Here is a 72,089-nt window from a genome sequence, read left to right as displayed (position 1 = left end):
ATTTTATGTATCAACCTTTTGTGTGGCACCATATCAAAAGCTTTTGAAAAGTCCATATACACTACGTCCACTGGGTTCCCTTGGTCCAGTCCGGAACTTACCTCTTCATAGAAATTGATCAGGTTAGTTGTTGTTTAATCTTTATTTTCAATTTTGAATTATGGTAATGATATGCTTGTGCTCGTATAAAAAAAAAACACTTTCTGCAGGCAGGCGCCAGCGCCTGCACTGCCGCATGATCGCACCTATACTGTGTATTTAATTATTTTATTTTGATGGTATGACTTGATTATATTTATGAAAAAATGGAAATTTGGCAAAAATTTTGAAAATGTTGCAATTTTCCAATGTTGAATTTTCATGCCTTTAAATCACAGAGATATGTCACAAAAATAGTTAATAAGTAACATTTCAGATCCAATTTTCTTTATTTTTACAAGGGTAACAAAAACAATGGACCTAAAATTTGCTTTCTAATTTCTCCTGAGCAAGCCAATGCTTGCTTGCTGGGGGGGGGGGGGGGGACTGTTTGGGCGCACGGCAGTGCTCAGGAAGAAAGGAGTATCATTTGACTTTTTGAATGTAAAATTTCCTGGAATCATTAGCGGATGCCATGCTCCATTTGGCGAGCCCCTGATGTGGAAACCCAACACAAGAGATCCCATTTTGGAAACTAGACCTGTCAAGGAATGTACTTAGATGCGTGATGGTGAGGTGCTTCACAGAAATTTATAACGTTGAGCCGTGAAAATAATATAAAAACACATTTGTTCCACAAAAATGTTATTTTGGCCCCAAATTTAGCATTTTCATAAGGGAAACAGGAGAAATTTCACCCCTACAATAGTTGTGCAATTTCCCCTGAGTAAGGCCTCTTTCACACTTCCATTTTTTGCCATCCGTCGCAATCCGTCATTTTGGTAAAAAAGCGGATCCTGCAAATGTGCCCGCAGGATGCTTTTTTTGCCATAGACTTTTATTGACGACGGATTGTGACGGATGGCCACACGTCGCATCCGTCGTGCGACGGATGCGTCATGTTTTTGCAGACCATCGTGATGAAAAAACGTTCAAGGGAACATTTTTTCGTCCGTCGGATCCGCCATTTCCGACCGTGCATACGCGGCCAGAACTCCGCCCCTCCTCTCCAGACTTCAGAATGGGCAGCGGATGCAGTTTTCCGACGCACAACGTCCGTCGGTACGTCGGGCCGATGGTTTACGACGGCCCCGTACCGACGGAAATGTGAAAGAGGCCCAAGCTGATACACCATGTGTGGGGAAATACTACTTTTGCATAGTGCAAAGCTCAGAAGGGAAGAGGCACCATATTTGAGTTCAGATTTTGCTGGAATAGTTTGAGGGTGCCATGTCACATTGGCAGAGCCCCTGAGGTGCCAGAACAACAGAAACCCCCTATATGTGAACTAATTTTACAAACTACACTCCCCATTGAATTCATCTAGTGGTGCAGTGATCATATTGACACCACATGTACCTCACAGAATTTTATACCATTGAGGTGAAGAAAGAATAAATTACATTTCTCAGTCGCCCATGACAGTGCAGCGCCCCAGAGATCTGGTCGTTGCAGTATGACACTCTGCCGCTAAGGGGAGTGATGGTACGTCTGATGGCACTGAAGGAATTCTACTGACCAGGTATCACCAGCACACATTACACTTCACACTTCGGCCACTAGGGGGAGAAAAAGGCTTTATTTATTGGGCCACTCCTCACACTGGTAAAACTAGGGGTTGGATAGGAAGTTAGTCAGAAGCTGACTGGGTTGGATTCAGGCAACATCCCGTGGCAGGGGGTGTTGCAGGGAGAAGACACAGGGGGGTCCCTGTCAGGCGTGGGAACCTGGCAGGTGCCTAGCGAACAGAGCAGAACGTTACGGAACCACGCCTGCACACCCCGTGGCGGTATCCTAAGAAAGTGACACGAAGAGAAGGATATTGTGGAACAGTGAGAAACGAGATCAAGCACAAAGGAGAGCCAGTAGGAGTCGTGCCGTGAGACCAAGGCAACATCCTACTGAGGCGCGTAGCCGGTGGCCGGAACACCGCAGGAGTAACTGACTCTAGGCCTTACTTCAAACTCCGCAGGACAGTTAATTATAGGTTGGCTGTCTACCTTAAATTTCCTACGAAGACATAGGGGGCAACGCGTGGAGAGGGGCGTCTCTAGGGTCCCGGAAGAGCTCCGAGCCTTCCCGTCATACGGGTGCATCCTAGCCATAACATACCTGGGGGACGAGAAACTGGTAACATCTGGAACTAACGAGAAAGAAATAAAGAGAACTAGAAAGTACGAACGAACGAGAACAGCAGTTGTGAGGACTATTCCAAATGCTCAGCAGGGTAGCACTACAACACACAGGCGCTAGTGGTAGGCACTGATTTCCACCTGCAAAGGGAACTCTGGATGTGCCCATCGGACCGGCCGGTCTCAGACAGCCCTGTTAAGCGTGCTCTGGATTGAGGATCCTGAAGTCTTCAGTAAAGAGGTAAAGAGACTGCAACCTTGTGTCCTCGTTATTGACTGCACCTCACACCATCACCATCTACCTTACTGGGAAGCCCTGGGGACATACTTCACCTGTGGGAAGGTATACCATCCAGCTGCCATTCCATCACCCCAGCGGACCCCACAGCAGCGTCGGTCACCCTGACCAAACACCACAGGTGGCATCACGAATCCCTGATAGACTGTACCACCTTCATTGGACGCCCCTTAGCAGGGTCGCGGACCGGGTCTAGCCACCGTGACAGCCTCAGAACCAAACCAGAGAGGCCCGGTACTGAGAACTCGTGGCCCTGTGTCTGGGGGCGCTCCAACAGCACTACCAGAGAGAGTGGATCCGCCCTTCAGGGACAGGAAACCTATAGGATAAAAGGGCGGTATCTCTCTCCTGCATCAGTTTGGTTTCCTGTCCCTGACGGGGAACCTTCTATGATTCGGTACCTGGATATGAAGAACCCGGAGCCGGCCAGTCGGGTTATGGCAGCGGGGATTCCCCCTGTCCTGGCTGGTGCGGTGTCCGATGTCGCCACTGCTGGGACCGATGGGTCTGCAGAGTGTGCGGGGGGAAGCGCAGCCGCCACTCCAGATAGGAGGTAGGGGCTTCAGGGACCCGGACGCCAGGAAGACCACGCAGAATGTGAACTTCAGGTTTCAGGGCGGCGCGTGCACATGGTGTGCTTAGGGTGCACCAAGATGGCTGCCACCCCGGATATAGTACCTCTTCATTTCCGGGTCCCGGGCAGTGCGCGCATGCGCAGAAGATGCAGAAGGAAAAAAAAATGGAGTCAGCGCTTTCCCGGTGATGCAGCCTTGGAGGAGGGGGCTGGTGTTGGCGCCATGTTTAAAAGGAGAACTGAGGCGCAATTCATTGCTGCATGCTGTCCAAAGCCATGGAGGACAGCAAACAGCAGCTCCAGCAGCCGCAGCAGCAGCGCCACCACCAGCGTAAGCCGGATGTGCAAAGGAAGAGGTCCTCTGCCAACACTCGCAATACCCGGTCCAGCAGCCATTCCACACAGCGTACTAAAGGCTCCAGTGCTGTAAACCACCTGACACCACCACAAACGGATCTGATACAGGATCCTACACCTCCTCCAGAACCGGTACCTGTGGCTGCGCCAGATTGGTGAGTGATCTTCGTGAAAGTTCACTAGTGTAATGGGGTCCCCTCTTCTCCATTTATTTTAGGCAAGGAAAAGAACAGGGAAAAATAAACACAGAACCTGCCCACTGTGTGAAAAACCCTTACCGCAGTCCTGGGATAAGAAGTTGTGTGATTCCTGTATAGGACGAGTCCTCTGTGAGGAAACCCCAAACTTCGCCTCTGAATTACGATCAGTAATAAAATCAGAGGTAGAGTCAGCATTTAAATCCCTTAAAGGAGAGAGGGTTAAAGAGAAATCTCCCATACCCTATTCACACTCCGATTCCTCTAGTTCTGACATTGGAGACACAGATAGACGTGATTCCTCCTCCTCTTCCTCGGATAACGAGAGTGGAGTTCGCCACTGCTTTCCTTTAGATGAAGTCGATGCACTTGTGAAAGCAGTAAGATTGACCATGGGCGTCCTAGATCCCCGGGCTGACAAGACAGTGCAGGACATAATGTTTGAAGGATTAGGTCAAAAAAAGCGCAGAGTATTTCCTATTAATGAAAACATCCAAGCTTTAATTAAAAGGGAGTGGGAAAAGCCAGAGAGAAAAAACTCGGTACCGTCCCTTAAAAGGAAATATCCCTTCGAGGAAGAGGCTTCTACTTCGTGGGATAAAGCCCCTAAACTTGACGTAGCAGTAACTAAGGCCTCAAAAAAAATTTGCTTTGCCCTTTGAGGACATGGGAACTCTGAAGGATCCCCTTGACAAAAGAGCGGATACCTTACTTACCATCCACTTAGCAGGTGGATGTTTAAGGCCAGCAATAGCAGCCGCATGCACTTCTAGATCCCTTATGATTTGGATTGATAGTTTGGAAAAACAACTAAGGGATGGTGTATCAAGAAATAAAATAATAGAATCTATTCCCATAATTAGAGGGGCGGCAGCCTTCCTGGCAGACTCGTCAGCTGATTCCGTTAAACTCACTTCTAAATCAGCAGCCCTATCAAATGCAGCCCGTAGGACCTTATGGTTAAAAAGCTGGCCAGGCAATCTGCAAACCAAACAGAAACTTTGCTCAATCCCATGTGAGGGAAAATTTTTGTTTGGGGAGACTCTAGATGATATTTTACAAAAAGCAGGAGACAAGAAGAAAGGGTTCCCCATACTGGCCGCACCATTTGCTAAACGGCCCTTTCGGAATAGAAAATTTTTTCGGAGACGGCCACCAAGAGAGCAGAACAGATGGGATGATGGGAAAAGGAGAAATAGACGCTTCCTTTTCGGTAATTCCTCAAGAGACAAAAAGACCACTATGTGACACCTCCCCCAAGGTGGGAGGGAGATTATCTCAATTCCTCCCGGCCTGGGGAAAAATCTCAACCAGTGTCTGGATATTGAATCTGATAAAATCGGGACTTCAAATAGACTTTACTTCCCTTCCTCCCCAAAATTATGTGGTTACCCCACTAAAATCCTCACCTCAACAACAACAGGCATTAGAACAAGAGATTATGAAGCTCATAATCAAAGCCATCATCCAGGAAGTTCCCACAGGGGAAAAAGGAACAGGTTTTTATTCCCCGTTATTGCTAATTCCAAAACCGGATGGATCCTTCTGCACAATAATAAACTTGAGGAAGCTGAACAGTTATGTAAAGAACCAAAAGTTCAAAATGGATTCAATAAAATCAACAATAAAAAACCTGTTTCTGGACTGTTTCATGATAGTGTTGGATCTCAGCGACGCGTATTATCACGTCCCTATCCACAAGAACTCCCAGAAATACCTCAGACTAGCAGTAGTCACGGGAGGGGAAATAAGGGAATATCAATACAAAGCTCTTCCCTTTGGCATATCAGTGGCACCCCGCATATTTACCAAATTGGTTGCGGAAATGATGGCCCACCTGAGAGAAAAAGACATTTTGCTAATTCCATACTTGGACGACTTTCTGATTGTAAGCAGTTCAGCCCAACACTGTCATCAACAATGCATCAGAGTGATAGAAACTCTAACAGAGTTAGGGTGGCTTATAAATCTTCAAAAATCAAAACTAGAACCGACCAGAGTTCAAGAGTTTTTAGGTTTAACCCTGGATTCAGTAACACAGGAATGTCGCCTTCCAGACCAGAAAAAAAATACTAGATCTGGTCTCAAAAGCTCGCTCAAACCTTCGTAGGACCCTAAGAAAGGCAATATCATTGCTAGGATCCCTTTCTGCCTGTCTCCTAGCAGTCCAGTGGGCACAATTCCACACGAGAAACCTTCAGTGGGACATTCTGAGGAATCAGAATACTCTAAGGGGTCGTCTAGAAGACCACATCACTCTAAATTCAACTACTATTCATTCCCTAGTTTGGTGGTTGGATCCCAACAACCTATCAAAAGGGGTCCCTTGGGTTTTAGAGGTATCTCGAATAGTTACCACAGACGCGAGTCCCACGGGGTGGGGTGCTCATCTGGGCAACAATGTCACTCAGGGAATCTCGAGGGGTCAGGAATACAAAGCTTCTTCAAACCAAAAAGAACTTTGGGTGGTGGGCCGCGCTCTATCATCCTTCCTTCACAACTTACAAGGGCATCATGTCCGGGTGTTTTCAGACAATCAGGTAGTGGTAGCCTACCTGAACCACCAGGGGGGGACCATATCCCACGCCCTTATGATGGCCACTTCCGAAATCTTCAGTTTAGCGGAGAACAGCTTCAATCCCTTTTTGCACTACACATAAGAGGAGTACCCATCTAAAACAGGGGGAATGGACTCTAAATCAAAGAATCTTCGATCAGATCACAAAGCTGTGGTGGTTCCCTGTAGTAGACCTTTTTGCCGATGTAACAAACAGAAAAGTAAAACAATTTTGTTTTCTAGACCCCAAGGGGGGCCCTCAGGCGCTGGATGCATTCACGATTCCCTGAACTCAGGGTCTCGCATATGCTTTTCCTCCGATACTTATCCCGACAGTTCTGCGGAAAATCAAACAGGACAGGGCGAGACTCATTCTAATAGCCCCCTTCTGGCCCAAAAGGAGCTGGTTTTCCTGGCTGAGGATGCTATCGGTCACCGATCCCTGGGTTCTTCCGGATCTTCTGGACCTCCTATCACAGGGACCGGTGCTCCACCCTCAGTCAGAGAGTCTCCACTTGACAGCGTGGAACTTGAGAGGTCACTACTAAAAGGAAGGGGCTTTTCGGATAAATTAGTTTCCACACTGTTAAAAAGTAGGAAAATGGTAACCACTAAAATATATGGCAAAACTTGGAAAAAGTTTCTGCCCACCTCTGGGGTGAAATTACAAGATGGGGTCCAAATTCCTAAAGTGTTAGGCCGGGGTCACAATCAGCATATGAAAATACGGTCCGTTTTTTTACGGCCGTAATACGCAGTAATTGTTCCAAAACACTGTATTCAATGCGAGGATGCGATTTTTACACACAAATTTATCCGTGTGTCATCCGTATGGAATCCGTATGGCTTCTCGCAGGCTTGCAAAATGGACATATCATGGATCCATCGGCTCAAATATTCTTAAAAACATATATACAGTCTATACATACAGTCATGGCCAAAGGTATTGACACCCCTGCAATTCTGTCAGATAATACTCATTTTCTTCCTGAAAATGATTGCAAACACAAATTATTTGGTATTATTATATTCATTTAATTTGTCCTAAATGAAAAAACACAAAAAGAATTGTCCTAAAGCCAAATTGGATATAATTCCACACCAAACATAAAAAGGGGATGGACAAAAGTATTGGCACTGTTCGAAAAATCATGTGATGCTTCTCTAATTTGTGTAATTAACAGTACCTGTAACTTACCTGTGGCACCGAACAGGTGTTGGGAATAACTAAATCACACTTGCAGCCAGTTGACATGGATTAAAGTTGACTCAACCTCTGTCCTGTGTCCTTGTGTGTACCACATTGAGCATGGAGAAAAGAAAGAAGACCAAAGAACTGTCTGAGGACTTGAGAAACCAAATTGTGAGGAAGCATGAGCAATCTCAAGGCTACAAGTCCATCTCCAAAGACCTTAATGTTCCTGTGTCTACCGTGCGCAGTGTCATCAAGAAGTTTAAAGCCCATGGAACTGTGGCTAACCTCCCTAGATGTGGACGGAAAAGAAAAATTGACAAGAGATTTCAACGCAAGATTGTGTGGATGTTGGATAAAGAACCTCGACTAACATCCAAACAAGTTCAAGCTGCCCTGCAGTCCGAGGGTACAACAGTGTCAACCCGTACTATCTGACGGCATCTGAATGAAAAGGGACTGTATGGTAGGAGACCCAGGAAGACCCCACTTCTTACCCCGAGACATAAAAAAGCCAGGCTGGAGTTTGACAAAACTTACCTGAAAAAGCCTAAAACTTTTTGGAAGAATGTTCTCTGGTTAGATGAGACAAAAGTAGAGCTTTTTGGGCAAAGGCATCAACATAGAGTTTACAGGAGAAAAAAATAGGCATTCAAAGAAAAGAACACGGTCCCTACAGTCAAACATGGCGGAGGTTCCCTGATGTTTTAGGGTTGCTTTGCTGCCTCTGGCACTGGACTGCTTGACCATGTGCATGGCATTATGAAGTCTGAAGACTACCAACAAATTTTGCAGCATAATGTAGGGCCCAGTGTGAGAAAGCTGGGTCTCCCTCAGAGGTCATGGGTCTTCCAGCAGGACAATGACCCAAAACACACTTCAAAAAGCACTAGAAAATGGTTTGAGAGAAAGCACTGGAGACGTCTAAGGTGGCCAGCAATGAGTCCAGACCTGAATCCCATAGAACACCTGTGGAGAGATCTAAAAATAGCAGTTTGGAGAAGGCACCCTTCAAATATCAGGGACCTGGAGCAGTTTGCCAAAGAAGAATGGTCTAAAATTCCAGCAGAGCATTGTAAGAAACTCATTGATGGTTACCGGAAGCGGTTGGTCGCAGTTATTTTGGCTAAATGTTGTGCAACCAATTATTAGGCTGAGGGTGCCAATACTTTTGTCTGGCCCATTTTTGGAGTTTTGTGTGAAATGATCAATGTTTTGCTTTTTGCTTCACTCTCTTTTGTGTTTTTTCATTTAAGACAAATTAAATGAGGATAATAATACCAAATAATTTGTGTTTGCAATCATTTTCAGGAAGAAAATGAGTATTATCTGACAGAATTGCAGGGGTGTCAATACTTTTGGCCATTACTGTATATACTGTAAAACTTGGTGAATGAATGGAATGCAGGGGAATGTGCTGTTACCTCAAGTCGCGGTGATGCGCCCTCTGCTGGATGAACTCATATGAACTCGAGCGTGGGAAAATTTCTGAAAAGTTCCCAGGCTCGAGTTCATATGAGTTCATCCAGCAGAGGGCGCATCACCGCGACTCGAGATAACTACAGTACATTCCCCTGCATTCCACTCATTCACCAAGTTTTACAGTCAGGAGCACAGCTGCATTAGCAGGCTCCTGCATGTAAATTAATTTAACCCCTTCAGATGGATTTACAGCGTGGAACAAGACTGAACGACGGAAGGTATGGGATATTGTTGTTTGTTTTTTTAACTTTGTTTCAGGTGACAAGGGTCTTCAGGTGGATTAAGAGTATAATAAAATATTAAAACACCCTGTGTCTTTATTTCATTGAAATACATTTTAATAACGTGTGTGTGTTTTATTAACCATTTTGTACTATTAGATTAATAATGGATAGGTGTCATAATTGACGCCTCTCCATTATTAACCTGGCTTAATGTCACCTTACAATAGCAAGGTGGCATTAACCCTTCCTTACCCCATGTCCCACCGCTACAACAGAGTGGGAAGAGAGAGGCTAAGTGCCAGAATAAGCGCATCTTACAGATGTGCCTTTTCTGGGGTGGCTGGGGGCAGATGTTTTTAGCCAGGGGGGTCCTATAACCATGGTCCCTCTCTAGGCTATTAATATCTGCCCTCAGTCACTGGCTTTCCCACTCTGGCGGAGAAAATTTTGCGGGAGCCCACGCCAATTTTTTCCGGGATTTAACCCTTTAATTTAATAGCTAGAGACCCCAAATTTGACACAAAGACACTTCTTACATTACTAAAGAGTAATATGTAATAAAAGAAAGGATATGAGATGGTTTACTGTATGTAAATCATGTCTCATATCCTGTCAGGTTTGTGAAGGAGATAGGAAAAGCCGGCAATTAAATTACCGGCTTTTCTGCCATCTAGCGCTGAATTAAATATATATATATATATATATATATATGTGTGTGTGTGTCTCACTGACATATATATATATATATATATATATACTGTATATACCTATACTATGTGTACATATTTATTCTACCTATTCTATTCTATTCTGTCAGTGTGATTTTACTGTACACCGCGCTGAATTGCCAGCTTTTCTATAGAACACCGCTGCGTATTTCTCGCAAGTCACATGCGTGGTCCATGTGTAATCCGTACTTTTCTCGCCCCATAGACTTTCATTGGCGTACTTTTTGCGCAATACGCTGACAAACACAGCATGCTGCGATTTTCTACACCCGTAACATACCGTATATTATGGATGCGTAATATACGGCAGATAGGAGCTGCCCCATAGAGAATCATTGGGCCGTGTGCAATGCGTATTTTCTGGACTATTTTCTGCGCACATACGTCCGTAAAACTCGCTAGTGTGACGCCGGCCTTAGAATTTCTACAAAAAGGGTTAGACCTGGGCCTCTCAGTAAGCACCCTGAAAGTACAAATAGCAGCCTTAGGGGCATTATACAGTGAAAACATACAGTTAGGTCCATATATATTTGGACAGAGAAAACATTTTTCTAATTTTGGATATAGACATTACCACAATGAATTTTAAACAAAACAATTCAGATTAGGTTGCAGTTCAGACTTTCAGCTTTCATTTGAGGGTATCCACATTAAAATTGGATGAAGGGTTTAGGAGTTTCAGCTCCTTAACATGTGCCACCCTGTTTTTAAAGGGACCAAAAGTAATTGGACAGATTCAATAATGTTAAATAAAATGGTCATTTTTAGTACGTGGTTGAAAACCCTTTGTTGGCAATGACTGCCTGAAGTCTTGAACTCATGGACATCACCAGACGCTGGGTTTCCTCCTTTTGACGCTCAGCCAGGCCTTCAGTGCGGTGGTTTTCAGTTGCTGTTTGTTTGTGGGCCTTTCTATCTGAAGTTCAGTCTTTACCAAGTGAAATGCATGCTCAATTGGGTTGAGATCAGGTGACTGACTTGGCCATTCAAGAATATTCCACTTCTTTGCTTTAATAAACTCATGGGTTGCTTTGGCTTTATGTTTTGGGTCATTGTCCATCTGTAGTATGAAACGACGACCGATCAGTTTGGCTGCATTTGGCTGGATCTGAGCACACAGTATGGCTCTGAATACCTCAGAATTCATTCGGCTGCTTCTGTCCTGTGTCACATCATCAATAAACACTAGTGACCCAGTGCCACTGGCAGCCATGCATGCCCAAGCCATCACACTGCCTCCGCCGTGTTTTACAGATGATGTGGTATGCTTTGGATCATGAGCTGTACCCCGCCTTCGCCATACTTTTCTCTTTCCATCATTCTGGTAGAGGTTGATCTTGGTATCATCTGTCCAAAGAATGTTCTTCCAGAACTGTGCTGGCTTTTTTAGATGTTTTTTAGCGAAGTCCAGCCTAGCCTTTTTATTCTTGATGCTTATGTATTTACTTTCATGCAGTCTTCTCTTTATGGTAGATTTGGATATTGATATGTCTACCTACTGGAGAGTGTTGTTCACTTGGTTGGCTGTTGTGAATGGGTTTCTCTTCACCATGGAGATTATTCTGCGATCATCCACCACTGTTGTCTTCTGTGGGCGCCCAGGTCTTTTTGCATTGATGAGTTCACCAGTGCTTTCTTTCTTTCTCAAGATGTATCAAACTGTAGATTTTGCTAGATTTTGTCACTCCTAATATTGTAGCAATTTCTCGTATGTTTTTTTTTTGTTTCCGCAGCTTAAGGATGGCTTGTTTCACCTGCATGGAGAGCTCCTTTGACCGCATGTTTACTTCACAGCAAAACCTTCCAAATGCAAGCACCACACCTCAAATCTACTCAAGGCCTTTTATCTGCTTAATTGAGAATGACATAACAAAGGGATTGCCCACACCTGTCCATGAAATAGCCTTGGAGTCAATTGTCCAATTACTTTTGGTCCCTTTAAAAACAGGGTGGCACATGTTAAGGAGCTGAAACTCCTAAACCCTTCATCCAATATTAATATGGATACCCTCAAATGAAAGCTGAAAGTCTGAACTTCAACTGCATCTGAATTGTTTTGTTTAAAATTCATTGTGGTAATGTCTATAACCAAAATTAGAAAAATGTTGGCTCTGTCCAAATATATATGGACCTAACTGTAGCTGCTAATCCATGGGTAACACGGTTTATCAAAGCTGCTAAAAGATCGAAACCCATAAAAATAAAAAGACTACCAACTTGGGACTTAAACCTAGTCTTGTCAGCTCTAACAGAACCCCCGTTCGAGCCTATAGATTCAATACCCATCAAAACTTTGTCACTTAAAATGGCCCTTCTCACGGCTTTAACATCTGCCCGTAGAATAAGTGATCTCCAGGCCCTATCTGCAAGGCCGCCCTTTACACAAATCCTGGATGATAGGGTTATTCTGAGAATAGACCCTGCCTATCTACCCAAGGTTGCGTCCAAATTTCACAGGTCCCAGGAGATAATCCTTCCTTCCTTCTGCCCAGACCCTAAAAATAAAAAAGAGGAAAAATTCCACACATTAGATGTGAGAAGGTGTCTAGCTCAATACTTAGAATCACCCAGCGGCATAGGAAGGAAGGGTCTCTCTTTATCTGTTTCCAGGGACCCAGAAAAGGACTCAAAGCCTCCAAGAGCACTATAGCACGCTGGATAACAGATGCGATAGCCTTGGCGTACTCGTCCACAGGAAACACTGTTCCAGAGGGGCTGAAAGCGCACTCTACAAGAGCTATGGCGACCTCCTGGGCCGAAAGGTCGGAGGTATCAATAGACCAAATCTGTAAGGTGGCCACCTGGTCATCACCTTCAACCTTTTTTTAGACACTACCGTTTAGACCTAGCCTCTTCATCTGACTTAACCTTCGGAAGAAGGGTTCTGTAGGCTGTGGTCCCTTCCTAAGCAATTATCTCTGCAATGATCTCTGGTAGTGCTGTCATGGGCGATTGAGAAAAGCGTAGTTACTTACCGATAACGGTGTTTCTCAGAGCCCATGACAGCACCTACTTATTCCCCCCCTCATCACGTGTGCGGTGAGCACGTTTATTTAATAGAAGTGTGTTTTCTAATATAGACACGGTGTATAACTGTTAAGAAATATGTTAAAAGTGTATATTTTTCTTGTTGTCACTAACCTGGAGGACCTCCGATGCTCTGTAAACCAAACTGATGCAGGAGAGAGGTACCGCCCTTTTATCCTATAGGTTTCCTGTCCCTGAAGGGCAGATCCCTTCTCTCTGGTAGTGCTGTCATGAGCTCTGAAAAACACTGTTATCGGTAAGTAACTACGCTTTATTACCACTAAAATTATGTTTTAGCCCCCAATTATTTTTTTTAAGGGGTAATAGGATTTTTTTTTACAACATTTTTTCCTCAGTGTGCCAATACCCTACATGTAATTGGGACATATTTTTCAAGCACAGTGCAAATCTCAGAAGGCTTTTATGGTTTGCAGGTGCCATGACCCACTGGGACAGCCCCTGAGGTGCCAACACAGCAGAAACCCCCATAAGTGACCCCATTTTACAAACTACACCTCACAATGAATTCACCTAGAAGTGCAGTGATCATATTGACACCATGGGTGTGTCACACAATTTTATACCACTGGGCAGTGAAGAAAGAATAACTACATTTTTACCACCAAAATTATGTTTTACCCCCACATTTTATATTTTCACACAAGAAGTGGGTAAAAATGGCACCAAAATGTGTACCACAATTTCTACTGAATGTGGAAGTACCCCATATGTGGCTGTACAGTACTACTTATTTATGCCGAGAGACTTGGGAGGAACGGAGCGCTATTTGCCTCCTGGAGCGCAGATGTTCCTAGAACAGTTTGCAGACTCCATATACAGAGCCCCTAATTTCTAGAAGAGCAGAATTCCCCCTCAAATGACCCCATTTTGGAAAGTATACCTATACTATAGCTTCTGGAGGCATGCACCCATAAGTTAGGTGGGCTCTCATCACTTCAGAAATGCCAAACATGGACGCAATATGTGGTTTAGGTACACTGTGAGGCTCATAAGGGAGGGGGGCATTTGGATATGGAAGCGGAGAATTTGCTGAAATTTTTTTAGCCGGTGAGGAGCCATGTCGCTTTTCCAGAGCCTCTGTACTACCAGTAACGTGGAAGTATTGAGTGCATTTGCTGAACATACTTTTCAGTAGGCCAATGGATCGCCCCCAGACACAGGGCCACAGGTTACTTGGTACCGGTCCTTTCTGTCTCAGTTCTGGAGTTGTCACGGTGTCTGGACCCGGCCCGTGACCCTGCTAAGGGGCGTCCAATAAACAGTGATGGTGCGTAGTGCGAGGAATAACGAGGACACAGGGTTCAGTTTCTTCACCTTTTACTGAAGGTTTCAGGATCCTCAATCCAGGGCACTTTCAACAGGGCTGTCTGAGACCGGCCGGTCCGAAGGCACATCCAGAGTTCCCTTTGCAGGTGGAAATCAGTGTCTACCCACTAGCGCCTGTGTGTTGTAGTGCTTCCCTGCTGAGCATTCAGGATAGTCCTCACAACTTCTGTTCTCGTTCGTTCTAGATCTTTCTCTTCTCCGTCCCCCAGGTATGTTATGGCTAGGACGCACCTTTATGACAGGTAGGCCTGGAGTTATTCTGGAACCCTAGTGTCGCCCCTTTCCCACGATTGCCTCCTATGTCCTTCTTAGGTGTTGTATGGTAGACAGCCAACCTGTAATTAACTGTCCTGCCGCTGTTTGAAGTAATGCGTGGAGACTGTTACTTCTTCGGTGCTCCGGTCACCGGCTATGCGCCTCAGCAAGATGTTGCCGTTCTCGGGGCACGACTCCTACTGGATCTCCTTTGTGCTGATCTCATTTCTCACTGTTCCACAATATCCTTCCTTTCTTGTCTCTTTCTTAGGATACCACCGCAAGGTAGTGCAGGAGCGGTTCCGTAACAATCTGTCCTTTCGCTAAGTACCTGCCAGATTTCCCAGTTCTGACAGGTCCTCCCTGGAGCTCTCCCAGGCTTCGTTCTGCTTAACTTCCTGTCCGACCCCTAGTTTTACCAATGTGAGAAGTGGCCCAATAAATAAGCCTTTTGCTCCCCCTAGTGGCCGGAGTGTGAAGTGTAGTGTGTGCTTGGTGATAACTGGTCAGTAGAACTCCTTTAGTGCCATCAGACATACCATCACTCCCCTTAGTGGCAGAGCGACGTTACTGCAACGACCAGATCTCTGGGGCGCTGCACTCCCCCCCAGTTAAATCCAGTACTCCCGGACTGGGAAAAGAAGAACAACAATACATGTTAATAGAAAACGCACAAAAATTCTTATATATATACTATGAACAAATAAACATAACAGTGCTTTCTGTTATGGAAGGTAAGGACGCTTGAACGTTGCAAAAGATTGGTCATTCACAGTCCATGACTCCCAGTTCTGTAGGTGTAACCATAGAATAGCAGGGACCCCGGGTAAACAAAGGGGCCCCTGTGAAAGTTTTGGAGTGATTCACTGTCCATCACACCATTGTCCATTTTTAACCTATAACACAAATATTTACACAAGCATTTTCAACCAAATAACAACTATCGTTAATATCGCCAAGGTCTATAACGAAGTGGAGTCTGATTCTTGGTGCTACGCGTGGACCTCCGCAGCGCAGGGGTTGCTACTGGCCTGACAGGACCCGCTACGCTTGCTATCGCTAGTGTAGTGCACTGTCTTCTAGCTACACTTCTAGTGAGTCAGGGCAGCACTGGCATATTGGCGTCCTCAGTGCTACCTCTATTAGTGGTGGGCATGGCAGATTCACCGATGACAGAGAGAGGACCCGCTGGTTCGACCGTTGGCATCGCATCTTCTGGTGGGGTCGGCTGCACTGGCGGGTCCAGCTGCCCTGGCACCACATTTAGTTCTGGCGGTCTCGGTTGAAGGAACGTTAGGACAGGTACCACAATGGCCTGATTTATTTGAGTCCAGGACTGGGGAAAATCGCCAAGAACAGTGTGTATCATCTTCTCTTCTTCCATGGGCGGAGAAATCCTGGGATCTTTTTCCCCGTCTTTCAGCTTATCCGGGCATATTTTCAGGTGGTCTCTGGATATGGCCGCTGAGGTCTCTCCTCCGTCCTTACTGATGAGACAGACCTTTGTATTGTCGAAGTCGGAGGGGAGAACGGTATACGGTTCCGCTTCCCATTGATCATCAAGCTTGTGAAGTCTCCTCTTTCTTTTGAGTACTTGCTCACCAGGTGCCAATGGAGCCGTGGGAGCATGCTGGTTGTAGTCCCTCTCTTGCTTCTGTCTGGCCTGAGCGAGACTCTTTTCCACACATTCCTGCACTTTGCGGTACCTCTGCTGCCTCTCGGTATCCCAATCCGCATCTGGTGATATATCTTCAGGGGTCAGAACCCTCATGTCCAGATCGACGGGTAACTTGCTAGACCTTCCTCGCATCAGGTATGCTGGGGTGCAGTTGGTGGAATTAACCGGAATGTGGTTGTACGTGTCCACCAAGTCTGGTAACTTTGTAGGCCACAAGTTCCGCTCCTCTACAGGTAAGGTTTTCAGTAAGTCGATCACCACTTGATTCATCTTTTCACACATCCCGTTGGTCTGTGGATGGTATGGCGTGGTTCTGATCTTCTTACACCCGTACAAATTGCAGAACTCCTGGAACACCTCCGCTTCAAATGCCGGCCCCTGATCGGTCAACACCTTCTCTGGGTACCCATGGGGTCGACAGAAGTACTGCTGGAAGGTTTTGGCAGCCGTCCTAGCCGTCAGATCTTTGACTGGTACGACTACCAGGAATCTGGAATTGTGGTCCACAATGGTGAGAGCGTAGATATACCCTGACCGGCTAGGTGTTAGCTTTACGTGATCCAGCGCGACCAACGCGAGCGGCCGTTTGGTGATGATGGGCTGCAGGGGAGCCCGTTGGCTGTCCCGATCCTTCCGGCGTAGGCTACAGGGGCCACACTCTCGACACCACTTCTCGATGGCCTTCCTCATGCCGACCCAGTAGAACCTCCCACGGAGTAGCCTCTCCAGCTTTCTCCATCCGAAATGTCCTGCCCCATCGTGGTATGCTCCCAGGACCATGGGCACATCTTGTCTGGGGACCACAATCTGCCACACTAATTGGTGAGTGCGAGGGTCGATGTTCCTTCGGCACAGCTTGCCATCGTGAAGAAACAGTTTGCCCCTCTCCTTCCACAACTGTAATGTCTCCGGTGGATCATCCGGGCCAGGATGCAAACCTGCCTGCGTCAGGAGCTCCTTCACGGACCGCAGGGTCACCATCCTGGTTCTCTGTCCACCCGTGGTGGGGCAGGGGATTCAACAGGGCGCCCTGTTTGTTTCTGCGCCTGTTCTCCACCTGATGGGAACACTGAGTTGCCTTGGGACGATGGAAAGCGGGCAGCTCCACTTCTTCAAATGCTTCTGGGTCTTCCTCCGTTTCGGGTAGGCGAGGCATTCGGGACAATGCATCGGCATTCGCATTCTTGTGCTCCGCCCGGTACTTGATGGTAAAATCGTAATTAGACAACCGGGCCATCCACCGCTGCTCCAAGGCGCCGAGTTTCGCTGTGTCCAAGTGCGTAAGTGGATTATTATCCATGAAGACGGTGAATTTCGCTGAGGCCAGATAGTGCTTGAACCTCTCCGTCACGGCCCAAACGACTGCGAGGAACTCCAGCTTAAAGGAACTGTAGTTGTCTGGGTTCCTTTCAGTGGGGCAAAGCTTCCTGCTGGCATAAGCGATTACTCGTTCCTTGCCCTTCTGGACCTGGGACAGCACCGCTTCCAGCCCCACGTTGCTGGCGTCCGTGTACAATACAAATGGTTGGTTGTATTCCGGGTAGGCTAGTACTTCCTCTCCCGTTAATGCCGATTTTAAGCAAGTGAATGATCCTTCCAGTCCCTCGTTCCAATCCAACGGGGTATTCTTACCCTTGGGTTTCTTGGGCTGGCCCACCAACAGGTCTTGCAACGGCGCGGCCTTCTTGGTGAAGTCCTTGATAAACCTCCGGTAGTAACCGACCAACCTGAGGAACTGCCGGACCTCATGAATGTTACTGGGCTGCGGCCAGTCCCTGATCACCGTGACCTTGTCGGGGTCTGGGGCAACTCCTTCGGCACTCACCACATGGCCCAGGTACTGTACTTTGGGTTTGAGCAGATGGCATTTGGATGGTTTCACCTTTAAGCCAAAGTTGGACAGCGCTTCAAAGACCTCGGCCAGGTGCTTCAGATGGTCTTCATAGGTCTTAGAGAAGACAATGACATCGTCCAGATACAGCAGAACGGTCTCAAAGTTCTTGTGTCCCAAACAGCACTCCATCATCCTCTGGAACGTCCCCGGGGCGTTGCACAATCCGAAGGGCATGTAGTTGAACTACATCGGCGTCGTGAAGGCTGTCTTTTCTTTGTCAGCCTCTGCCACGGGAAAATTGCCAATACCCACTGGTGAGATCTAAAGTAGAGCAGTAATTAGCAGACTTTAACGCAGCCAAGGACTCCTCTATCCTAGGCAGGGGGTATGCGTCCTTATGTGTAATGCGGTTTAAATGCCTATAATCCACACACATCCTCATGGTGCCATCTTTCTTTCTAATGAGGACTAATGGAACTGCCCAGGGGCTACAGCTGTCTCTCACTACCCCAGCCTCCTTCATCTCTCGCAACATGTCCTTGGCACACTGATAATGAGCTGGGGGTACAGGACGGTATCTTTCTTTTACAGGCGGGTGATCTCCTGTGGGGATGTGATGTTGAATCCCTTTAACCCGCCCGAAATCAAGGGGGTGTTTGCTGAATACCCGCTCATACTCGTGAACCACCCTGTAGGCTCCCTGTATCTGGTGAGATGGAGTAGCATCAGTGCCCACATGTAATTCTTGGCACCAATCTTTTGATTGCTCTGCAGAGCCATTGTCCTCCGCCGACTTGGACGGAGCCAAGGGTCCGGGTGCCTGTATCACACTATTATTAACAGTAAACAGCTTGGCAAGTGTGACATATTTAGTTAGGTGGACTTCCTCCTCCCCGCAGTTAAGAACACGTACCGGCACCCTCCCCTTGCGGACATCAACCACCCCTCTGGCTGTCAGGAGGGTAGGCCTATTCTCCGAATACACAGGTTCTACCAGGGCCTGATAGTCTTTACCCCCGAGACCTATGGCTGCCCGACACCATATTAACATTTCACTCCTGGGGGGTATTGCAATGGGGTTCGAATCACTCACTGTGACCCGGCCAATTTCACCACCAGTCAGCTCCACTTGCTGTCTCCGCATTAGGGCTCTGATTTCTTTCTGTAAGGCACGTTGTTCACTGTGACCAGCTGTCTCTGCTACTTGCTGCAACAAAACAATAACTTCTGCAAGACAATTTTCTATGACATTAGTACCGATGGTCATCATGGGGTTACGTTCACGCTGGTCAATATCAACAATGACAATTCCTTGGGCCTCCAATTCTACCCGCCCCACCTTAATAGTGACCTCTTTATATCCCACTTGCGGCAGTAACTGACCATTGCTAGATATTATGGTGAAATCATCATCAGGGGCATGGGTGATGTCAGTGTCCTCCCAATAACGCCTATAAAGAATTTAGGGCATAGCTGTCACCTGGGAACCGGTGTCCAGCAAAGCGTTCATGGGGATACCGTCGATCACGATGGGGAGAACAGGACGCCCCCCGATGTATTTGTCTCTCCAATTTTTCGGGCCTGGGCGTTCTACTCCTGGGGGTTGGCCCTTGGCCCCAGGGGTTGCTCGTTTAACTGACAGTACCTTGCAAGATGGCCCACCTGATGGCAGCGGCGGCAGATAGGTCGTCCATCCTGATGAAAACGATCGTTGTCTCTGCCTCTGGTCGATGGAACCCTCCTTGGTCGTTGCCAGGGGACATCCTCCGGTCTGGAAGCCAGCTGGATCTTCTCCTTGGGGGCCTCCTGTAGGGACTGGACGGTCCGGGCTAGGGCAGCAACGCTTCCTGGTCAGTTCCTGTATCTGGAGGCGCAGTCCTGCAGGGGAGTCGTCGTCCAGGATCTGGGCATCGGCTTCGGCAGAGACAGGTGCGCCCGGTGCCACCTCCTGGTGGTATGTGAGGGCTTGCCGCCTGGGAAGTGTGGCATGGCTGGGCTGCCGCTCCGGTAGCGCCTGGATAGCTTTATCTTTGCGCGAAAGTCAGGTCTGGATTCTGCATGGCCAGGAAGTGTAGCTGGGCCCTTTGGTTACCGCACAGGAGCCCTTCGATGAACCGCTCTTTCAGGAGTTTATCTTCATCTTGCATGCTGCTTGGGTCACTTTGTTTGATGGCCCGCAGCGCCTCCTGCAGATTAAGGGCATAGTCCCCTAAGCTATCCTGCGGCCGCTGCTTGCACCCATAGAACGTCAATTTAATTTCCGTAGCGGTGCGGGTGTCAAAGGTGGCTTTAACCCCTTTACCCCCAAGGGTGGTTTGCACGTTAATGACCAGGGCCAATTTTTACAATTCTGACCACTGTCCCTTTATGAGGTTATAACTCCGAAACGCTTCAACGGATCCTGGTGATTCTGACATTGTTTTCTCGTGACATATTGTACTTCATGATAGTGGTAACATTTCTTTGATAGTACCTGCGTTTATTTGTGAAAAAAATGGAAATTTGGCGAAAATTTTGAAAATTTCGCAATTTTCAAACTTTGAATTTTTATGCAATTAAATCACAGAGATATGTCACACAAAATACTTAATAAGTAACATTTCCCACATGTCTCCTTTACATCAGCATAATTTTGGAACCAATTTTTTTTTTTGTTAGGGAGTTATAAGGGTTAAAAGTTGACCAGCAATTTCTCATTTTTACAACACCATTTTTTTTTAGGGACCACGTCTAATTTGAAGTCATTTTGAGGGGTCTATATGATAGAAAATTCCCAAGTGTGACACCATTCTAAAAACTGCACCCCTCAAGGTGCTCAAAACCACATTCAAGAAGTTTATTAACCCTTCAGGTGTTTAATAGGAATTTTTGGAATGTTTAAATAAAAATGAACATTTAACTTTTTTACACAAAAAATTTACTTCAGCTCCAATTTGTTTTATTTTACCAAGGGTAACAGGAGAAATTGGACCCAAAAAGTTGTTGTCCAATTTGTCCTGAGTACGCTGATACCCCATATGTGGCAGTAAACCACTGTTTGGGCGCATGGGAGAGCTCGGAAGGGAAGGAGCGCTATTTGACTTTTCAATGCAAAATTGACAGGAATTGAGATGGGACGCCATGTTGCGTTTGGAGAGCCACTGATGTGCCTAAACATTGAAACCCCCCACAAGTGACACCATTTTGGAAAGTAGACCCCCTAAGGAACTTATCTGGATGTGTGGTGAGCACTTTGACCCACCAAGTGCTTCACAGAAGTTTATAATGCAGAACCGTAAAAATAAAAAATCATATTTTTTCACAAAAATTATATTTTTGCCCCCAATTTTTTATTTTTCCAAGGGTAAGAGAAGAAATTGGACCTCAAAAGTTGTTGTCCAATTTGTCCTGAGTACGCTGATACCCCATATGTGGCAGTAAACCACTGTTTGGGCGCATGGGAGAGCTCGGAAGGGAAGGAGCGCAGTTTGACTTTTCAATGCAAAATTGACAGAAATTGAGATGGGACGCCATGTTGCGTTTGGAGAGCCACTGATGTGCCTAAACATTGAAACCCCCCACAAGTGACACCATTTTGGAAAGTAGACCCCCTAAGGAACTTATCTAGAGGTGTGGTGAGCACTTTGACCCACCAAGTGCTTCACAGAAGTTTATAATGCAGAACCGTAAAAATAAAAAATCATATTTTTTCACAAAAATTATATTTTTGCCCCCAATTTTTTATTTTTCCAAGGGTAAGAGAAGAAATTGGACCTCAAAAGTTGTTGTCCAATTTGTCCTGAGTACGCTGATACCCCATATGTGGCAGTAAACCACTGTTTGGGCGCATGGGAGAGCTCGGAAGGGAAGGAGCGCCGTTTGACTTTTCAATGCAAAATTGACAGGAATTGAGATGGGACGCCATGTTGCGTTTGGAGAGCCACTGATGTGCCTAAACATTGAAACCCCCCACAAGTGACACCATTTTGGAAAGTTGACCCCCTAAGGAACTTATCTGGATGTGTGGTGAGCACTTTGACCCACCAAGGGCTTCACAGAAGTTTATAATGCAGAGCCATAAAAATAAAACAAAATTTTTTTCCCACAAAAATTATTTTTTAGCCCCCAGTTTTGTATTTTCCCTAGGGTAACAGGAGAAATTGGACCCCAAAAGTTGTTGTCCAATTTGTCCTGAGTACGCTGATACCCCATATGTGGGGGGGAACCACCGTTTGGGCGCATGGGAGGGCTCGGAAGGGAAGGAGCGCCATTTGGAATGCAGACTTAGATGGAATGGTCTGCAGGCGTCACATTGCGTTTGCAGAGCCGCTAATGTACCTAAACAGTAGAAACCCCCCACAAGTGACACCATTTTGGAAAGTAGACCCCCTAAGTAACTCATCTTGATGTGTTGTGAAAGCTTTGAACCCCCAAGTATTTCACTACAGTTTATAACGCAGAGCCATGCAAATAAAAAATATTTTTTTTCCACAAAAATTATATTTTAGCCCCCAGTTTTGTATTTTTCCAAGGTTAGCAGGAGAAATTGGACCCTAAATGTTGTTGTCCAATTTGTCCTGAGTACGCTGATACCCGATATGTGGGGGGGAACCACCGTTTGGGCGCATGGGAGGGCTCGGAAGGGAAGGAGCATCATTTGGAATGCAGACTTAGATGGATTGGTCTGCAGGCGTCACATTGCGTTTGCAGAGCCCCTAATGTACCTAAACAGTAGAAACCCCCCACAAGTGACCCTATATTGGAAACTAGACCCCTCAATGAACTTATCTAGATGTGTTGTGAGAACTTTGAACCCCCAAGTGTTTCACTACAGTTTATAACGCAGAGCCGTGAAAATAAAAAATCTTTTTGTTTTCCCACAAAAATTATTTTTTAGCCCCCAGTTTTGTATTTTCCCAAGGGTAACAGGAGAAATTGGTCCACAAAAGTTGTTGTCCAATTTGTCCTGAGTACGCTGATATCCCATATGTTGGGGTAAACCCCTGTTTGGGCACACAGGAGAGCTCGGAAGGGAAGGAGCACTGTTTTACTTTTTCAACGCAGAATTGGCTGGAATTGAGATCGGACGCCATGTCGTGTTTGGAGAGTCCCTGATGTGCCGAAACAGTGGAAACCCCCCAATTATAACTGAAACCCTAATCTAAACACACCCCTAACCCTAATTCCAACGGTAACCCTAACCACACCTCTAACCCTGACACACCCCTAACCCTAATCCCAACCCTATTCCCAACTGTAAATGTAATCTAAACCCTAACCCTAACTGTAGCCCCAACCCTAGCCCTAACCCTAGCCCTAACCCTAGCCCTAACCCTAGCCCTAGCCCTAGCCCTAACCCTAGCCCTAACCCTAGCCCTAACCCTAACCCTAGCCCTAACCCTAACCCTAGCCCTAACCCTAACCCTAGCCCTAGCCCTAACCCTAGCCCTAACCCTAACCCTAGCCCTAGCCCTAGCCCTAACCCTAGCCCTAACCCTAGCCCTAACCCTAACCCTAGCTCTAATGGGAAAATGGAAATAAATACATTTTTTTTTATTTTTCCCTAACTAAGGGGGTGATGAAGGGGGGTTTGATTTACTTTCATAGCGAGTTTTTTAGCGGATTTTTATGAATGGCAGCCGTCACACACTGAAAGACCCTTTTTATTGCAAAAAATATTTTTTGCAATACCACATTTTGAGAGCTATAATTTTTCCATATTTTGGTCCACAGAGTCATGTGAGGTCTTGTTTTTTGCGGGACGAGTTGACGTTTTTATTGAAAACATTTTTGGGCACGTGACATTTTTTGATCGCTTTTTATTCCGATTTTTGTGAGGAAGAATGACCAAAAGCCAGCTATTCATGAATTTCTATTGGGGGAGGCGTTTATACCGTTCCGCGTTTGGTAAAATTGATAAATCAGTTTTATTCTTCGGGTCAGTACGATTACAGCGATACCTCATTTATATCATTTTTTTATGGTTTGGCGCTTTTATACGATAAAAACTATTTTACAGAAAAAATAATTATTTTTGCATCGCTTTATTCTCAGCACTATAACTTTTTTATTTTTTTGCTGATGATGCTGTATGGCAGCTCTTTTTTTGCGGGACAATATGACGCTTTCAGCGGTACCATGGTTATTTATATCTGTCCTTTTGATCGCGTGTTATTCCACTTTTTGTTCGGCGGTATGATAATAAAGCGTTGTTTTTTGCCTCGTTTTTTTTTTTTTTTTCTTACGGTGTTTACTGAAGGGGTTAACTAGTGGGACAGTTTTATAGGTTGGGTCGTTACGGACGCGGCGATACTAAATATGTGTACTTTTATTGGTTTTTTTTTTATTTAGATGAAGAAATGTATTTATGGGAATAATATTTTTATTTTTTTTTCATTATTTTGGAATATTTTTTTTTATTTTTTTTACACATTTGGAAAATTTTTTTTTTACTTTTTTACTTTGTCCCAGGGGGGGACATCACAGATCAGTGATCTGACAGTTTGCACAGCACTCTGTCAGATCACTGATCTGACTAGCAGCGCTGCAGGCTTCACAGTGCCTGCTCTGAGCAGGCTCTGTGAAGCCACCTCCCTCCCTGCAGGACCCGGATCCGCGGCCATCTTGGATCCGGGGCTGGAGGGAGCAGGGAGGGAGGTGAGACCCTCGCAGCAACGCGATCACATCGCGTTGCTCCGGGGGTCTCAGGGAAGCCCGCAGGGAGCCCCCTCCCTGCGCGGTGCTTCCCTGCACCGCCGGCACATCGCGATCATCTTTGATCGCGGTGTGCCAGGGGTTAATGTGCCAGGGGCGGTCCGTGACCGCTCCTGGCACATAGTGCCGGATGTCAGCTGCGATAAGCAGCTGACACCCGGCCGCGATCGGCCGCGCTCCCCCCGTGAGCGCGGCCGATCGGCTATGACGTACTATCCCGTCCAGGGTCAGATAAGCCCAGGGCACCTCGACGGGATAGTACGTCTAAGGTCACAGAGGGGTTAAGCTTGGCAAATAATTGTTGCGCAGTTTTCTTGTCCGCAGCGGGCCAGGACTTTACTTCCCTCAGTGCCGCTCCAAAGAGTTGGCCGATTATCATATGAACCTTCTGAGGCTCCGTCAAGGGATAAAACTCGAGCAGGCTACAAATCCCTTCTTTAAAGTCAGTTAACGTATGAGCTTCTCCAAAGTATCGCGGGAGCCAGGCGGCCCCTGGTAGGTACGGCATAGAGAAGGGCATTATGGCTGCTGTAGCGGCGGAACTATCCGGCTGGTTGGTGGGAGCGGTAAGCCCCGCGGCCTCTAGCGGTGATACCGGGTTTGTGGCTGCGCTTACCGTGGAATTCGGAAGTGCTCCCGAGTCTGCAGCTGTGGCCGCCGCCTCCGCTCCTCCGGGGTCCGACATGGCCGTTCCTCCCCCTTGCTAATCGGTCGGGGTTCTCCTTCCAGGGTTGGCGCCTCACCGCGTCTTCCGCTCCGCGCGCTTTTCCAGTCGGCTCCACCCACGAAGCTATGGCTCCTCCCTTCGCGCTCCACACGGCACGGCAATGGCGGATTTTTGGCGGCAAATAGCGGTACACAGTCTTTGCAAAAAGTCACAGTTCCAAGGCACACATGACCTGATTCTTCAGGCTTAAGTACAATCCTGTTCGTGACGCCAAGTTGGATCGCCCCCAGACACAGGGCCACAGGTTACTTGGTACGGGTCCTTTCTGTCTCAGTTCTGGGGTTGTAACGGTGGCTGGACCCAGCCCGTGACCCTACTAAGGGGCGTCCAATAAAGAGTGATGGTGCGTAGTGCGAGGAATAACGAGGACACAGGGTTCAGTTTCTTTACCTTTTACTGAAGGTTTCAGGATCCTCAATCCAGGGCACTTTCTCGTTTCTCACTGTTCCACAATATCCTTCCTGTCTTGTCTCTTTCTTAGGATACCGCCGCAAGGTAGTGCAGGCGCGGTTCCGTAACAATCTGTCCTTTCGCTAAGTACCTGCCAGATTTCCCAGTTCTGACAGGTCCTCCCTGGAGCTCTCCCAGGCTTCGTTCTGCTTAACTTCCTGTCCAACCCCTAGTTTTACCAATGTGAGAAGTGGCCCAATAAATAAGCCTTTTGCTCCCCCTAGTGGCCGAAGTGTGAAGTGTAGTGTGTGCTTGGTGATACCTGGTCAGTAGAACTCCTTTAGTGCCATCAGACGTACCATCACTCCCCTTAGTGGCAGAGCGACGTTACTGCAACAACCAGATCTCTGGGGCGCTGCACCAACATTTCGGATGTTAAAATGATTTTTCAAACTGGTGTTATAAAGTATTGTAATTTACTGAGATATTTACTTTTGGGTGTTCATTGGCGGTAATCCATAATCATCAACATTAACAGAAATAAACATGTGAAATAGATCACTCTGTTTGTAATGACTCTATACAATATATGAGTTTCATTTTTTTGTATTGAAGAACTGAAATAAATTAACTTTTTGATGATATTCTAATTTTATGAGAAGCACCTGTATTTGCATACCTTTTTTCCCCACAGAGATCTGCATGGCCTATAAGTATCTTTATGCCAGCTGGTGACCTCCATTAGGGAAAAACAGTACCCTCTGCAATTCTAATAAAAAAGAATAATAATGTAAAGATTTTAACTCTGAATGTGTAAAAAGTGCATTATAATATTGGGGAAAAAATGTCGACCCAAACTCATTTAGCAGCACGTAAATGGTCGCTAACCTGGTCTTTATTAGGTTTAGCTAAAACTTAGAATGGGTCCCATGAGAAAGCTTAATACAGCTACTGTGGATTATGTTCCTGATGTTATTTTGGAATCATGTGGGTCTTATTGATAAAAAAGAGAACAATTGTCAGCAGAGGACAGATACAGAAATTAATTCAAAGTAATTATTATTCCCCACTATTTGTATAGAGCCTATTCAGCAGGGCTACACAAAGACTGTAATCACTCACAGCAGTCCTGTCCCAAGTGGGGGTGTCACAATTTATTTGCTTTATCACATATACACAGAAGTTCTCATATTAAGTCCATACACATACTTACAACATGAAAACTAATTGCAGTGAATCTGATTTTAAAGGTTTGCTAGTGCAGAAAATGTGAGCAGTGATTGTTGAGGAGCAGTCTGTCCATCTATTGACAGTTTTTATGGTTATGAAGACCTTTGGCATAAAAAAAATTATTTTAGCTATGGAAGTTGTCACAGTCAGGCCTTCACTCAACCTCCGTATTGTCGTGGGGTGGGGGGGTGACTATAAGGGGTCCACGCCACTCTACAACTCAAACTCATACTTGCCCCTCACTCAGGCTTCAGATTGAACACAGCACGTATACCCAACCAGTCCACACACCCAAGACACTCAATGCTGCCACCACTCACCGAAAGGGCAGTAAGTCCCAAAGCGGGGGGGCTGTAGGAACAAAGTTAAACGAAAGCCCCCCATGACTGCGTTACCAAGGGAACGCAGGGGAGCAATTTTTGAAATAGGGCACGGACGAGGGTGATTGGTTTAAGGGATGGGGAGGGAAAGGGGGTGGTCCGTGAATTATGGGGCGGGTTGTAGGAAAAGTGCGGGAAAGGAGGCCATTACCTTTTGGTAGCAGAGCTGAGAAGCCCACCCACCCTCCCTTGTTTTTGTTATTGCTTGGGGTGCTTGATATGGGTTAATGGGGGAGTAGTAAGAGAATTTAGAAGCTAAATTAGTCATTTTGTAGGGGTTTGAGTTGTACTGTTGTCACAGTGGCTGGTTGGCGGGGGGCGGGGTTCTTGGAGTTGGTTTTATGGGGCTGATCTGGCTTTGGTTTACTGGCTCTGGACGGGGATTTTACCTCGGGAGCTTTGGGGTTGGTTTGCCCGGTAAACGGGTTACGTGGTGCCCTCGAGCTGGTGGTTACGGCTGAGGGTAAAGAAGGGTTTTCGCTTCAAGTTGGTTTGGTCTTTTGCCTATTAGGTGCCAGATTTATTAGCTCCAAGAACCCTCCCCTCAAGTTTTATACAAATGTATAAATGGTTGTTTATGTTTGTTATTAATAAAATGGCCGCTGTGGCCAAAATTATCCAAAGAAATAACTGTCATGTCTTAATTTAGGGGTAGAAACATTCCTTTGGGAAAGGATCAGGGGGGGGTAAGTTCGGCGGGGTATCTCAGAGGTCCCATCTTGGGATACGCAGTCATGTTATGTACTCAATATACCAGAGGTGTATCTAGGTTTTCTGGCACCCGGTGCAAGAATTCAGTTTGGCGACCCCCCTTCCCCCAAGCACATATGTGATTTGCACACTTAGTCATGTGCCCACAAGATCCTCTCCCTAATGCTCTCAGTGTTCAGTGAAAAACTGAGAGAAGCAGGAAGAGAAGCTCGTTGCCACAGGACCATAAGTATGAAAATCGCATATGAGTGAAGTATCCATGTGATGACTACTGGAACCTGCAGAGCTCAATCCTGACAGTGAGCGGAATACTGCCATTGCAGGCTTCTGAATTCTCACAATGAAGGCACTGCACGCTTTTAGGATTCTCCCTTGCTGGTGGCAAGAGTGGATAGTCATGTCAGCACAAGCATGTGATTTGTATACTTCTGGCCACATTCCGACTAGACGTACCCGACCTCACTCAATTCATTTTCATTGAGTGAGGCCACGCATGTCTAGTCAGCACGTGACTGCATGTATGTAAATCATCGGTACCTGATCACGCTGCTGGTGAGTCACCCGCCAGGGCCGTGTGGTGCTCGGTACCGGGTCCGGTACTTAAAGGGGGATATCACGGTGGTGGTGACCCAGTCCGTGGACCTGGGTGCCCATGTTAAAGGGAATGTCCTTAAAGGGGTTTGAAATAAAGTTTGTGTTCCTGACGCCACCTGTGGTATTCGGTCAGTGGAGACCGACGCTGCTTGAAGGGGTCCTCTGGGGTGATGTTATCGCAGCTTAGATGGTATAACTTCCCACAGGTGAAGTTGGTCCCTAGGGCTCCCGGTGTTTAGATGAGGATAGTGAGTGGTGCAGTAAAGAATGGAGGACACAGGTTTGCAGTCTGTTTGCCTGGTTTACTGGAGACTTCAGGAATCCACAGTCCACGGCACTAGATCACAGGTACAGGCAGGGTACGGCCAGCTTGGAGGCAAGTTCTGAGTCCCCTTTACCAGGTGGAGATGAAAGCCTTCCTACCAGTGCTTTGGAGTAGTCCGTTGCTGCCTGTGGCTTCTATCAAGGTACTCACAGTTCTCTCTGTCCTCCTTAAAGGTGGAACACAAACCCATATGACAGGTGGCTCTAGCCTTTTTACAGGGTCTCTATCATGACCCGGGTTCTATATGCCACTGCGCCTCCTGGGTATTAGGGCAGACAGGTTACATGTAGTCCAGCTGTCCTGCTGGTTTCTGCTGTGCCTCTTAAAGTCCGACACAACCTCGGTTTTCCGGCTACCAGAAATCTGCGCTCTGCAGAGAGCTAGCCCAGTCACAGCTGTCCTCCCCAGTTGTCACTCTCCTGTGCTTCGCTCGCCTGCACACTCTCTACAATCTGTTCTTTCCTTCTTTATTCTCTTTCCCCAGGAGCTGCAGCATCTCTGGCTGCATGGCCCCTTCAGTCCTTCTGACACTCACTGTCTAACTGCTCTCTTCTCTGTCCTCCTGACAGACTGACTGACTTTCCCTCCAGACCAGAATGTATATATAGGGAAGTTCCCCTTAAACTGGGTTTAGAGCTCCCCTTCTGGCCTGGAGTGTTGTATGTTTGTGTTCTACCTGATAGAAGAGATCTTCCCTTGCTTCCAAGTGTGACATCACTCTCCCCCTGAGGAAAGGAATGCCACTGTAACAACCAGGACCCTGGGCTGTTACACTGGCGTCGCTCTCACCCGGCGGTCAGAGCTTCAATTGTACTCGCATGTGTTAGACTCGAGTACTATTGAACACTGGCAGCCGGCGAGCTGCAGCTTCTCTGTGCCAACTGTCAGCTTGTAGCCGGCACAAAGGACAGCCAACTACCAGTCCAAGGGCAGCAGAATGCAGCCACAGGAGGAGACACTGCGAACCACCGCATTAGGTGGCCTGACTGCGCCCCTCTGCCAGCTGCACCGGGGCACATGCCCTGGCTGCCCCCTAAATACACCTCTGCAATATACTTACTGCCCACTGGCCATACGTAGGTCACTGCACAAACTACCAATTAGTCTTTACACAAACACATAGGTTATTTAGGGCAACAAGACAAAGTGACTAAAGTTTTTAGGTTTTAGTACACAAAAAGGTACAACGCTTAACCCCTTAGCGACCGCCGATACGCCTTTTAACGGCGGCCGCTAAGGGTACTTAAACCACAGCGCCGTTAATTAACGGCGCTGTGGAAAAAGTAAATAGCGCCCCCCAGAGTCGGATTTTCTCCGGGGTCTCGGCTGCCGGGGGTAGCCGAGACCCCAGAGAACATGATTCGGGGTTTTTTTTACCGACCCCGCTTTTGCGATCGCCGGTAATTAACCGTTTACCGGCGATCACAAAAAAAAACAAAACGCAATTTCTTTCTAATTTCTCTGTCCTCTGATGTGATCGCACATCAGAGGACAGAGAAAAGGGGTCCCCGATCGCCCCTGGATACTCACCTGTCTCCCCTGGTGCTCCTCATGGCTCCCGATGGGCGCCGCCATCTTCAAAATGGGGTAGCCGAGACCCCAAAGAGCATGATCGGGGTCAGTTTTACCGACCCCTGTTTTGCGATCGCCGGTAATTAACTGTTTACCGGCGACCGCAAAAAAAAAAAAAAGCAAAGTGTAATTCTCTGTCCTCTGATGTGATTGCACATCAGAGGACAGAGAAATAGGGGGATTCGGGGACCCTATTATACTTACCGGTGTCCCTGGGCCCTCCTGCTGCTCCTCCTGGCCGCCGGCATCTTCTGGGCAAAAGAAAATGGCGGGCGCATGCGCAGTGCACCCGCCATCTGTCTCCATCTGCCGGCCGGCAGGAGAAGAGCAGTTGGGGCTAAAATCAGGGTTAGGGCTAGGGTTAGGGTTAGGGCTAGGGTTAGGGCTAGTGTTAGGGCTAGGGTTAGGGTTAGGGTTAGGGCTAGGGTTAGGGCTAGGGTTAGGGTTAGGGTTAGGGCTAGGGTTAGGGCTAGGGTTAGGACTAGGGTTAGGGCTAGGGTTAGGGTTAGGGCTAGGGTTAGGGCTAGGGTTAGGGTTAGGGTTAGGGCTAGGGATAGGGTTGGGGCTAAATTTAGGGTTAGGGTTGGGACTAAATTTAGGGTTAGGGTTAGGGCTAAATTTAGGGTTAGGGTTGGGGCTAAATTTAGGGTTAGGGTTGGGGCTAAATTTAGGGTTAGGCTTCTTTCACACTTACGTCGGTACGGGGCCGTCGCAATGCATCGGCCTGACATACCGACGCACGTTGTGAAAATTGTGCACAACGTGGGCAGCGGATGTAGTTTTTCAATGCATCCTCTGCCCAATCTATGTCCTGGGGAGGAGGGGGCGGAGTTACGGCCACGCATGCGCGGTCAGAAATGGCGGATGCGACGTACAAAAAAACGTTACATTGAACGTTTTTTTGTGCTGACGGTCCGCCAAAACACTGATCCAGTGCACGACGGACGCGACGTGTGGCCATCTGTCACGATCCGTCGGCAATACAAGTCTATGGGCAAAAAACGCATCCTGCGGGCACATTTGCAGGATCCGTTTCTTGTCCAAAACGACAGATTGCGACGGATGCCAAACGACGCAAGTGTGAAAGTAGCCTTAGTGCTAGGGTTAGGGTTGGGGCTAAAGTTAGGGCTAGGGTTGGGGCTAAGGTTAGGGTTAGAGTTGGGATTAGGGTTAGGGTTTGGATTAGGGTTGGTATTAGGGTTAGGGTTGGAATTAGGGTTACGCTTGGGATTAGGGTTAGGTTTGGGATTAGGGTTAAGGTTAGGGTTGTGATTAGGGGTGTATTGGGATTAGGGTTAGGTTTGAGGTTAGGGTTGAGATTAGGATTAGGGGTGTGTTGGATTTAGGGTTTTGATTAGGGTTATGGTTAGGGTTGACATTAGGGTTGTTTTGGGGTAAGGGTTGTGATTATCGTTAGGGTTAGTGATTAGGATTATGGATCAGGTTGGGATTAGGGTTAGGGGTTTGTTTGGGTTAGGGTTGGAGCTAGAATTGGGGGGTTTCCACTGTTTAGGTACATCAGGGGGTCTCCAAACACGACAGCCAATTTTGCGCTCAAAAAGTCAAATGGTGCTCCCTCCCTTCTGAGCTCTGCCGTGCGCCCAAACAGTGGGTTACTCCCACATATGGGGCATCAGCGTACTCGGGATAAATTGGACAACAACTTCTGGGGTCCAATTTCTCCTGTTACCCTTGTGAAAATGAAAACTTGGGGGCTACAAAATCTTTTTCGTGGAAAAAAATATATTTTTTATTTTTATGACTCTGCATTATAAACGTTTGTGAAGCACTTGGGCATTCAAAGTTCTCACCACACATCTATATAAGTTCCTTGGGGGGTCTAGTTTCCAAAACGAGGTCACTTGTGGGGGGTTACTACTGTTTAGGTACATCAGGGGCTCTGCAAACGCAACATAACGCCAACAGGCCATTCTATCTAAGTCTGCATTCCAAAACGGTGCTCCTTCCCTTCCGAGCTCTGCCGTGCGCCCAAACAGTGGTTTACCCCCACATATGGCACATCAGTGTACTCGGGATAAATTGAACAAAAACTTTAGTGGTCCAATTTCTCCTGTTACCCTTGTGAAAATAAAAACTTGGGGGCTACAATATCTTTTTTGTGGAAAAAAAAATATTTTTTATTTTCACGACTCTGCATTCTAAACTTCTGTGAAGCACTTGGGCATTCAAAGTTCTCACCACACATCTAGATAAGTTCATTGGGGGGTCTAGTTTCCAAAATGGGGTCACTTGTACAGGATCCGTCGCTGTTCGTCACATGACAGAATCCAGCAACGGATTCTGTTTTTTAGACTGAGCATGCTCCACATCTGTATTTAGTAGCCAATTGGCCAGACAGCCCCAAATCTCTATAAACCTGCCATGTGGCTTCATTCCTCAATGTGCCAGCAAGAAGCATACAAGCAAGAAGCCTGCCAGCAGCCTGCCTGAATAGATGGTCACAGTATTTGCTAAAACTCCTTCCCTTTCTGCCACTTGCTCTACAACCTCTCAAAGATGGGGTGTTAAAACACTCAATATATAGGTTTCCATTATTTTCCAGTAGCCAATCACGTTTGGGAACCTCCAATTTGGATATATGAAAAAAACGGATCCATTGAAAAAAAAAACCCGGAAGAAACGGATGGAAAAAAAAGCAGATCTGTTGTTTCTGTTTTTCACTATTTTTGACGGATCTGTCGCTCCGTCGTGATGACAGATTTTGACTGACGCCAGAATACTGAAGTGTGAAAGAGGCCTTAGGCTATGTGCAGAAATTTCCTGAGCAAAACCGGACATTTTCTGCAAGAAATCCGCATGCATTTTTTTCGCGTTTTTCTCGTGTTTTTTGCGCATTTTTTTCCAGAGCTACCCAATGCATTAAATAGCGTGAAAAACGCAAAAAATCCGCAAAAATTAATGAATATGATGCATTTTTTACCGTGATGCGTTTTATTTGTATGGAAAAACGCACCATGTGCACAAAAATTGCAGAATGCATTATAATTGATGCGATGAATATGTATGCGTTTTTTATGTGTTTTTATAGCGAAAAAAAATGCAAAAAATCCTGAACGAGTGCACACAGCCTTAGGGTATGTGCACACGTTGCGGATTCTCTGCATTTTTTGAGGTGCAGTACAATGTAAATCAATGAGAAAAAAAAAATGCTGTGCACATTTTGCGGAAAATCCGCTGCGGAAATGCTGCGGTTTAAAAGTAGCATGTCACTTCTTTTTTGTGAATCTGCAGCGTTTTTGTACCCATTCCATTATAGAAAACCGCAGTGGTAAAAAACGCAGCAAATGCGCAAGAAAACCGCAGCAAAAACGCCCAAAAAACGCTGCGGAACCGCACAAAAAATGCAACAAATCCGCAGGTGCGTTTTCTGCCAGGAGAGGCAGAATCAGCACCAGAAATTCCTAAGCCTAATCCGCAATGTGTGCACATAGCCTTAAACTATAGTTCATGTGTAAGCCCAAAGTCTGTTTTACAATATAGGCCTATGGAGTCTCGTCATAGTTTTTACATTTCAAAAGCAACTTCTGTTTCACTCATAGAGCGCTATGACAGCCAGCAAGTTGGGATAGCTGTCACGTGATCCAGAAGAGGACTGGAAACCAGAGAACACAACGATCGGAGAGTATATGTAATACAATTGTAGGAACTTGAGGATTCTGATAGCATGGAGCAATGAACGGACGGGTTTCTTTAGTGCAAACAGTGTATTTGTACAACAGCAATAACACCCAAAACAATATACTGATAATCCGCAGTGACCTGCAATGAAACAAGTCCTTGAAACATATACAGCAAATCGGCAGAGTTCTTAAGGTAAGAGTCCTCAGCAAGTTGATCAAATGGTGAGTTTGACAGGTGACGTGGTGCAGATCCAAAATACTGTCGGTGCAGAAAGAGTCAAATCCAAGTATGAAGAAGACCCAGAACAAGTCCACAAGTTAATCCCAGGTGTGGCATGAACACAGGTAAGTCCAGAAACTAGTTCACAAGTTGATCCCAGATGAGGTATAAACACGAGTAAGTCCAGAAACAGGTTCACATTAAATTATTATACTGGTGTTGTTTCCAACGGCTCCCAACAGGAGGAGTAAATGAAGGATTAAGTAGCAACACACAGTCCAGTAACATAGTCCAAAAACATAGTTCAAAAACACAGTTTTTACCAGGAGGAGTGAACCAAGGGTTAAGTTCCAAAGTCAACAGACTAATGATAACATGGATAGTGTAGCTTACATATGCATAGAATGTTCAGAGCCAGAGGTAGAGCCACACTCAGAACAAGCAGCTGAGCTGAAGGGGAACAGAAGCAGAATACCCCAGCAAGGAAGCTGACACCTGAAGCGGGTTTTAAACAAACGAACAGGAAGTAGGGCAGACAAAAACAGCAAACTCCATCTTAACAAAGGGCAAGATCATTCACAAGGTGATTTGGAAAACCCGGAATACTGACAGTATATTAATGTACTGTACATACACCACATATACAGTACATTTACACAAATTTAGCCAATAAACATTGTCATGGGAATGCTTCTTTGAAAGCTGTCTACTTACCCTTATCTTCCATGTTGCTATCTCTAAGGCCGGGGTCACACTTTCGAGAATGATGCGAGAAACTTGCGCAGGTCTCTCCCATCAATAACCGGCACTACCGCTGGCACTCAGGACCGGAGTGTGCGGCTGCATGGAAATACATGCAGCTGAACGCTCCGGTCCCGAATGCCGGCGGCAGTGCCAGGTATTGATACAAAAGACTCGTGCAAGTTTCTCGTATCGCACACGCAAGTGTGACCCTGGCCTAACACTGAGAGAAGGTTGGGAGAAAGCAGAGAGAGCTTTCAAACTAGGAGCTCTGATGGATTTGTAAGATTTTTTCAAAGCAATGAGCTGAAGAAAAGACATATAGACACTCCGTAGTTGAAAATTAGTAGAACATTTTTAATGAATTAATGAAAAGTACTTAGAAAGTCTTTGCACGTTGGAGCATACAAAACTGTAAAACCAAAAATATTGTATGAAGATGCACATAGTCTGTAAGAATACTGTAATTGGTGAGTTTAACTCCTATAGAAATATTATGAGGTTATAAGACTGCAGATTAGACATGATCATATATGTTCGGCTCCCTCCTTATGCAGCTGCGGCGCCGGACAGCTGATAATCGGGAGCGCTCCAGGTATCCGGGTTCCCTCTGCAGCTTATTCAGTAAGCGCTATAGCTTGCCGAACAAGAAGGGAGCCGAACATATTCGTGCATCTCTACTGCAGATACAAAATTGCAATTGACTTGATTATTATTATTCTTAGTATGGGGAACAAATCCCATATGACCACAATGAAAATATCCGTAAATGTTGGAAATTGATGTGATCCATCCCCCTCAGCACCAAAATCAATTGGGCAATTCGGCTTCAGTTTGAATCCATTTGTAATATCTGTTTGCCAGATTAATCACATTTATCTGTTCCTCAAATTGAACAGAAAAACAACTCAAAAATACAGGTCTGAATAGAGCCATACTGTGAGCAAGCAGAGATCTTTCATGATGCAGCAGTTTACTTTTTTTGACTAATCAATTTTTTTTTTACAGTATTTATGTACCATGCAATGCTTAACAAAATAAGTTATGTTCAACCTTTTTATTGCCTTTTTCATTGTATGTGACCAGCAAGGCCCCACGTCTTGCTCTATTTTCAATCTCATGTCAGCTTTCCATTTGATGGCTTGTATGATAATATTCCCATGGGTCACTGGCTCGGACCACAACTTTTTACATGTCCTTTATTGGAGTTCTAGCTTCTGTGCGACCTTCTCCTGGTGCTTCTCATGTAAGCATCCCGCTCATACTTCTTGCTGTGTGAATATCTGACTCATGTAACTTGGCTGCAGCAGAAACAAACAAACAAACAAACATGAAAAAGGCCCATTTATAGGGCAGATTCTAGCAGCTATCCTGCTCTGCTTGTGTAAACAGTATGTGCAGGGCCGCATTCCCTACTGATGCTAAAAGGTATCATTTTCTAACTGTTCCGTACTTTCTGTCCATTTAAGTCAAGCTACTTTTCTTCTCAGAGGTGTTACTTAAAGGGTTATACCCAGGGGTGGATTAAGGGTAGCCAGGGCCCCGGGCTGTTCAGACACTGTGGTCCCCCTGGTCATGTGACGGGGTCATGCAAAGGGGTCATCAAATACTTGAACCAGATTATTCCTGAAAAATAGTTGCTGTGTGAAACTATAACCTGTCAAACATCCATTGATCTAGTCAATTTACCCTTCAGTTAGGAAGAAAAAAAAACAAAACACAATACTATCACCATAAGTGCCAGTATTCACAGGAGATCTGTACTTAGTATGCAGTGTCTGTGTAGAGGTAATACAGTGACATTATACACAGGACCTCTGTATATAGTATACAGTGTATAGTGTCAGTGTATAGGTGACACTGACTCACCAGTGACGTCTCTAGGTGAAGTCTTTCATCTTTCATCCAGCACAGACCGCCATCACTTCATCCAGCCGGGACTCGTCTCTGCAGGTAATAATACAGTTATCTCGAGCTCCGCTTGCAGAACACATTACTTAATTTTTCCCAACTTCTACATTACACCACATGAAGAAAAGGAGGCAACATAGTGTCACTCTACACAGTAACAGGACCACCCCCCATTTAAAACAGTGTCCTCAAAAATAAAATAAATACATCACTGCAGTAATAATATCCCTTAATTAGCCCCTATGGTAGTAATAATATCCCCCATCCTGGCTCCGTGTATCTCATTCCTGGCTCCAGCCATATGTTCTCCCATCCTGCCCTCATGAGGATCCATCCTGCCCCATATGATCTCCCCATCCTGCCCCATCAGTCTCCATCGTATCCATCCTGCCCCATGATCCTGCACGATCTGTCTCCAATCCTACCCCATGTCTTTCATTCTGCCCCGTGTCTCCAATCGTGCCCCGTATCTACATTCTGCCCATGTCTCAAATCCTGCCCCATCTGTCTCCAGTCCTGCCCACAGTGTGTCCAGCATTTCTGCCCCCAGTGTCCAGCATTTCTGCCCCCAGTGTCCAGCATCTCTGCCCCCAGTGTCCAGCATCTCTGCCCCAAGTGTCCAGCATTTCTGCCCCCCGTGTTCAGCATCTCTGCCCCCAGTGTCCAGCATCTCTGCCCCCAGTGAGTGTCCAGAATCTCTGCCCCCAGTGAGTGTCCAGCATCTCTGCCCCAGTGAGTGTCCAGCATCACTGCCCCAGTGAGTGTCCAGCATCTCTGCCCCCAGTGAGTGTCCAGCATCTCTGCCCCCAGTGTCCAGCATCTCTGCCCCCAATGTGTCCAGCATCCTGCCCGCACCCCCAGTATGTCCAGCATTCTGCCCAAGGGTGTCCAGCATTCTGCCCCAGCGGGGCCAGCATATTGCACCGAGTGTGTCCAGCAATCTGCCCCAGTGTCTCCAGCATTCTGCCCCAGTGTGTCCAGCATTCTGCCCCAGTGTGTCCAGCATATTGCCCCAGTGTCTCCAGCATATTGCCCCCAGTGTGTCCAGCATTCTGCCCCAGTGTGTCCAGCATATTGCTGCCAGTGTGTCCAGCATTCTGCCCCAGTGTCTCCAGCATTGCCCCCAGTGTGTCCAGCAGTCTGCCCCAGTGTTTCCAGTATTCTGCCCCAGTGTGTCCAGCATATTGCCCCCAGTTTTTTCAGCATTCTGCCCCCAGTTTATCCAGCATATTGCCCCCAGTGTGTCCAGCATATTGCCCCCAGTGTGTCCAGCATATTGCCCCCAGTGTGTCCAGCATATTGCCCCCAGTGTGTCCAGCATATTGCCCCAGTGTCTCCAGCATATTGCCCCCAGTGTGTCCAGCATCTCTGCCCCCAGTGTCCAGGCCCCCTGGATTGCCGTTCGCAATAAAAAAAAGACAAGTTCTCCTCACCTGTCCGCGCTCCTTTGGCGAAGCTCCCTCCACGCTGCTGAAGCGCGCACTCGCCGACGGCTGACAATGACATCAGACGCCGGCGACGTGCGCGCTGCGGCTGACTTCAGCTGCCAGCCTCCAATTGGCTGGCAGCTGTTAACTATTGATGTGCGGGCGCACGCCCGCACGTCAATAGCGTTAAACTGCCACAGCGCCGCTGGGGGCCCGGTGAGCAGATGAGACGGGGCCCGATGCGGGCCCCCTCTGCCCACTGGGCCCATATGCCAGTCAGGGCAGTAATGCCCTGATGGTGGCGGTCAATCTGAGCAGTTGCCCAGGCCCCCCCCCCACACCACTGGGCCCTGGGCTACCGCCCATATTGACCTCATTATAATCCGCCACTGGTGATACCTAATATTTTGAGGTAGGGATGTTTAGATAGTGCAAGTGCTGGTTTAAACAAGCAAGGTTGCAATTTTTTTTTTTTTTAAAGGGGTTGGTCCAAAGCTAAAATGTATTTGGATCCTAAATCTCTATGTATTTTAATTTCATAATTTACATTCTAATCTTTTTTTAAATATACTTTAATTCAAAAAATTCTGTAGTTCGCTCACTACTGTATCTAACTGATTTATTGTGTTATCACTTGCAGGGGTGGGGCTGGACTCTGCTCACTCATTCTCTGCCTCCTGACAATGTGCACTGACAGTGCGCTCTGTTGCCAACTCTTCACTTCTTATCAAGGTCGGTGAGGGATCCCACTGTCACTGTGCACTCAGAAGAATAGTGTACAATAACAAGATCCTACTGAGTATCTGTCAGATGCATACTCAGTAGAGCAGGGACAAGCACAGCTCTTGAAATGGACATCACATCACATCTGCTCCCGTATAACCACTCGTTTGAGCATCCCAGCATGCACTGGGATTATCAAATGAAAAGTCATCACACAGGAAGAAGTGAAAAAAGTAGTGAGGAAACAATAGAGACTTTTCAATCAAAGTATATTAGAAAAAAGATTAGATTATGATATTAAATAGATAGACATTTAGAATTAAAATAAATGTTAGTTTTGCACCACCCCTTTAAATGTGCCCTCATTCTCTGGACAAATTTCTTTGTGTTTTATTGTTTACGGTCTGTTACTGTCTAATAGTAGTGGCCATATGTACAGTACAGACCAAAAGTTTGGACACACCTTCTCATTTAAAGATTTTTCTGTATTTTCATGAGACTTCTGCTCAACACAACTGATCAGGGCCGCCATCAGGGCATGACGGCCGTGACTGGCGTATGGGGCCCGGTGGGCAGAGGGGGCCCGCATCGGGCCCCGTCTCATCTGCTCACCGGGCCCCTACCGGCAGCCGCAGGCTAACCGGGCCCTTAGTGCTGACGCTGCAGCTGTTTAAAGCTATTGACGTGCGGGCGTGGGCCCGCACGTCAATAGTTAACAGCCGCCAGCCAATCTGAGGCTGGCAGCTGACGTCAGCTGACGTCAGAGACTTCGCCCGCCGCAGGAGCGCGGCCAGGTAAGAAAATCTTCTTTTTTTTTTTTTTTCTTGAGAGTGGCGATCCGGGGGGCCCAGGGAAGAACGCTGGACACAGGGGCAAAGTGCTGGACAGAGATGGGGCAGAGTGCTGGACAGAGATGAGGCAGAGTGCTGGACAGAGATGGGGCAGAGTGCTGGACAGAGATGGGGCAGAGTGCTGGACAGAGATGGGGCAGAGTGCTGGACAGAGATGGGGCAGAGTGCTGGACAGAGATGGGGCAGAGTGCTGGACAGAGATGGGGCAGAGTGCTGGACAGAGATGGGGCAGGATTGGAAACAGATGGGGCAGGATTGGACAAACATGGGGCAGAGTGCTGGACAAACATGGGGCAGAGTGCTGGACACAGATGGGGCAGGATTGGAAACAGATGGGGCAGGATTGAAAACAGATGGGGCAGAATGGAGACAGATGGGGCAGGATTGGAAACAGATGGGGCAGAGTGCTGGACACAGATGGGACAGGATTGGAAACAGATGGGGCAGAATGGAGACAGATGGGGCAGGATTGGAGACAGATGGGGCAGGATGGATACGATGGAGACAGATGGGACAGGATGGGGAGATCATATGGGGCAGAATGGATACTCATGAGGGCAGGATGGGAGAACATATGGCTGGAGCCTGGAATGAGACACACGGGGGCTAGGATGGCGAATATTACCATAGGGGCTAATTAAGGGATATTATTATTGCAGTGATCCATTTATTTTATTTTTTGCGTATACTGTTTTAAATGGGGGGCGGTCCTGTTACTGTGTAGAGTGATACTATGTCGCCTTCTTCATGTGGTGTAATGTAGAGGCTGGGAAAATTAAGTAATGTGTTCTACAAGCGGAACTCGAGATAACTGTGTTATTTCCTGCAGAGATGAGTCCTGGCTGGATGAAGTGATGGCGGTCTGTGCTGGATGAAAGATGAAGGACTTCACCTAGAGACGTCACTGGTGAGTCAGTGTTACCTATACACTTACACTATACACTGTATACTATATACAGAGGTCCTGTGTACAATGTCACCAGTGATCACTGTATTACCTATACATTATATACAGAGCTCATGTGTATAATGTCACCGGTGATCACTGTATTACCTCTATACAGACACTGCATACTAATTACAGATCTCCTGTGTATAATGGCACTGATGGTGATAGTATTGTGGGTTTTTTTTTTTATTACTGATCAGTATTGTAGTATTTAGTCATTGGTGGTAATATGTGGTCTGGTCATGATGTAGCGGTATTTGTTCCTTGTATTTTATATTATTCGATCACTGTGGTGGTAATATGTCATCTGGTCATAGTGTTATGGTATTTGTTCCTTGTATGTAGTATTATAGGTCATTTTAAAAATTGAAAAATAAATAAAAATATACCTAAATTGTATTGCATATTTTAACAAATATTTAATAAGTTACAGCAGAGTAGGGCCCGGCCAAAAGTGTCTACCGTGTTATGGTGGCAGCTTAAAAAATCTTTTGACCAAAACAAAAGCTGCCGATTATATGTGTGATCTGGTGATGGGAACTGTCAATGTGTGATAGGTGAGAAGTGGAGATTTTCCAAGAGAGATCGGTGGGACTGTGGACAGTTCGAGGGGTGGAGCCTGGAGGCGGGGCTGGGGTGGAGCCTGGGCTGAGTCTCAAGGGGGCCCCAAAAATTTTGCCAGTATGGGGCCCCAAAATTTCTAGTGGCAGCCCTGCAACTGATGTTATTAAACCTGACAGGGCACACCTGTGAAGTGAAAACCATTTCCGGTGACTACGTCTTGAAGCTCATCAAGAGATTGCCAAGAGTGTGCAAAGCAGACATCAAAGCAAAAGGTGGCTACTTTGAAGAACCTAGAATATAATACATATTTTCAGTTGTTTCACACTTTTTTGTTAAGTATATAATTCCACATGTGGGGTAATTTATAGTTTTGATGCCTTCATTATGAATGTACAATTTTCATAGTCATGAAAATACAGAAAAATTTTTAAATGAGAAGGTGTGTCCAAACTTTTGGTCTGTATTGTACATTGCTTACAAGCTTTTGCCTACTGAACTTGTAAGCACTGCTTTGGAGCTGGCTGGGATGGGAGAAGTGCATTTTACTCCTAGTCCCAGCCACGTCTCTGCAATCCCACTGTACTCCACTTGTAGGAAGGCTGTCTCATACTGTAACATCGGAGCATGCCCAGCTGAAACGAGCAGAGCATGATGATGCTATCCTGAACTGTCATTCAAACAGGGACACTCAATCAGTAGGTCAGGATGCTGAGAAACGGTGCGCTTCGGAAATAAGGAGATTAATCAAACCCTCTAAGGCCAAATACATGCAAGATACATAGGCAACTATATTATTATTATTATTATTATTATTCATTTATATAGCACCATTAATTCCATCGTGCTGTACATGAGAAAGGGGTTACATACAGGGTTATAGATATCGTTTACAGTAAACAGGTTTACAGTGACAGACTGGTACAGAGGGGAGAGGACCCTGTCCTTGCGGACTTACATTCTATGGGATAGTGGGGAAGAGACAGAAGGTAGGGGTGAGGCGGCGGCTCTGGCGGCGGTGAGGTGGCGGCTCTGGCGGCGGCTCTGGAGGCGGTGGCTTGGTTATTGTAGGCTGTAGGCTTTACTGAAGAGATGGGTTTTCAGGTTCTGTCTGAAGGATCCGAGGGTGGTGGATAATCGGACGTGTTGAGGCATGGAATTCCAGAGGATGGGGGATATTCGGGAGAAATCTTGGAGGTGGTTGTGTGAGGAACGAATAAGTGTGGAGGAGAGTAGGAGGTCTTGGGAGGATCAAAGATTACATGAGGGAAGATATTGGGAGATTAGTTCAGAGATATAGAGAGGGGACAGGTTGTGAATGGCTTTGTAGATCAGTGTTAGTAGTTTGAACTGGATTCGTTGGGGAATTGGGAGCCAGTGGAGGGATTTGCAGAGGGGAGAAGCAGGGGAGTAGTGAGGAGAGAGGTTTATTAGCCGGGCAGCAGAGTTGAGGACAGACTGGAGTGGTGCAAGAGAGTTAGCTGGGAGGCCACAGAGGAGGGTGTTGTAGTAATCGAGGCGGGAGATGATGAGAGCATGCACAAGAGTTTTGGTTGATTGTTGGCTGAGGAAGGAAAGGATTCTGGCAATATTTTTGAGTTGGAGACGACAGGAGGTGGCAAGAGCTTGGACGTGAGGTTTGAAAGACAGGGCAGAGTCGAGAGTTACCCCGAGGCAGCGGATTTCAGGTGTGGGAGAGAGCGTGATGCCATTTGCCATAATAGATAGATCAGGTAGGGGGGATACGTGAGGTGGGGGAAAGATGATGAATTCGGTTTTGTCTACATTGAGTTTAAGGAAGAGAGAGGTGAAGAAGGAAGATATGGATGACAGACACTTCAGGATTCTGGACAGCAGGGAGGTGACATCTGGGCCAGAGAGGTAGATCTGAGTGTTGTCTGCATACAGGTGGTACTGGAAACCATGGGACTTTATGAGTTGTCCTAGGCCAAGGGTATAGATGGAAAAAAGTAGGGGCCCTAGGACAGAGCCTTGAGGGACTCCAACAGAGAGAGGGCGGGATGAGGAGGTAGTGTGGGAGTGGGAAATGCTAAATGTGCGGTTGGATAGGTATGAGGCAATCCAGGATAGGGCAAGGTCTTTGATGCCAAGGGAAGAGAGAATCTGTAGCAGTAGGCAGTGATCGACTGTGTCGAAAGCAGAGGAAAGGTCAAGAAGGAGGAGGATGGAGAACTGTCTGTTAGCTTTGGCTGTGACTAAGTCATTAGTAATTTTTGTCAGGGCAGTTTCGTTGGAGTGGTGGGGGCGGAAGCCAGATTGGAGGTTGTCAAGAAGAGAGTTAGATGAGAGGTGGAAGGAAAGTTGAGCATGGACATGCTGCTCAAGGAATTTTGAAGCAAATGGGAGCAGTGATATGGGGCGATAGCTGGGCATAGCAGTTGGGTCAAGGTTAGTTTTTTTGAGGATGGGTGTGATGGTGGCATGTCTGAAGGCAGAGGGGAAGGTACCGGAAGAGAGTAATAGGTTGAAGAGATGGGTTAGAGCTGGAATGAGCGTGTTAGTGAGGTTCGGGAGCAGGTGGGAAGGGTAGGGGTCAAGTGCACAGGTGGTGAGGTGTGATTTGGAGAAGAGGCGAGTAAGCTCTCCTTCAGTGATGTTGGAGAGGGAGGTTATTAGGGAAGGGCAGAGGTCTGGTATATGGAGTGGTTGGGGTGGTGGACAAGTAAAGGTTTGCCTTGTTTGGTCGATCTTGTTTTTGAAGTAGGTGGCAAAGTCCTCGGAAGAGATGAAGGGAGTTGGAGGTGGCAGTGGTGGGCGGAGGAGAGAGTTAATTGTGCTGAACAGTTGTATCGGGTTGTAGGATAGTGAAGATACAAGGTTAGTGAAATAGGTCTGTTTAGCAGAGGTGAGGGCTGATTTGAAGTCAAGTGTAGCTTGTTTGAAAGCAGTGAAGTCGTCTGGCAGGCGTGTTTTCTTCCAACGCCGCTCCGTGTATACAAATATTGTAATGTATACAAATACATTATTATTATTGTACATTTTTATAGCGCCATTTATTCCATTATGCTTTACATGTGAAAAGGGGCAAATATAGACAAATACAACTAAACATGAGCAAAATACAAGGCACACAGGTATATAAGGAGGGAGGACCCTGCCCGCGAGGGCTCACAGTCTGCAGGGGATGGGTGAGGATACACTAGGAGAGGGTAACATAGTAACATAGTAATTAAGGTTGAAGGAAGACTTTAAGTCCATCTAGTTCAACCCATAGGCTAACCTAACATGCCCTAACATGTTGATCCAGAGGAAGGCAAAAAAAAACCATGTGGGTAGAGCTGGTTGTGCGGCAGTTCAGTAGGTTGAGGATCACTGCAGGCTGTGGGCTTTTCGGAAGAGGTGAGTCTTCAGGTTCTTTTTGAAGGTTTCTATGGTAGGCGAGAGTCTGATGGGTTGTGGTAGAGAGTTCCAGAGTATGGGGGAAGCACAGGAGAAGTCTTCGATACTGTTGTGGGAACAAGAGATGAGAGGGGAGTAGAGAAGGAGGTCTTGAGAGGATCAGAGGCTGCGTGTTGGTAAGTACCGGGAGACCATTTCCCAGATGTATGGAGGAGACGGGTTGTGGATGGCTTTGTATGTCACTGTAAGGGTTTTGGTTAAGTAAAAAGGGCAGCACACTGCAGCGCCAAAACATGCAAACTTGAAAACACGAAATTTGAACTGCATTACTGCACTAGAAATATGAAAAATGAGAGCTTTTAGCGCATAAAAATGGCCATATTTATGTGTACCTTGTAGCCACTTTACGGCATCTCTCTTATACGAGGTCCTACGCTTGACCTACCTCGCTGAGAATAAACGTCTCCATCTGAATGGGTACATGTGAAACCTCTTCTTGGACTCAAATTCTCTCTTTCTGTGGAGGGGTATTGGACCTACTATAATTAAAACACCTGTGGCTAGGAGGCGGGGAGTGCACGATCAGAAGGCTAAAGAATACATTTCAAAAACCTGACCTGCACATCCAAACATAGACTGAGTGTGAACAGGTGCTGAACCCAGAGTCGCCAATTCGTATATAGTTAAGTAAAAAGGGCAGCACACTGCAGCGCCAAAACATGCAAACTTGAAAACACGAAATTTGAACTGCATTACTGCACTAGAAATATGAAAAATGAGAGCTTTTAGCGCATAAAAATGGCCATATTTATGTGTACCTCGTAGCCACTTTACGGCATCTCTCTTATACGAGGTCCTACGCTTGACCTACCTCGCTGAGAATAAACGTCTCCATCTGAATGGGTACATGTGAAACCTCTTCTTGGACTCAAATTCTCTCTTTCTGTGGAGGGGAACTGTAAGGGTTTTGAACTGGAGCCTCTGGGTGATAGGAAGCCAGTGAAGGGCTTGGCATAGGGGAGAGGCTGGAGAATAGCGGGCAGACAGGTAAATTAGTAGAGCAGCAGAGTGTAGGATGGATTAGAGTGGTGCCAGAGTGCTACGTACTGTACATACATACATACATACATACTTCTATTGTTTCCCATTCAAAAGTATACTGCTAAGACTGCATTTTTTATATTTCATGCAATTGTTTAAACCCCTAAAAGGGACAGCAAATTTTCATTTTTGCGCTTTGTTTTTTTTTACTTCGCTTCTTTTTCATTTTTCTGTCAACATAACTGAATGAGGGCTTCTTTTTTTGCAGAATGAGTTGTAGTTTTAAGTACTATTTATGTAGGATAAATGATGGAGAAAAAAACAATTACGCATTTTTGGGTATATAGCTTATAAGGTGTTCAATATGTGCTAACAATGACCTGCAAACATAATTCTCCAGGTCAGTATATAACAGTTACACCAAACATGCAAAGAACTTTGTAAAATTATGATTTTTATAAAATAAAATTGGTTTCTGTCCCTATTTTGTGAGATTCATAACTTTTTATTTTTTCATCAAAGAAGTTACCGTATATGAAAATGTGTTCTTTGCGCACTGAGTGACAGATTTTATTATTATCGTTTCGAGGTACATGCAGAGGTTTGATCGCTTTTGATTGCATTGTTTGTGGGTGGTGCAATTACCTAAAAATGGGAATTATAGTTTTTTTCTTTATGACATCTCCTATACAGAATATACATATACACCAAAAGAGAATATATTAGATGCATCCACTCAAGATTATAATACCTACAGTCATGGCCAAAAGTTTTGAGAATGACACCAAAATTATATTTTCACATGATCTGCTGCCCTCTGGTTTTTATTAGTGTTTGTCTGATGTTTATATCACATACAGAAATATAATTGCAATCATATTATGAGTACCAATAGGTTATATTGACAGTTAGAATGAGTTAATGCAGCAAGTCAATATTTGCAGTGTTGACCCTTTTTCTTCAAGACCTCTGCAATTCTCCCTGGCATGCTCTCAATCAACTTCTGGACCAAATCCTGACTGATAGCAGTCCATTCTTGCATAATCAATGCTTGCATTTTGCCAGAATTTGTTGGTTTTTGTTTGTCCACCCGTCTCTTGATGATTGACCACAAGTTCTCAATGGGATTAAGATCTGGGGAGTTTCCAGGCCATGGACCCAAAATCTCTATGTTTTCTTCCACGAGCTATTTAGTTATCACCTTTGCTTTATGGCAAGGTGCTCCATCATGCTGGAAAAAGCATTGTTGGGCGCCAAACTGCTCTTGGACGGTTGGGAGAAGTTGCTCTTGGAGGACATTCTGGTACCATTCTTTATTCATGGCTGTGTTTTTAGGCAAGACTGTGAGTGAGCCGATTCCCTTGGCTGAGAAGCAACCCCACACATGAATGGTTTCAGGATGCTTTACAGTTGGCATGAGACAAGACTGGTGGTATCGCTCACCTCTTCTTCTCCGAATAAGCTGTTTTCCAGATGTCCCAAACAATCGAAAAGGGGATTCATCAGAGAAAATGACTTTGCCCCAGTCCTCAGCAGTCCACTCCCTGTACCTTTTGCAGAATATCAGTCGGTACCTGATGTTTTTTCTGGAGAGAAGTGGCTTCTTTGCTGCCCTCCTTGAAACCAGGCCTTGCTCAAAGAGTCTCCGCCTCACAGTGCATGCAGAAGCACTCACACCAGCCTGCTGCCATTCCTGAGCAAGCTCGGCACTGCTGGTAGTCCGATCCCGCAGCTGAAACAGTTTTAAGATATGGTCCTGGCGCTTGCTGGTCTTTCTTGGGCGCCCTGGAGCCTTTTTGACAACAATGGAAGCTCTCTCCTTGAAGTTCTTGATGATGCGATAGATTGTTGACTGAGGTGCAATCTTTTAGCTGCGATACTCTTCCCTGTTAGGCCATTTTTGTGCAGTGCAATGATGGCTGCACGTGTTTCTTTAAAGATAACCATGGTTAACTGAAGAGAAACAATGATACCAAGCACCAGCCTCCTTTTAAAGTGTCCAGTGATGTCATTCTTACTTAATCATGACTGATTGATCGCCAGCCATATCCTCATCAACACCCACACCTGTGTTAATGGATCAATCACTAAAACGATGTTAGCTGCTCCTTTTAAGGCAGGACTGCAATGATGTTGAAATGTGTTTTGGGGGTTAAAGTTCATTTTCTGGGCAAATATTGACTTTGCAAGTACAGTAATTGCTGTTAAGCTGATCACTCTGACATTCAGGAGTATATGCAAATTGCCATTAGAAAAAATAAAGCAGTAGACTTTGGAAAAATTAATATTTGTCTCATTCTCAAAATTTTTGCCCATGACTGTACAGATATGATGCACAACTACAACATATGTATTAGAACAAATACTTTTATTGTATCATAAAAACATGACAAAATGCATAATATAGGGGAAAGATCTCCTATACAGGTTAAACAATTTAACATTTTGATAGATCACACTTTTCCGGATGCAGGAAAGCCAAATATGTATCTTTCTTTTATTTATTTTTTTTAATACTGTTTATTTTTAACTGTGGGAAAAGATGGTGATTTACATTTTTAAGTTTTTTATTTATTTTTTATCATTTTAAAAACTTTAATACTTTTTTTGTTTATTTTTCCCTTTTGTTTTTAGTTCCCAAACAGGCTTGAACCTCTGATTGTTTGAATTGTTTGATTACTTATTCTATATCCTGCAATATCGTAATATGTCAAAAAAATCAAGCTTTCTATGAAGTCCAGCCTTCGGTTGGTCTTCACATGAGTAAGAGCATGGCAGCGTTGAGATGAGGCTGGTGGGAGCCAGGAACGGACACCCGGCAGGATCACTTGGCTTAAATGCCACTGTCAGAGGTTAACAGCTGAGAGCGGAGTTAGCTGTACAACACAGCCTGCATCTACCTTGTATGGAATAGGCTCTGACCTAGAGGAATCTCCATATATCTACACCCCCTCAATGATGTAATGGTATGGTGTGAAAGTGTTAAAAGATGTAGTTGACAGCACTTTTCATAACCAAAGTTATACATAGAAGAGGAAATAGGTCATTCACAGAGCGGAGGCAGGTGGAGGGACCGGGGATCACAGACAGGGAGGAGAAAACCCAGTACACAGTCCGGCCCCTGTGCACCAAAAGCTAATTAACAGGAAACTTCAAATGGTGATTAAGGATGAACAACAAAGCAGATGTCTTCACCAAAGGTTCAAAGTACTCAGTATTCCAGCGCCATTACCGCCATGTCTTTTCTTTATATTACAAAATCGTGCTGACACGTTCTCTTTAAAGAACTTCAAATACTAAAGTGTGAGTGAGGCCTGAGGCAGTGTTTCCCAACAAGCAGTTGTGGCTCCCTAGCATACTTTGCCTGTGGCTCTTCCAGTGTTGCCAGCTCTAAATGCTATTGTGCACCAAGGATGTCATCACACTATTAGCATTGAACAAAAAGACTTGTAGGACCCCGATTCAGTGGCCATGGCGGTGGTCTGGGGCTGCCAGACTAGAGCCCTGCAAATCTCTTTCTACCTGCCAACATCCTTTGGTACGCCTTTTGATTAGTAGGCCTGACATAACATTATTGCAGATATAATGTCACTCTGGATGTATTTCTAGAAGCAGAAATATCTACAGGTAACTTTGACATAGTGGGAATAACCGAGACATGGTTAGATGAAAGCTATGACTGGGCAGTTAACTTACAGGGTTACAGTCTGTTTAGAAAGGATCGTAAAAATCGGAGAGGAGGAGGGGTTTGTCTCTATGTAAAGTCTTGTCTAAAGTCCACTTTAAGGGAGGATATTAGCGAAGGGAATGAGGATGTCGAGTCCATATGGGTTGAAATTCATGGAGGGAAAAATGGTAACAAAATTCTCATTGGGATCTGTTACAAACCCCCAAATATAACAGAAAGCATGGAAAGTCTACTTCTAAAGCAGATAGATGAAGCTGCAACCCATAATGAGGTCCTGGTTATGGGGGACTTTAACTACCCGGATATTAACTGGGAAACAGAAACCTGTGAAACCCATAAAGGCAACAGGTTTCTGCTAATAACCAAGAAAAATTATCTTTCACAATTGGTGCAGAATCCAACCAGAGGAGCAGCACTTTTAGACCTAATACTATCTAATAGACCTGACAGAATAACAAATCTGCAGGTGGTTGGGCATTTAGGAAATAGCGACCACAATATTGTGCAGTTTCACCTGTCTTTCACTAGGGGGACTTGTCAGGGAGTCACAAAAACATTGAACTTTAGGAAGGCAAAGTTTGAACAGCTTAGAGATGCCCTTAATCTGGTAGACTGGGACAATATCCTCAGAAATGAGAATACAGATAATAAATGGGAAATGTTTAAGAACATCCTAAATAGGCAGTGTAAGCGGTTTATACCTTGTGGGAATAAAAGGACTAGAAATAGGAAAAACCCAATGTGGCTAAACAAAGAAGTAAGACAGGCAATTAACAGTAAAAAGAAAGCATTTGCACTACTAAAGCAGGATGGCACCATTGAAGCTCTAAAAAACTATAGGGAGAAAAATACTTTATCTAAAAAACTAATTAAAGCTGCCAAAAAGGAAACAGAGAAGCACATTGCTAAGGAGAGTAAAACTAATCCCAAACTGTTCTTCAACTATATCAATAGTAAAAGAATAAAAACTGAAAATGTAGGCCCCTTAAAAAATAGTGAGGAAAGAATGGTTGTAGATGACGAGGAAAAAGCTAACATATTAAACACCTTCTTCTCCACGGTATTCACGGTGGAAAATGAAATGCTAGGTGAAATCCCAAGAAACAATGAAAACCCTATATTAAGGGTCACCAATCTAACCCAAGAAGAGGTGCGAAACCGGCTAAATAAGATTAAAATAGATAAATCTCCGGGTCCGGATGGCATACACCCACGAGTACTAAGAGAACTAAGTAATGTAATAGATAAACCATTATTTCTTATTTTTAGTGACTCTATAGCGACAGGGTCTGTTCCGCAGGACTGGCGCATAGCAAATGTGGTGCCAATATTCAAAAAGGGCTCTAAAAGTGAACCTGGAAATTATTGGCCAGTAAGTCTAACCTCTATTGTTGGTAAAATATTTGAAGGGTTTCTGAGGGATGTTATTCTGGATTATCTCAATGAGAATAACTGTTTAACTCCATATCAGCATGGGTTTATGAGAAATCGCTCCTGTCAAACCAATCTAATCAGTTTTTATGAAGAGGTAAGCTATAGACTGGACCACGGTGAGTCATTGGACGTGGTATATCTCGATTTTTCCAAAGCGTTTGATACCGTGCCGCACAAGAGGTTGGTACACAAAATGAGAATGCTTGGTCTGGGGGAAAATGTGTGTAAATGGGTTAGTAACTGGCTTAGTGATAGAAAGCAGAGGGTGGTTATAAATGGTATAGTCTCTAACTGGGTCGCTGTGACCAGTGGGGTACCGCAGGGGTCAGTATTGGGACCTGTTCTCTTCAACATATTCATTAATGATCTGGTAGAAGGTTTACACAGTAAAATATCGATATTTGCAGATGATACAAAACTATGTAAAGCAGTTAATACAAGAGAAGATAGTATTCTGCTACAGATGGATCTGGATAAGTTGGAAACTTGGGCTGAAAGGTGGCAGATGAGGTTTAACAATGATAAATGTAAGGTTATACACATGGGAAGAGGGAATCAATATCACCATTACACACTGAACGGGAAACCACTGGGTAAAACTGACAGGGAGAAGGACTTGGGGATCCTAGTTAATGATAAACTTACCTGGAGCAGCCAGTGCCAGGCAGCAGCTGCCAAGGCAAACAGGATCATGGGGTGCATTAAAAGAGGTCTGGATACACATGATGAGAGCATTATACTGCCTCTGTACAAATCCCTAGTTAGACCGCACATGGAGTACTGTGTCCAGTTTTGGGCACCGGTGCTCAGGAAGGATATAATGGAACTAGAGAGAGTACAAAGGAGGGCAACAAAATTAATAAAGGGGATGGGAGAACTACAATACCCAGATAGATTAGCGAAATTAGGATTATTTAGTCTAGAAAAAAGACGACTGAGGGGCGATCTAATAACCATGTATAAGTATATAAGGGGACAATACAAATATCTCGCTGAGGATCTGTTTATACCAAGGAAGGTGACGGGCACAAGGGGGCATTCTTTGCGTCTGGAGGAGAGAAGGTTTTTCCACCAACATAGAAGAGGATTCTTTACTGTTAGGGCAGTGAGAATCTGGAATTGCTTGCCTGAGGAGGTGGTGATGGCGAACTCAGTCGAGGGGTTCAAGAGAGGCCTGGATGTCTTCCTGGAGCAGAACAATATTGTATCATACAATTATTAGGTTCTGTAGAAGGACGTAGATCTGGGTACTTATTATGATGGAATATAGGCTGAACTGGATGGACAAATGTCTTTTTTCGGCCTTACTAACTATGTTACTATGTTACTATGTTACTATTAATCAGAAGAGTCATGGACACAAGTACAAGGTCTTTAGTTCGGCAGCTATGCGCTACAAATGTGGGCCATCAGGGCCCTGCAAATTTTTTAACACAACTCTACTACTACAGTACCTATCAGTTAACACTACTGTAGTGTAAAAGCTGCAAATTTAATAGGATACTTTACTTTCTATGCTCCGTGTTGCTCAACATCATCTGAGAAATCTAAATATCTCGCACCCTACAAAAGGCTCTAACGCACAGCGGTAAAATATACGGAGGAAATATAAAGAAGTGTGGGCTCAGAATTGGATCTGATAATGATGACCTGTCACAAGGATAGGTTATTAATATCACAGTAGACGACAACCCTTATAGAACGACTAAGATTACAGTTTAAAAATATGTTCTAAAAAAAGTTCTAAGATTTGATACATAAAAATGTTATAAATAATTACTTTCTTTTACATTAGCCTTTGTTTATAGGGGTTGTCCACTACTGGCACTCTATACTTAAAGGGCCACTGTCACCCCCTGCAGCCGTTATAAACTAAAAGAGCCACCTTGTGCAGCAGTAATGCAGCATTCTAACAAGGTGGCTCTTTTAGTTTTTGGTGCAGTTATTGCCAAAATAAAGCGTTTTATAATTTCGCCAAAATACCTTTCTTTAGACAGGGAGGCAGGTCTTTAGTACTGGCCGCACAGGCACATGTGAGGTCAGATGGCCAGAGCTCACTGCGCCTGTACCAGCCAGTACTAAACAGCGCAGGCGCCGGATTTCATGGGAAAACAGCGCGGAGGGGGTGGCACCCGGCGCCCCTGAAGCTTTGAGTGACGGCAGTGTGACGTTTCCAGCAGGGGGGTTAAGACCTGCCTCCCTGTCTAAAGAAAGGTATTTTGGCGAAATTATAAAATGCTTTATTTTGGCAATAACTGCACCAAAAACTAAAAGAGCCACCTTGTTAGAATGCAGCATTACTGTTGCACAAGGTGACTCTTTTAGTTTATAACGGCTGGAGGGGGTGACAGTGGCCCTTTAAGGGAATCTGTCAGCAGATTTTTGCTATGCAATCTGAAACAGCATGAGGTAGGGACAGAGACCCTACTTCCAGACATTTAGGCTATGTGCACACGTTGCGGATTAGGCTTAGGAATTTCTGGTGCGGATTCTGCCTCTCCTGGCAGAAAACGCACCTGCGGATTTGTCACGTTTTTTTGTGCGGTTCCGCAGCATTTTTTGTGCGTTTTAGCTGCGGTTTTCTTGCGGATTAGCTGCGTTTTTTACCCCTGCAGATTCACAAAAAAGAAGTGACATGCTACTTCTTTTAAACCGCAGCGTTTCCGCAGCGGATTTTCCGCAAAGTGTGCACAGCATTTTTTTTCTCATTGATTAACATTGTACTGTAAATCAATTGCGGATCTGTAGCGTTTCTGCACCGCAAAAAATGCTGCGGATCCGCAGAGAATCCGCAACGTGTGCACATAGCCTAACAGTTTACTGGGTGTAGCAGATAGAAGATAGTGACAGTTTTCTCTGTTACAAATCTAGCAGAGCTAAGTTGCTCAGTTGTGTATAACCTCGACCACACCACTAATTGGCAGCTTCCTGTGTACATAGTGACATAGAGCTGCTAATCAGTGTTGAGGGCAGAGCTGGACCAGGAGGCACAGGACAGTTGTCCTATAGTGATAATCTCATGCTGATAAAACACTCCTTGCATTGAAACAGCAAAACACAGCCCAGTAAGTGACACAGTGGCCTCCTCTAGATCCTGCTGTTCTCAGATTACATAGCAAAAACCTGCTGACAGATTCCCTTTATTAAAGCCAATGCCCCATAGAAAATAAAAACAATGTATATTCACTTCCTGCAGTGGTGACGTTCCAGTGTTGGCGCTGCCGGGTGATATGACGTCACTTGACTGATGCAGCCAATTAGTAGTTACTGATTGGCTGTGGCTTAACAATATTCCATCACAGCAGATGTCCACTCTAATGAAATAGTAAGGCTATGTGCACATGTTGCGTATTGGGGTGCAGAATTTTCTGCACAAAATCTGCATCTCTTGGCAGAAAACGCAGGTGCGGATTTGATGCATTTTTTGTGTGGATTTTGTGCGGATTTACTGCCGATTTTGTGCAGATTTCATGCGTTTTTTTTACCCCTGCGGATTTCTAGAATGGAGAAACGCTGCAGATCTGCACTAAAGAAGTGACACGCTCCTTCTTTCGATCCGCAGCGTTTTTCATGCGGAATTTTCCACACCATTAGCACAGCATTTTTTTTTCTACTGATTTACATTGTAATGCAAATCACTTTGCGGATCTGCAGTGTTTCTGCGCGGAAAAAAACGCTGCGGATCCGCAGTAAATCCGCATTGTGTGCACACAGCCTAAAGGCTGCTTGGCTGCAGCGCTCATGGGACATAATGTCAGACGAGCATCGGCACATACCGCGTCAACGTTGCTGAAATGGCACCAGGGCGGCAGGCGAGTGTAAACTTTTCCTATGTTACTCAGGGGACTTGCACATTTAAGAAGTTGTATCCTTCAGAAAGACAAATATGTGTATGGATAGATAGACAGATAGATAGATAGATATTAGATAGAATATAGATTGATAGATAGATAGATAGATAGATAGATAGATAGATAGATATTAGATAGATAGATAGATAGATAGATAGATAGATAGATATTAGATAGATAGATAGATAGATAGATATTAGATAGAATATAGATAGATAGATATATAATAGATAGATATATAGATACTAGATAGAATATAGATAGATAGATATTAGATAGATGATAGATAGATAGATATTAGATGATAGATAATAGATAGATAGATAGATAGATAGATAGATATTAGATAGAATATAGATAGATTGATAGATAGATAGATATTAGATAGATAGATATTAGATAGATAGATAGATAGATAGATATTAGATAGAATATAGATAGATAGATATTAGATAGATGATAGATAGATAGATATTAGATGATAGATAGATAGATAGATAGATAGATAGATAGATAGATAGATAGATAGATAGATAGATAGATAATGTGATCTAGGAGTTATATATTATTTGATCTAAAAGTTTTGCGTGATGATCAAAAATGTATTTGTTATGTAAATGCCCACAACTGCTAGAGAAAGAAGTGTCATGATGTGTTCTGGATTTCTTTTGGGCCAGATATCCAGTTTTGCGAGGGTTTGAACTCAATAACTACAGATGCTGCAGTAGTGAGGCTGCTGGTACGGCCGCAGGCTGCGAACTCTTGATGCAAACAAAAAAGCACTGGAACTAATCAGGAGATAGACAAATGGTCTCACATGTTATCCAGCTAGACAGCTCTGCCTAGGGATAAATCCTGTCTAGTAAATAACTGCTTGCTCTCTCTGGCACATTCAGCTGTCATGCTCAGCAGAGACATTTTTTTTTTGTACCAACAATCCGATATTATTTCATTATTGAAACAACCGTTCTGATGTACACTTGGATAGATTTTGCCTACAAGTAGAATCATTTTCCCAGAAAAAGATTTGTTTTTGAGACACATACATTGCCAATACTGGAAATAATTTAATAACTGGCTTCCTTATTGCGCTGACCTTGAGTGTGCACGATCTGTGATCAGCCTCCCCTGCTGAGTATTGTCAGCTGATCACAAGCAATCTTAATATTAATTATGCATTAAATTTGTAGGGTTACAATAATGGGAGGTAATAGAGACGCAGGACATAATCTGAGGTACGGTTCGCTCTGCTTTCTTAGTAAAACTACAATTATTTGTTGCATAAAAGTGAATTGTCATTTTTAGCTGCCAGAAAAATCGTTAGATGACACTTATACAAGAGCATTATTAATACAGTACGCACTGACTTACCTTACTTAAATATTCCCCAAATGCACATATTTTGTTGGTATTAATAAATAATCCAAGAATTAATGTTACTGAATAGTTTCATGAAATATACAGTATATGTAATATTTACTATTATGATTTGCTGGAGGTGAGTATAAAAAAGTGATTCCTATCTTAGACATAATTGACACATGCACAACTTGAGAATGATGCAAAGACTTCAAGGGGCTCAGCAATGAACTGGAACAAACGTTTACTAAGCATGAGGCAAGGGATTGTATTCTCTCAATTTTGTCACAATCTAGGCAGATAAACACAGTATTGAGGCACAGAACCTGGCGGTTACACAAGAAAATAGAGGCACAGAGCTTGGTGGTTACACAAGAAAACAAAGGCACAGAGTTTGGTGGTTGCACAAGAAAATAAAGGCACAGAGTTTGGTGGTTGCACAAGAAAATAAAGGCACAGAGTTTGGTGGTTACACAAGAAAATAAAGGCACAGAGCTTGGTGGTTACACAAGAAAATAAAGGCACAGAGTTTGGTGGTTACACAAGAAAATAAAGGCACAGAGTTTGGTGGTTACACAAGAAAATAAAGGCACAGAGTTTGGTGGTTACACAAGAAAATAAAGGCACAGAGCTTGGTGGTTACACAAGAAAATAAAGGCACAGAGTTTGGTGATTACACAACAAAATAAATAAAATTAGACAGGAATTCACACCATTTTTTAAAAATACTGTATTTTGCGGATTATAAGATGCACCGGATTATAAAACACACTCCAAATTTTGAAGCGAAAAATAGCAAAAAACCTTTTTTTTAATAAATTGGTGGTGCATCCATGCGTCTTATTGCTTACCGGGAGTGGTAGCTGCGGTGAAGCGGGGTCCCAGGGTCGCTGCTGGAGGAGGCAAGAGTGGAGCGTTGCTGCAGGCCATAGGCTGGGCTGAGGGGGTGCCCAGATGTGCGATGCTGCGGTTCTTCGGTGGTGCGGGGGCTCTTCCAACATTTTGTAAAAGCCCAAAGCCCCTGCACTTACATGGTTCACTATGCGGTGGAGTCCTGGAAAATGGCTGCCGGGGGAGGCGCATGCGCAGATGGAGATCTTGGCACCAAGATCTTGTGCAGATAAGACCAGTTAAGGAATTTGTGCACCTAATACATATAATTGCACCAAGACATTGCCTGAGAACTGCCATCTCACTTCACAGAAGGGGCAACCATACCACAGGTGCAGCTGCACAGGTGTCCAGAAGGAGTGGGGGTACGATCAGCTGCTGAAACATGTTTTTGCTCCCATACAGTAGTAAAAGCATACTTTGACATGAGAACATAGAAACTTGGAGCACATAAACGCCTTCGCGGGCAGGGTCCTCACTCCTCCTGTACCAGTTATGACTTGTATCGTTTAAGATTATTGTACTTGTTTTTATTATGTATACCCCTCCTTACATGTAAAGCGCCATGGAATAAATGGCGCTATAACAATAAATAATAATAATAATAAACCAAATGAAAGTAACAATTAAAGGGTAAATTTTAATGACAAGTCAATACATAAAAACATTACAAACGTATCTCACAAAAGTTATGTCAATAACAGAGATGTTCAAATCAAGCCAAAAAGGTGCACCAAAAATATGGTGTCACCCCACATGCATATCCCAGAGTAGGAAGGGATAAGGTGAAGGGACAGAGACAGTTTCCTGTCAAAACATCAGATAGGGCCATGTGTATGCCTGAAGTAGACCCAAGGTCTGGACAGTAAGCAGTGCTGCATTATGTGGATGTCTTGAAGTGAGGAGAGACTGAGATGGTGGTTAGCATGACCCAGAGTAAAAAGAAGAGGAAAACCGTCAGGAGGACAGAATGAGTAAACAGAAATGGGTCCCGGGAGAAGACGCCTAGCAGCACACCCCAGAGTTTATAACTCAGAGAGGTAACAGGTCAAGACAGTACAGAGTACATGAGACATGGTATTACATGCTGACCACCACGCACTGCATGCCAACTGTACAACAGACAACCATGAATTGGGTGTTGACAGTATAGAGCAAACTAAATTTAGAGCTAACTTTACTACTTACTACCAGAGAGTAGATACTGACTGTGCCACTGATCAACTGGGGTGGACTGCTAATTGTACCACAGGCTGCCAGAGATTGTATTCTTACTGTATGCTGCACACCAAAGACTGTATGCTAACTGTACACCAGAGAGATTATGCCAACTGCACACTGCATACCAGAGAGTGGTCTACAGCTGTACACTGCACACCACACCTGTATGCTAACTGTATACCAGAGAGTGGTTTCCAGCTGTACACTGCACACCACACCAGAGACTGTATACTGACTGCACCCCAGATACCACATGTGAACTGTACACTGCACACCGTAGACCAGGGGTGCACAACCTATTCTGGTCCAAAGACCACAGTGTCATGTTGAATATCCCCCAAGGACAGCAACAAATCTAAGAGGGTTATTACCATCTGAGACATTTCTGGCATATCAAAATTATATGCAGTGGCGGATTATAATGAGGTCAATCTGGGCGGTAGCCCAAGGCCCAGTGGTGTGGGGGGGCCCTGGGCAACCGCTCAGATTGACCGCCGCCATCAGGGCATTACTGCCCTGACTGGCGTATGGGCCCGGTGAGCAGAGGGGGCCCGCATCAGGCCCCGTCTCATCTGCTCACTGGACCCCTACCGGCGCTGCGGCAGTTTAATGCTATTGATGTGCCAGCATCTGATGTCATTGTCAATCGCCGGCGAGTGCGCGCTGCTGGAAGGAGCATCGCCGAAGGAGCGCGGACAGGTGAGGAGAACTAGGGGTTTTTTTTATTGCGAACGGTCCAGGGGGCCTGGGCCAGAATGCTGGACACACTGGGGGCAATATGCTGGACACACTGGGGGTAATATGCTGGACACACTGGGGGCAATATGCTAGACACACTGGGGGCAATATGCTGGACACACTGGGAGCAGGATGCTGGACACACTGGGAGCAGGATGCTGGACACATTGGGGGCAGAGATGCTGGACATTGGGGGCAGAGATGCTGGACACACTTGGAGCAGGACTGGAGACAGATGGGGCAGGATTGGAGACATGGGCAGAATGTAGATACGGGGCATGATTGGAGACACGGGGCAGAATGAAAGACATGGGGTAGGATTGGAGACAGATCATGCAGGATCATGGGGCAGGATGGATACGATGGAGACTGATGGGGCAGGATGGGGAGATTATATGGGCAGAATCGATCCTCATGATGGCAGGATGGGCGAACATATAGCTGAAGCCAGGAATGAGATACACGGGGCCAAGATGGGGGATATTATTATTACCATAGGGGCTAATTAAGGGATATTATTACTGCAGTGATGTGTTATGAATAGGTAATGCAGAACCACAATGGACCTTGAAGTTCAGAGCACACAAGTGACCTGACAAAAACCACAAAACATAGGACGAGCTCTGAGACGTGGAAACTCTGCTGACCGCAATCCCTAAACCTATCAAACCACACTAGAGGTAGCCGTGGATTGCGCCTAACGCTCCCTATGCAACTCGGCACAGCCTGAGAAACTAGCTAGTCCTGAAGATAGAAAAATAAGCCTACCTTGCCTCAGAGAAATTCCCCAAAGGAAAAGGCAGCCCCCCACATATAATGACTGTGAGTTAAGATGAAAATACAAACACAGAGATGAAATAGATTTAGCAAAGTGAGGCCCGACTTACTGAATAGACCGAGGATAGGAAAGATAGCTTTGCGGTCAACACAAAAACCTACAAACAACCACGCAGAGGGGCAAAAAGACCCTCCGCACCGACTAACGGTACGGAGGTGCTTCCTCTGCGTCTCAGAGCTTCCAGCAAGCAAGCAAAACCAAAAAAGCAAGCTGGACAGAAAAAATAGCAACAAAAGTAACACAAGCAGAACTTAGCTTATGCTGAGCAGACAGGCCACAGGAACGATCCAGGAGGAAGCAAGACCAATACTAGAACATTGACTGGAGGCCAGGATCAAAGCACTAGGTGGAGTTAAATAGAGCAGCACCTAACGACTTAACCTCAACACCTGAGGAAGGAAACTCAGAAGCCGCAGTACCACTCGTGACCACAGGAGGGAGCTTGATCACAGAATTCACAACAGTACCCCCCCTTGAGGAGGGGTCACCGAACCCTCACCAGAGCCCCCAGGCCGACCAGGATGAGCCATATGAAAGGCACAAACAAGATCGGCAGCATGGACATCAGAGGCAAAGACCCAGGAATTATCTTCCTGACCATAACCCTTCCACTTAACCAGATACTGGAGTTTCCGTCTCGAAACACGAGAATCCAAAATCTTCTCCACTATATACTCCAACTCCCCCTCCACCAAAACGGGGGCAGGAGGATCAACAGATGGAACCACAGGCGCCACGTATCTCCGCAACAATGACCTATGGAATACGTTATGGATGGAAAAGAATCTGGAAGGGTCAAACGAAAAGACACAAGATTAAGAACCTCAGAAATCCTATACGGACCAATGAAACGAAGCTTAAACTTAGGAGAGGAAACCTTCATAGGAATATAACAAGATGACAACCAAACCAAATCCCCAACACGAAGTCGGGGACCCACACAGCGTCTGCGATTAGCGAAACGTTGAGCCTTCTCCTGGGACAAGGTCAAATTGTCCACTACATGAGTCCAAATCCGCTGCAACCTGTCCACCATAGTATCCACACCAGGACAGTCAGAAGACTCAACCTGCCCTGAAGAGAAACGAGGATGGAACCCAGAATTGCAGAAAAACGGTGAAACCAAGGTAGCCGAGCTGGCCCGATTATTAAGAGCGAACTCAGCCAACGGCAAAAAGGACACCCAATCATCCTGATCAGCAGAAACAAAACATCTCAGATATGTTTCCAAGGTCTGATTGGTTCGTTCAGTCTGGCCATTTGTCTGAGGATGGAAAGCCGAGGAAAAAGACAAATCAATGCCCATCCTAGCACAAAAGGCTCGCCAAAACCTCGAAACAAACTGGGAACCTCTGTCAGAAACGATGTTCTCTGGAATGCCATGTAAACGAACCACATGCTGGAAGAACAATGGCACCAAATCAGAGGAGGAAGGTACAAAGGTACCAAATGGATCATCTTAGAGAAGCGATCACAAACTACCCAAATGACCGACATTTTTTGAGAGATGGGGAGATCCGAAATAAAATCCATAGAGATATGTGTCCAAGGCCTCTTCGGGATCGGCAAGGGCAAAAGCAACCCACTGGCACGAGAACAGCAGGGCTTAGCCCGAGCACAAATCCCACAGGACTGCACAAAAGAACGCACATCCCGCGACAGAGACGGCCACCAAAAGGATCTAGCCACCAAATCTCTGGTACCAAAGATTCCAGGATGACCAGCCAACACCGAACAATGAACCTCACAGATAACTTTATTCGTCCACCTATCAGGGACAAACAGTTTCTCTGCTGGGCAACGATCAGCTTTATTAGCCTGAAATTTTTGCAGCACCCGCCGCAAATCAGGGGAGATGGCAGACACAATTACTCCCTCTTTGAGAATACCCGCCGGCTCAGGCAAACCCGGAGAGTCGGGCACAAAACTCCTAGACAGGGCATCCGCCTTCACATTTTTAGAGCCCGGAAGGTACGAAACCACAAAGTCAAAACGGGAGAAAAACAGCGACCAACGAGCCTGTCTAGGATTCAACCGTTTGGCAGACTCGAGATAAGTCAATTTCTTGTGATCAGTCAAGACCACCACGCGATGCTTAGCTCCTTCAAGCCAATGACGCCACTCCTCGAATGCCCACTTCATGGCCAGCAACTCTCGATTGCCAACATCATAATTTCGCTCAGCAGGCGAAAACTTCCTGGAAAAGAAGGCGCATGGCTTCATCACCGAGCAATCAGCACCTCTTTGCGACAAAACAGCCCCCGCTCCAATCTCAGAAGCATCAACCTCTACCTGGAACGGAAGCAAAACATCTGGTTGACACAACACAGGGGCTGAAGAAAAACGACGCTTCAACTCTTGAAAAGCTTCCACAGCAGCAGAAGACCAATTGACCACATCAGCACCCTTCTTGGTCAAATCGGTCAATGGTTTAGCAATACTAGAAAAATTACAGATGAAGCGACGATAAAAATTAGCAAAGCCAAGGAACTTTTGCAGACTCTTCAGAGATGTCGGCTGAGTCCAATCATAAATGGCCTGGACCTTAACAGGGTCCATCTCGATGGTAGAAGGGGAAAAAATGAACCCCAAAAATGAAACCTTCTGAACACCAAAGAGACACTTTGATCCCTTTACAAACAAAGAATTAGCACGCAGGACCTGGAACACCATTCTGACCTGCTTCACATGAGACTCCCAATCATCCGAGAAGACCAAAATATCATCCAAGTATACAATCAGGAATTTATCCAGGTACTCTCGGAAGATGTCATGCATAAAGGACTGAAATACTGATGGAGCATTGGCAAGTCCGAATGGCATAACTAGGTACTCAAAATGGCCCTCGGACGTATTAAATGCAGTTTTCCATTCATCGCCCCGTTTAATACGCACAAGATTATATGCACCACGAAGATCTATCTTGGTGAACCAACTAGCCCCCTTAATCCGAGCAAACAAATCAGATAGCAGCGGCAAGGGGTACTGAAATTTGACCATGATTTTATTTAGAAGGCGGTCATCAATACAAGGTCTCAGCGAACCATCCTTCTTGGCCACAAAAAAGAACCCTGCTACCAATGGCGATGACGACGGCCGAATATGACCCTTCTCCAAGGATTCTTTAACGTAACTCCGCATAGCGGCGTGCTCAGGTACAGATAAATTAAACAGTCGACCCTTAGGAAACTTACTACCAGGAATCAACTCGATAGCACAATCACAATCCCTATGCGGAGGTAGGGCATTGGACTTGGGCTCATCGAATACATCCCGGTAATCAGACAAGAACTCTGGGACCTCAGAAGGGGTGGATGATGAGATAGACAGAAATGGAACATCACCATGTACCCCCTGACAACCCCAGCTGGACACAGACATTGATTTCCAATCTAATACTGGATTGTGGACTTGTAGCCATGGCAACCCTAACACGACCACATCATGCAGATTTTGCAACACCAGAGAGCGAATATCCTCCTGGTGCGCAGGAGCCATGCACATGGTCAGCTGGGTCCAATACTGAGGCTTATTCTTGGCCAAAGGCGTAGCATCAATTCCTCTCAATGGAATAAGACACTGCAAGGGCTCCAAGACAAACCCACAGCGCCTAGCAAACTCTAAGTCCATCAAATTCAGGGCAGCGCCTGAATCCACAAATGCCATGACAGAATAGGAAGACAAAGAGTAGATCAAAGTAACGGACAAAAGAAATTTCGACTGTACCGTACCAATGGTGGCAGACTTAGCGAACCGCTTAGTGCGCTTAGGACAATCGGAGATAGCATGAGTGGAATCACCACAGTAGAAACACAGCCCATTCTGACGTCTGTGTTCCTGCCTTTCAGCTCTGGTCAAAGTCCTATCGCACTGCACGGGCTCAGGTTTATGCTCAGACAATACCGCCAAATGGCGCACAGATCTACGCCCACGCAAGCGCCGACCGATCTGAATGGCCAAAGACATAGACTCATTCAGACCAGCAGGCATAGGAAATCCCACCATGACATCCTTAAGGGCTTCAGAGAGACCCTTTCTGAAGATTGCTGCCAAAGTACATTCATTCCATTGAGTGAGCACAGACCACTTTCTAAACTTCTGACAATAAATCTCTATCTCATCCTGACCCTGACACAGAGCCAGCAAATTTTTCTCTGCCTGATCCACTGAATTAGGTTCATCGTACAGTAATCCGAGCGCCAGAAAAAAAGCATCAATATTACATAATGCAGGATCTCCTGGCGCAAGGGAAAATGCCCAGTCTGGAGGGTCGCCACGTAATAAAGAAATAATGATCTTAACTTGTTGAACTGGGTCACCAGAAGAGCGAGGTTTCAATGCCAGAAACAGTTTGCAATTATTTTTGAAACTCAGAAATTTAGCTCTATCTCCAGAAAACAAATCAGGAATAGGAATTCTTGGTTCTAACATAGCCACAAAGTCTTGCATATTTTGTACTCTTGCAGTGAGAAGATCCACACATGAAGACAGACCTTTAATGTCCATCACCACACCTGTGTCCTGAACCACCCAAATGTCTAGGGGGAAAAAAGGCAAAACACAGTGCAAAGAAAAAAAAATGGTCTCAGAACTTCTTTTTTCCCTCTATTGAGAAGCATAGTACTTTGGGCCTCCAATACTATTATGAATAGGTAATTCAGAACCACAATGGACCTTGAAGTTCAGAGCACACAAGTGACCTGACAAAAACCACAAAACATAGGACGAGCTCTGAGACGTGGAAACTCTGCTGACCGCAATCCCTAAACCACACTAGAGGTAGCCGTGGATTGCGCCTAACGCTCCCTATGCAACTCGGCATAGCCTGAGAAACTAGCTAGTCCTGAAGATAGAAAAATAAGCCTACCTTGCCTCAGAGAAATTCCCCAAAGGAAAAGGCAGCCCCCCACATATAATGACTGTGAGTTAAGATGAAAATACAAACACATAGATGAAATAGATTTAGCAAAGTGAGGCCCGACTTACTGAATAGACCGAGGATAGGAAAGATAGCTTTGCGGTCAACACAAAAACCTACAAACAACCACGCAGAGGGGCAAAAAGACCCTCCGCACCGACTAACGGTACGGAGGTGCTCCCTCTGCGTCTCAGAGCTTCCAGCAAGCAAGCAAAACCAAAAAAGCAAGCTGGACAGAAAAAATAGCAACAAAAGTAACACAAGCAGAACTTAGCTTATGCTGAGCAGACAGGCCACAGGAACGATCCAGGAGGAAGCAAGACCAATACTAGAACATTGACTGGAGGCCAGGATCAAAGCACTAGGTGGAGTTAAATAGAGCAGCACCTAACGACTTAACCTCAACACCTGAGGAAGGAAACTCAGAAGCCGCAGTACCACTCGTGACCACAGGAGGGAGCTTGATCACAGAATTCACAACAGTGATGTATTTATTTTATTTTTTGAGGACACTATTTTAAATGGGGGGCAGTCCTGTTACTGTGTACAGTGATACTATGTCGCCTCTTTTTCTTCATGTGGTGTAATGTAGATGTTGGAAAAAATTAAGTAATGTGTTCTGCAAGCAGAGCTCGAGATGACTGTGTTATTTCCTGCAGAGACAAGTCCTGGCTGGATGAAGTGATGGCAGTCTGTGCTGGATGAAAGATGAAGGACTTCACCTAGAGATGTCACTGGTGAGTCAGTGTTACCTATACACTGTATACTATATACAGAGGTCCTGTGTATAATGTCACCGGTGATCACTGTATAACCTCTACACAGACACTACATACTAAGTACAGATCTCCTGTGAATACTGGCACTTATGGTGTTAGTATTGTTTTTTTTTTCTTCCTAACTGAAGGGTAAATTGACTAGATCAATGGATGTTTGACAGGTTATAGTTTCACGCAGCAACTATTTTTCTGGAACAATCTGGTTCAGGTATATGATGACCCCGCCGCATGACCCCGTCACATGACCCTGTCACATGACCGGGGGGCCCACAGTGTCTGAACAGCGCAGAGCCCTGGCTACCCTTATTCCACCCCTGATTATCTACTATATAATTGTCTATGGGTCACTTCCGTCTTTCTGTCTGTCTGTATGTATTTCTGTCTGTCTGTAACGGAAATCCCAAGTCACTGATTGGTCGCGGCAAAACAGCCACGACCAATCAGTGACTGGCACAGTCTGGCGGCAAAATGGCCGCTTCTTACTCCCTGCAGTCAGTGCCCGCTCCATACTCCCCTCCAGTCAGCACTCACACAGGGTTAATGGCAGCGCTAACGGACCACGTTATGCCGCGGTGTAACGCACTCTATTATGATCTGGTGGCCTAGGAGCAGCATGAGACGGACTCTGGAGAAGGTGGTCCCTGTACTGACCGCAGACCCTGAACCTAGCAGCGCAACTAGAAATAGCCGTAGGGGGTACCTAACACTCCCTAGACCCCTCGGCAGAGCCTAAGATCTAACTACCCCTAAAGACAGAAACAGGAAACCTATCTTGCCTCAGAGAAAATCCCCAAAGGATAGATAGCCCCCCACAAATATTGACTGTGAGAGGAGAGGGAAATAACATACGCAGATATGAAATCAGATTTTAGCATAGGAGGCCATACTAGCTAAAAAGAAAGAATAGAACAGAGCACTATGCGGTCAGTATAAAAACACTAGAAAATATCCACCACAGAATATACGAATCACCACATCTGACTAAAGACATGGGGGGTATATCTGCATCTCCAGAGAAATAGCTAGGCTGCAAAAATCCCTTACAGACAAACCTGGACAAGACAAAAACATGAATATGCACAGAACTATAAGGTCCACAGCAAGTGGACAGCAAAAACAAAGCCAGGACTTATCTTTGTAGAAAAGCACAGCAAACTGGAGAGACCAGCAGGGAAGTGAATCCTGCAAAAACAATGACAACTGGCACTGACTAAAGAGTCCTGCAAAGCTATATACCCCAGTCAGTTTTGCAATTAGTAGATACACATGTCCACTCCTGCAGTCCAGGCACAACTGCATTACCCTCTACAACCACCGGAGGGAGCCCAAAAGCTGAATTCACAACAGTACCCCCCCTTGAGGAGGGGTCACCGAACCCTCACCAGAGCCCCCAGGCCGATCAGGATGAGCCCGATGAAAGGCACAAACCAAATCAACGGCATGGACATCAAAGGCAGAAACCCAAGAATTATCCTCCTGGCCATAACCCTTCCACTTGACAAGGTACTGAAGCTTCCGCCTCGAAAAACGAGAATCCAAAATCTTCTCAACAACATATTCCAACTCCCCATCGACCAATACAGGGGCCAGAGGATCAACAGAGGGAACAACATGTTCCACATATTTCTGCAACAAAGATTTATGGAAGACATTATGAATAGCAAACGAGGCCGGAAGCGCCAGGCGAAAGGACACCGGATTAATAATCTCAGAAATCCTATAAGGACCAATAAATCGAGGCTTAAACTTAGGGGAAGAAACCTTCATAGGAACATGATGGGAAGATAACCAAACCAGATCCCCAATCCGAAGCCGGGAGCCAACACACCGACGACGATTAGCAAAACATTGAGCCTCCTCCTGAGACAGCACCAAATTGTCCACCACATAAGCCCAAATCTGCTGCAACCTGTCGACCACAGAATCCACACCAGGAAGGTCAGAAGGCACAACCTGCCCAGAAGAAAAACGAGGATGAAAACCAAAAGGGCAAACTTGGCCAATGGCAAAAAAGCCACCCAATCATCCTGATCAGCAGACACAAAGCATCTCAAATAGGTCTCCAAGGTCTGATTAGTTCGCTCAGTCTGGCCATTTGCCTGAGGATGAAATGCAGAAGAAAAAGACAAATCAATGCCCAGCTTGGCACAAAAGGCCCGCCAAAACCTAGAAACAAACTGGGAACCTCTGTCGGACACAATATTCTCCGGAATACCATGCAAACGTACCACATGCTGAAAAAACAACGGAACCAAATCAGAAGAAGAAGGCAATTTAGGCAAAGGCACCAAATGAACCATCTTAGAAAATCGGTCACAGACAACCCAGATAACCGACATTCTTTGGGAAACAGGAAGATCGGAAATAAAATCCATAGAAATATGTGTCCAGGGCCTCTCGGGGACCGGTAATGGCAAAAGCAACCCACTAGCGCGGGAACAGCAAGACTTAGCCCGTGCACAAATCCCACAGGACTGCACAAAAGAACGCACATCCCGCGATAAAGAAGGCCACCAAAAGGACCTACTAACCAAATCTCTGGTACCAAAAATCCCAGGATGGCCAGCCAACACAGAACAATGAACCTCCGAAATCACTTTAGTAGTCCATCTATCAGGAACAAACAGTTTCCCCACAGGACAGCGGTCAGGTTTATCAGCCTGAAATTCCTGAAGAACCCGTCGCAAATCAGGGGAGATGGCAGAAAGAATCACCCCTTCCTTCAAAATGCTGACCGGCTCAAGAACCCCAGGGGAATCAGGAAAAAATCTCCTAGAGAGGGCATCCGCCTTAACATTCTTAGTACCAGGAATGTACGAGACCACAAAATCAAAACAGGAGAAAAACAGGGACCATCGAGCCTGTCTAGGATTCAGCCGTTTGGCAGACTCGAGGTAAATCAGATTCTTATGATCGGTCAGGACCACAATATGGTGCTTGGCCCCCTCAAGCCAATGTCGCCACTCCTCAAATGCCCACTTCATAGCCAACAACTCCCGATTGCCGACATCATAATTGCGTTCCGCAGGCGAAAACTTCTGAGAAAAGAAGGCACACGGTTTCATCAAGGAACCATCAGAATTCCTCTGAGACAAAACGGCCCCTGCCCCAATGTCAGACGCGTCAACCTCAACCTGAAATGGAAGAGAAACATCTGGCTGACGCAACACAGGGGCAGAAGTAAATCGGCATTTAAGCTCCTGAAAGGCAGAAACAGCCGCGGAGGACCAATTTGTCACATCAGCGCCTTTCTTGGTTAAATCGGTCAGAGGTTTAACCACACTGGAGGAGTTGGCAATGAAACGACGATAAAAATTAGCAAAGCCCAATAATTTCTGAAGGCTCTTCACAGATGTGGGCTGAATCCAATCATGAATGGCCTGAACCTTAACCGGATCCATTTCTATAGATGATGGAGAAAAAATGAAACCCAAAAAAGAAACCTGCTGCACTCCAAAGAGGCACTTTGACCCCTTCACAAATAAAGCATTATTACGGAGGATCTGAAATACCATCCTGACCTGTTTCACATGAGACTCCCAATCATTGGAAAAAATCAAAATATCATCCAAATATACAACCATGAATTTATCAAGATAACTCCGAAAGATATCATGCATGAAGGATTGGAACACAGATGGGGCATTAGAGAGTCCGAATGGCATCACAAGGTATTCAAAATGGCCTTCGGGCATATTAAATGCAGTTTTCCATTCGTCACCCTGCTTGATATGAATAAGATTATATGCCCCTCGAAGGTCAATCTTAGTAAACCAGCTAGCCCCCTTAATCCTAGCAAACAAATCAGTAAGCAAAGGCAAGGGGTATTGAAATTTGACCGTAATCTTATTCAAGAGGCGATAATCAATATAGGGTCTCAAGGATCCATCCTTCTTGGCAACAAAAAAGAACCCCGCTCCTAACGGTGAAGAAGATGGCCGAATATTCCCTTTCTCCAAAGACTCCTTAATATAGCTCCGCATGGCGGTATGTTCAGGCACAGACAGGTTGAAAAGTCGGCCCTTAGGGAACTTACAACCTGGAATCAAGTCAATAGCACAATCACAGTCCCTATGCGGTGGAAAGGAACTGGATTTGGGTTCATCGAATACATCCTGGAAGTCTGACAAAATCTCAGGAAATTGACATCAAAGGAACCTGATCATGAAACCCCTGACAACCCCAACTAGTCACAGACATGGATTTCCAGTCTAACACTGGATTATGTAGCTGTAACCATGGAAAACCCAGCAAAATATCATCATGCAAATTATGCAACACCAGAAAATGACAATCTTCCCGATGGGCTGGCGCCATGCGCATGGTCAGCTGTGTCCAAAACTGAGGTTTATTTTTAGCCAACGGTGTAGCATCAATGCCCCTCAAAGGAATAGGATTCTGCAAAGGCTGCAAGGGGAAACCACAACGTCTGGCAAATTCTAAGTCCATTAAGTTCAGAGCGGCGCCTGAATCCACAAATGCCATGACAGAAAATGATGATAATGAGCAAATCAAGGTCACAGATAACAGAAATTTAGGTTGTATAGTACTGATGGCAACAGAACTAGCGATTCTCTTTGTAAGCTTAGGGCAATCAGAAATAACATGAGCAGAATCGCCGCAGTAAAAACACAACCTATTCTGATGCCTGAATGTTTGACATTCAGCTCTAGACAAAATCCTATCACACTGCATAGGCTCAGGGTTCCGCTCAGAGGACAACGCCACAGTGTGCACAACTCTGCGCTCGCGCTAGCGCCGGTCAATCTGAATGGCCAGAGACATAGAATCACTCAGACCAGCAGGCGTGGGGAACCCCACCATAAGGTCTTTAACAGATTCACAAAGACCCTTTCTGAAAATTGCCACCAAGGCATCCTCATTCCATTTAGTCAGTACAGACCATTTTCTAAATTTCTGGCAATACGATTCTGCCGCTTCTTGACCTTGACACAGGGCTAACAAGATTTTCTCAGCATGATCCACAGAATTAGGCTCATCATACAACAACCCCAATGCCTGAAAGAACGAATCAACATTAAGCAAAGCAGGATTGCCAGTTTCCAGGGAAAATGCCCAATCCTGTGGGTCACCACGCAGCAGAGATATGATGATTTTAACCTGCTGAATAGGATCACCAGAAGACCGGGGTCTTAATGCAAAAAACAGTTTACAGTTATTTTTGAAACTCAAAAATTTGGATCTGTCACCAAATAATAAATCAGGAGTGGGAATCTTAGGTTCTAAGGCAGGAGTTTGAACAATATAATCTGAAATACCCTGTACCCTAGCAGCAAGCTGATCCACCCGAGAAACTAACTTCTGAACATTCATGTTAATACTAGATTCCGTAGCCACCCAGAGATAAAGAGGGAGGAAAATCCCAAACAGGCTAAAGAAAAAAAATGGCTCAAAAGCTTCCCTCCCTTCTTCTGAGATGCAATTAACTCATTGTTGGCCAGTTGTACTGTTATGATCTGGTGGCCTAGGAGCAGCATGAGACGGACTCTGGAGAAGGTGGTCCCTGTACTGGCCGCAGACCCTGAACCTAACAGCGCAACTAGAAGTAGCCGTGGGGGGTACCTAACACTCCCTAGACCCCTCGGCACAGCCTAAGATCTAACTACCCTTAAATACAGAAACAGGAAACATATCTTGCCTCAGAGAAAAGAAAGAATAGAACAGAGCACTATGCGGTCAGTATAAAAACACTAGAAAATATCCACCACAGAAGATACGAATCACCACATCTGACTAAAGACATGGGGGGTATATCTGCATCTCCAGAGAAATAGCTAGGCTGCAAAAAATCCCTCACAGACAAAACTGGACAAGACAAAAACATGAATATGAACAGAACTATAAGGTCCACAGCAGGTGGACAGCAAAAACAAAGCCAAGACTTATCTTTGTAGAAAAGCACAGCAAACTGGAGAGACCAGCAGGGAAGTGAATCCTGCAAAAACAATGACAACTGGCACTGACTAAAGAGTCCTGCAAAGCTATATACCCCAGTCAGTTTTGCAATTAGTAGATACACATGTCCACTCCTGCAGTCCAGGCACAACTACATTACCCTCTACAACCACCGGAGGGAGCCCAAAAGCTGAATTCACAACAGCACTCCGCTACGCTGCTATTAACCCTGTGTGACAAACTTTTTACTATTGATGCTGCCTATGCAGCATCAATAGTAAGAAGATCTAATGTTAAATATAATAAAAAAAATTAAAAATAGTTATATACTCACCATCTGTTGGCCCCTAGGATCCAGAACAGGCATTTACCGCTCCTCGCGATGCTCC

The sequence above is a fragment of the Ranitomeya imitator genome, chromosome 4, assembly GCF_032444005.1.
Source record: "Ranitomeya imitator isolate aRanImi1 chromosome 4, aRanImi1.pri, whole genome shotgun sequence".
In the NCBI taxonomy this organism is placed as follows: Eukaryota; Metazoa; Chordata; class Amphibia; order Anura; family Dendrobatidae; genus Ranitomeya; species Ranitomeya imitator.
This window is presented reverse-complemented; position numbering follows the sequence as displayed.